The 72089-nt window shown below is 26.5% G+C and overlaps 12 protein-coding genes across 12 annotated transcripts; 9 read left to right on the top strand and 3 right to left on the bottom strand.

Annotated features, from left to right (window-relative positions):
* Positions 1-16320: 16320 nt before the first annotated feature.
* OCT59_028671 (uncharacterized protein) lies at positions 16321-18670 on the top strand (the record flags this gene model as incomplete). The annotated part of the gene is made up of 2 exons (XM_066147464.1): positions 16321-18262; positions 18654-18670. The coding sequence occupies 2 exons, from the start codon at positions 16321-16323 to the stop codon at positions 18668-18670; spliced, it is 1959 nt and encodes a 652-aa protein (XP_065994173.1).
* A 598-nt stretch (positions 18671-19268) lies between these two features.
* On the top strand, positions 19269-19589 carry OCT59_028670 (uncharacterized protein; the record flags this gene model as incomplete). Its single annotated transcript, XM_025309038.2, has 1 exon — positions 19269-19589. One exon carries the CDS (start codon positions 19269-19271, stop codon positions 19587-19589), a length of 321 nt encoding a protein of 106 aa, XP_025186240.2.
* A 3422-nt stretch (positions 19590-23011) lies between these two features.
* On the top strand, positions 23012-24650 carry OCT59_028669 (uncharacterized protein; the record flags this gene model as incomplete). The annotated part of the gene is made up of 2 exons (XM_066147463.1): positions 23012-23936; positions 24198-24650. Exons 1-2 carry the CDS (start codon positions 23031-23033, stop codon positions 24648-24650), a joined length of 1359 nt encoding a protein of 452 aa, XP_065994172.1. The 5' UTR covers positions 23012-23030.
* A 346-nt stretch (positions 24651-24996) lies between these two features.
* OCT59_028668 (uncharacterized protein) lies at positions 24997-25528 on the top strand (the record flags this gene model as incomplete). Its single annotated transcript, XM_066147462.1, has 3 exons — positions 24997-25141; positions 25225-25371; positions 25452-25528. The coding sequence occupies 3 exons, from the start codon at positions 24997-24999 to the stop codon at positions 25526-25528; spliced, it is 369 nt and encodes a 122-aa protein (XP_065994171.1).
* A 9080-nt stretch (positions 25529-34608) lies between these two features.
* On the top strand, positions 34609-36676 carry OCT59_028667 (uncharacterized protein; the record flags this gene model as incomplete). The annotated part of the gene is made up of 6 exons (XM_066147461.1): positions 34609-35030; positions 35192-35255; positions 35318-35359; positions 35428-35479; positions 35571-35759; positions 35847-36676. 6 exons carry the CDS (start codon positions 34609-34611, stop codon positions 36674-36676), a joined length of 1599 nt encoding a protein of 532 aa, XP_065994170.1.
* A 6044-nt stretch (positions 36677-42720) lies between these two features.
* OCT59_028666 (uncharacterized protein) lies at positions 42721-43296 on the top strand (the record flags this gene model as incomplete). The annotated part of the gene is made up of 1 exon (XM_025331534.2): positions 42721-43296. One exon carries the CDS (start codon positions 42721-42723, stop codon positions 43294-43296), a length of 576 nt encoding a protein of 191 aa, XP_025186236.1.
* Positions 43297-46021: 2725 nt separating this feature from the next.
* Positions 46022-46525, top strand: OCT59_028665 (uncharacterized protein; the record flags this gene model as incomplete). Its single annotated transcript, XM_066147460.1, has 1 exon — positions 46022-46525. One exon carries the CDS (start codon positions 46022-46024, stop codon positions 46523-46525), a length of 504 nt encoding a protein of 167 aa, XP_065994169.1.
* A 54-nt stretch (positions 46526-46579) lies between these two features.
* On the top strand, positions 46580-48275 carry OCT59_028664 (uncharacterized protein; the record flags this gene model as incomplete). Its single annotated transcript, XM_066147459.1, has 2 exons — positions 46580-47043; positions 47378-48275. 2 exons carry the CDS (start codon positions 46580-46582, stop codon positions 48273-48275), a joined length of 1362 nt encoding a protein of 453 aa, XP_065994168.1.
* Positions 48276-50717: 2442 nt separating this feature from the next.
* OCT59_028663 (uncharacterized protein) lies at positions 50718-53747 on the bottom strand (the record flags this gene model as incomplete). The annotated part of the gene is made up of 2 exons (XM_066147458.1): positions 50718-51055; positions 51266-53747. 2 exons carry the CDS (start codon positions 53745-53747, stop codon positions 50718-50720), a joined length of 2820 nt encoding a protein of 939 aa, XP_065994167.1.
* Positions 53748-58352: 4605 nt separating this feature from the next.
* On the bottom strand, positions 58353-60239 carry OCT59_028662 (uncharacterized protein; the record flags this gene model as incomplete). Its single annotated transcript, XM_066147457.1, has 1 exon — positions 58353-60239. One exon carries the CDS (start codon positions 60237-60239, stop codon positions 58353-58355), a length of 1887 nt encoding a protein of 628 aa, XP_065994166.1.
* Positions 60240-63131: 2892 nt separating this feature from the next.
* On the top strand, positions 63132-64301 carry OCT59_028661 (uncharacterized protein; the record flags this gene model as incomplete). Its single annotated transcript, XM_025329378.1, has 1 exon — positions 63132-64301. The coding sequence occupies one exon, from the start codon at positions 63132-63134 to the stop codon at positions 64299-64301; it is 1170 nt and encodes a 389-aa protein (XP_025186233.1).
* A 1985-nt stretch (positions 64302-66286) lies between these two features.
* Positions 66287-71813, bottom strand: OCT59_028660 (uncharacterized protein; the record flags this gene model as incomplete). The annotated part of the gene is made up of 5 exons (XM_066147455.1): positions 67309-71813; positions 67038-67213; positions 66527-66962; positions 66374-66451; positions 66287-66306 (listed from the first exon to the last, which is right to left on the bottom strand). The coding sequence occupies exons 1-5, from the start codon at positions 71807-71809 to the stop codon at positions 66287-66289; spliced, it is 5211 nt and encodes a 1736-aa protein (XP_065994165.1). The 5' UTR covers positions 71810-71813.
* Positions 71814-72089: the final 276 nt, after the last annotated feature.

Below are 72089 nucleotides of genomic sequence, written 5' to 3'. Positions count from 1 at the left end.
TTGCTATTAAATTCAGCTTTACTCTTTTAAAAATTGATTTTTATTTGCATAATTTGTTATAAATATTTAACCCTTTCCTTATTCATAATATTTTTTTTTTTATATAAAATAAAATATTAATATTTTCATCTTCATCCACCACTATATTTTTAATTAATAATTTCTTAATAAAAGTATTTTGTGAATTTTTAAAAATATTTCCAGATCATTTGTATTAAATAAAAGAGTTAAACATAAATATTCTAAGAACCTGTCATAAATTTTGTAATATAGTTGAACTTAAATTCATTATAAACAGATCATAATTCAGGATTGTAATTAAAAGTTACTATTATGGTATAAAGACAACAATACAGTTAAAATTCGGAAATTCAAAACAAAACTTTTGAAATAAAAGAAGAAAAATTAGAAATAGATGAGCACAAAAATTTTTCTCATTTTTATTGGATATTAATCATATAGATTGGTTCCGGTCTGGACCGGTCCTCAGATCTCATGAAGACTGGTACAAAGATCGACACTAGACTGGTTTTTAGGAAATGGAAACCATTATAAAGTCCGATAAGGTTTTATTGTTGTACATCGTCACGATGTCATGTGCTGGATAATCGTTCACCAACATCCATATTGTGGTTCTGCATCTGAACCAATAATGAATTAGATTATAATAAAAAAAAAAATATTTTCTTTAAAGAGATGATTTATTTACCTGCTAAAGGCAAAAAACCAACAATAACTAAACATTTAATTGCATGATTAATTTTGTGTGTCATATATAATTTTTAATTCGTTATTTGTTGTTAGTAATTTTTACTCTTCCTTTTCAAGGTGTTTATATAAGAAAATTTTTTTTATAGCAACACGTAATTAATGAGGGCGAAGTAAAGGAGGTATACAAGCCACTTTCTTCCGTGTTAAGATTCAAAGCCACTTTAAATTAATAATTTGAAAATGTGAGATTTTGATGTCAATAAATATTTTGAACGGCAGTAAATGCTGCAGTCATCTGTACATTGCGCCACAATTGTAACGAACAATGCAATATTAAACCCTAATCGTATGATATCAAATGAACAAAGCCATAAAATTTGTTTATTGTAAAGGGATCAAGAAAGTATTCTTCATTTTATGTAATGGATGTTTTTAACTGATTTTGAATAATTATCTTTATAATATTACCCTTAGGGCAATGACAGATATTACCTAATATCAGTTTATTATAAGAGCTTACCCCCCCTCCCCCAGGTAAGATATATTATATATGTAATTTCCTTATATTGTATATATGTAACCTAAGATTTTCAATTACCCCCCCTCCCCCTAGAATATTAGGTAATATCTGTCACTGCCCTTACTTAAAAACAATTTTAGGTCATATCACTGCATAAAAATTTGACACCAAGAATAGGAATATTGAATATATGAAAGTAATAATTAAACAGCAAGCTTAGTTTTTAAAAAATCTTAATTGGGTATAGTTATTTTTTTTTTTTACAAAATAATTCAATTTTTAGTTACAAATGGAACCTTTATCTAATAATGCTAATATTGTTTTTATTGGTCGTCACAATATTTATAATAGCTGAACAAATATCAACACATTTTAAAATGTAGCTTAAATATAAATTTAAGATTTCTATTCTAATAATAATATAAAAACTATTATAAAATATTAACAGATAAAAACAGATAAGCCGAAATTGCTGCATACATGTACGTAACAGATATTTGATGATAAGAAATTCAGTACCACATATTTTACATGTATTTTAAGCCTATTATTCCAAGCCTACTTAAGCCACTTAAGCCTTAACAGGAACTTACAGTCTTACACACATATTACTGAATACTCGCAGCACAGTATTTAGATAGGATAATAATAATATTGGTAAATAAATATTAGAAGCTTGACCGTATCACAGTATCACACGTATACTGTACATATATCAGTTATTAGATAAACGGAAAAAACGGAAATCATGTTTTGGGATTAGTGATAAGCCTGTTTTTAAGCCTTAATTAACCTGCTTATTAGAATTAGTGGCTGCAGAAGTCCTCTCGGGATTTTTAATTATAATTATACTAATATGTTTTAACTTGGTTTTACCTGACACAACTAAACTTAATTTATTATATAAATACAGTAGTTCAGAAAATTTGTGTTTCAATTATGATTTTCTTTTTTCTCTTTTTTCTTTTCCTCATTTTTTTTATTTTATTTTCAATACAATAAAGTATAACTGATATAGATGAATTAAGAACAAAAAAAGCCAAATGATGGATATATTTTTGATAGTAAAATGTACTATTTATGAAGAGTATGGCTGAAGTTGCTTATAATACCCTTGTCTGAATTTGACAAACAGTTTATACCTCTGACAGATGTTTCAACCTTTGTGTTAGACATTATTTTGTTTCAGATGACAATAGAAAAGACACATGTAATAAAGCTAAATGCAATTAGAATGTGAATGTTCTTCATTAATTCCTTGTGAAATTATAAACCATTATTTAGTACAGAAATGAAACAATTCTTCGATATTCATTACAAATTGGTTCAGATTAAAACAATTACCTGCCGATTAAAATTTAGCAAACATTTACCAATACCAAACCCTAAACTATGGTATTGCAATAATTGAACTTAAATTTATATAATATAACAAAATTTATTTAATAAGTAAATTAAAATCTTTTATATTTTCATTTAATTTTATAATCAATATAAGAAGAAAAGTCTGAAACTTATGGTCAAAGATATAGGCATATATTAGTCAATGAAAGACAAAGAACATTTATAAAATTAAATATATGAGAAATGTTGCAGGTTTTGTTAGTATAGAACACAGATCACAAAATGAACATCCTGACAATTACAATTGTTAGCTATCATCACTATCATAACTAAACTAAAATATGGGAGCTTATATTTTTTTATAATTTTACTTCATACAATACATTACTCTATCTACTTGATAATGAAGCTCATCCTGAATTTAGGGCAGCAGAGTGGGTGATTTTTTTAAAAAAAATTTTATAATAATTCACAAGACAGTGAAAGGTGGAGTTTTCATTTAAAAAAAAAAAATATTTGATAATAAGGTATAGATAGTTAGATACTCAAGAGTTTTTATATAATTAAATAGTAAAATGTCAAAGTATTCTTAATAACAAACAGATAAAAAATATGTTTATATCATTTAATAAGTAACATTACTTTCTTATTATTAGAATAATGATAACAACTCATTTTCTTTTAATAAATCAAAATTTAGACTCTATTTATATTATAATTACAGAATATATATACTTTATAAAAATTAGATCTTATACATTTAGTATTTCACTTTTTCTTTAATATAGTTAAAGTCAACCCAAATAAAGCTGTTTGGAAAGGCAAGGCTATGTGCTTTGTGTACGGACAACAGCTTATGAAAATATCACTTTTAAGGGTGGAATTTGCAAAGAGCCATAAACATAGCAGATGGCTGGTTTATTTATAATTAATTACTATTATCAAGGTAGATACAATTAAATTTAAATTATATATATTTCAAGATATGATCTTGGTCTAAAAATTGAATAGGCTATTTCAAAAAAGCCACATTTGACTATATCAGATTCACTGGGACTCTGAAGTATTGCTCTAACATCCTTGACAACCCTTTCAGAACCATTAATGTCTCTAGCTTTCTTGATAACCCTTTCAAGACCATCAATAACATATTACACATCTTATGGTATAACTTTATCTGTTAAAAATAATTGGTGGGGCTACCATGGAAGATAATATTATAGTTAGAGTAAGTGTACTTATGCTTACTCTTGAAAACAAAATGAACATGCTTGAAATAAGTTGGATAGAGATTGCAAGATCAGTGAAGCAGATGCAAAGCAATTAAATTGGATGAAAATGGAAAGAAAATGATAATAAGCTTAAAGAAATTACCACAGATATTCTTAAAGTAGTGTAGGAATTATATAATAATTTATTTTAATAAGATTATAATTTAAAATAAATTATTTTTTTAGATCACATAACATTAGAATAAAAGAACAAAATGAAGGAACTTATGCAACAAATGTCATAATTCCTTCAATTTGGGTAGTATTAAAAGGAATTCCATATGTATTTTTTAAACATTGTTATTTATTTATATTTTATAATATTATCACAAATGAAATTATCAGAAAAGGTTTGGTCACTAATACTTTGGAGAATATTTTACAACGCATTATTAAGTAAACTTAACAAATTAAAGGAAGAAACAAGATATAATATATACAAAGAAAAGATAATTGATAAAGATAAAGATGAAAAAGAAATTTTGAAAATATCGATAAATGCAACAGCATTCATGGACGATACGACCATGATAAGTAAAAACAAAATACAATTAGAGAAGATGATTGAAATTTGTCACCAATTCTTCAAAATTAACGATATAAAGGCAAATGTATCAAAATATGAATTAATTAAAATAAATAATACAAACGAAGAATTATTTATAGAAGGAAAAGTAATAAAGAAGGTAAATAGCGAAGAAGGAAACTGCCATTTGGGAATTTTTTTCAGGCATGATAACAAAAGAAAAATATACAAAAGAAAATAATAGCAATAACCCTATAAAAAATATGTATACGGTTTTTATACTGTATATATGTATTTTTGATACAGTTTGCATTTTTACATACGGCATATCAGTATAATGTATACTGTTCGCAAAATGTGCTTAGTAAAAAATACAATAAAGTATACGGTAAACATACTGTGTGATACGGTATATTAAATTCATACGTCTATAACGTATATCATTTCTACTGTATATCAGTATTTTGTATACGGTTCACAAAAATATTGTAAATAAAGGATACGGTATACGTATTATTCTACAGTATATTAAAATTCATACGTTTATAACGTATTTTCTACAGATATACACAGGTCAAATAAATAAAAATCAGATTTTTGCCCTTTTTAATATGGCTGTCTGATTTTTTGGCAATTTTAATATAATATTTCCGATTTTAATAAATATTTTTGATTTTAATATAATATTTCTGATTTTTAACATGAAATTGCCGATTTTTGGTTATTTGTAATAGGATTTTTCGATTTTAATATATAACATGTGATTATGTATTACGGTTTAATATTTATTTATTAACTTAGATTTTTTTTTTATTTCAGTTATAATTATTTTTTTGCCTTAAAAACTTTACTAAAATACTTTTTAAATACTTTATAAAATAGAATTAAAATATTTTTTTTCTTAAATATAAATACATTTAAATTAAATAACTCATAATTTAAAATATAAACAAATATTATATTTTTTTTACATATATTTCAAAGTATGGTTTGAGCATTTTGGCTGAAGTAAATCTTATTCTTTTAATTAAAAGTAGTTTAGTAAGTTTAAAACTGTTAAGATCATAAAAGTACAGTTAATATTTTTGGAATTATTTACATTTTTTATATTATACAGTAGTATTAAGTTACAAATTTTTTTACCTTCAGAGCGTATTTTGAGATCTTTAGCCAAAGTAAATCAACTTCTTATATTAATTGTAAGTTGTTCGGCAGGTTAAAATCTACTTGGATATTAATTTTCACGAAGGTACAGTTAATACTTGATGAGTTATTTACAATTTTCACAACAGTACTCATTCACGACTTTTATTTTTTTTATTTTGTCACTTCAGAGCGTATTTTGAGCACTTTATCCAAAGTAAACCAACTTCTTATATTAATTGAAAGTTGTTTAGCATGTCAAAATCTACTTGAATATTAATTTTCACGAAGGTACAGTTAATACTTGATGAGTTATTCACGATTTTAACAATGGTACTCATTTACGAATTTTATTTTTTTCCGTTTTGTCACTTCAGAGCGTATTTTGAGCACTTTAGTCAAAGTAAATCGACTTCTTTTATTAATTGAAAGTTGTTTAGCATGTCAAAATCTACTTGAATATTAATTTTCACGAAGGTACAGTTAATACTTGATGAGTTATTCACGATTTTCACAACAGTACTCATTTACGAATTTTATTTTTTCCATTTTGTCACTTCAGAGCGTATTTTAAGCACTTTAGCCAAAGTAAATCGACTTCTTTTATTAATTAAAAATTGTTCAGCAGCTTAGAATCTACTTGAATATTTATTTTAATGAAGGCACAGTTAATATTTGTGGAGTTATTAATTTTTTATAATTGTGCGTATTACATTAAATTACAAGTAAATTTATATTCTTAAGTGCCGATCCGCCTACGAACGACAGAAAATTACTATATAAATTCGGGGCGAGGTTATTATAAAAATGCCAAAATTGGCTAAATTTTATGGGCTATAAAAACTGCAGATCATCATGCTGTGGCACCAAAATTCACATGATGATTCCTTAAATGTCAAAGATGAAAAAAATAAAAAAAAATTGAGAAATTTATTTATTTGTTCAAAACTTTACTTTGAGGCAGCGTCAGATTTGACAGGTATATATATATATATATGCGAGAATTTCAAGTCATATATTACGTTATTTTAACATATATGAACACTTAAAATTATGTTCTCATGTATTTTATATGTTTGAAACTACTTGTTTTATATAATTAATAATTCTAATATTTTCTCTTGCTTTTAGTTCACATGTTACTATGATCTCTTTCTATTTTCATGAGGAGTAACCCGTAAATTAATTTCAAATGGTGGAAGTTTTGGTATATGTATTCTTATCTAGTTTTTCAATTTGAGTGCATCACACAAACTCTTAGCGTTAGTTTGCAAAATATTATTAGCTTTTTGAAAGTGTTGTAACAATAATATAAAAAAAAATAACATACAATTACCAGAACAATAGGTAATAATGGCTTTTAGAAGGATTTATATAGCAGATAGGTTATTTTAGGTTGAATTTTTCATTTTTAGATCTTTTCTATTTGTACGTTAGTTACGCTTGTTTTTAGCCAAAAACCCATCCCTTTGACAATAATATTTGAGTAATTTTCATGCGTGAAGCAATTTTTACTGAATAAATGAATATTTAAGACACGGTAGGTGTCAGATTTTAGCGTTTATTGTGAGTTTCTATATGAAAATATTTTTCTCGATATTTTTCTTGGCATTTTTAAGTTTCATCACATGACTTGGTATCACAACATGATTTGTGATGATTTTGATTGGCAAAATTTTGCCTATTTAGTTTATAAAATTTCCCCCAAATTTATATAGTAATTTTCTGTCGATCATAGGCGGATCGAATCTTAATGTATTTTGTTTAAAATTTAATTATTTAAGATTAGTTTTTTATTTAATATTGCTTAATAAAATATTTTTTAAATTTTAATTCAATATTACAATATAATTTTTTATAAAAATATATATTTCATAATGTATATACAATTTTTTTGTATAGTGAAAAAACTGAAAAATGTGGTTAAGAATTGGTAATACGGCTGTAAAAAGTCACAAATCGGACAAATATAGCTAAAATCAGCCAATTTTTATTTATTTGACGTGTGATAGAGTAAGTTTTTCTACACTTTAAAGCATCAAACAATACTAGTATCTGCTAATATGTACTACCCAAAAACTCACTAATGTAAAATCACAATTATTAAAAAATTCACAAGAATTTTTGTTAATACTGTTTAATTTTTAAGTTCAAAGTCCGATTGATAATACTAAATTCAAAACTCAATTATAAATCATTTTTATAAATTATAATTTAAAAATTAAGCAGTATTAAGGAAAATTCTCATGAATTTTTCTTAATACTACTTAATTCTAATTTAACTAATTTAGTATTAAGGTTTTAATTTAAAAATTAAGCAGTATCAAGGAAAATTCTTGCGAATTTTTCTTAATACTGCTTAATTCTAATTTAACTAATTTAGTATTAAGGCTTTAATTTAAAAATTAAGCAGTATCAAGGAAAATTCTTGCGAATTTTTCTTAATACTGCTTAATTCTAATTTAACTAATTTAGTATTAAGGCTTTAATTTAAAAATTAAGCAGTATCAAGGAAAATTCTTGCGAATTTTTCTTAATACTGCTTATTGTGCTTAATTCTAATTTAACTAATTTAGTATTAAGGCTTTAATTTAAAAATTAAGCAGTATCAAGGAAAATTCTTGCGAATTTTTCTTAATACTGCTTATATCTGCCAATTCGTGAAATTAGCCAAACATAAAGATTTGCACATTTTAACAAGAATTATGTTTCACAAGCTTAAATTGTATGTGTTACATAATCAGATGATCTAAATCTATCAAAAAATAAAAAAAAATTTTTTAACGTTTATTCAAAAATAACAATGGCAACTACTTTCTTTTTCAATCACTTTTCAATCACTTTTCAATCAGATTTTTGTTAGGTGACTTAGAAAAGTTTATAGGCATATATAGCAGGTTTTTTTTAATCAGTAAGTAAGAAAACAAATATTAATAATTTTTATTAATAAGAAAAATCTTTTTTCATTTATTTTTAACCTTATTTCCTTCTTTTTTTTAGTAAAAATATATACAAAATAAAAATGTGAGTTATGATTTAGAGTTTTTGAGATGTTTTTTTTTGTTTTTTACTATACTAATTTTATTCTACTTGTTAATTACTTTTTAAAATTGATTTTATTAATTTATTCAATTTAAAACAGAAATGGCAAATAAAAACTTGTTAAGTAAAGTAAAAAGAGCCCAATAATACCTGTAAAGATCATCTTTTGGTAAGAATTATAATTTTAAAAATTTTTGTGTCAGAGTTTTATTCAATTAACAAAATCGTTAATATCTCGGCGTACATGTATGCTAAACACATATATTTATATTCATATGAAAGCCCAGAATCTACTCTACCTGAACGAAAAAAGATTATTCAAATCGAATTACTAGATGTGAAGATATTAACGATCAAAGTCAAAAGTTAAAAATAAATATATTGAACGTAATTATTCAGCAACTTGTGATCCAATTCATGTGATATTTGGTTTATGGATAGCTCTTGATTACCTCTTTCTAATGAATATAAATTCATTCGTCTAGCACATATATACATTAAGTTATTCATATTCAATATTTTGTCATGACAATTATATTTAAATTTTTTAATTTTAATGATATTATTAAAAAAATCAAAAAATAATATAATCAAATCAATTTTATTTATATCAGCGGTGTGAATCTATCATTTTCATGTAAATTGTATTAGCATTTTCTTAATAAAGTTAGTTTTTTGAATATAAAAACTTAATTCCATAAATCAGTCCATATATTAATTCTAATTTAACTAATTTAGTAGTATTAAGACTTTAATTTAAAAATTAAGCAGTATCAAGGAAAATTCTTGTGAATTTTTCTTAATACTGCTTAATTCTAATTTAACTAATTTAATATTAAAGCTTTAATTTAAAAATTAAGCAGTATTAAAGAAAATTCTCACAAATTTTTCTTAATTCTAATTTAGCTAATTTAGTATTAAGGCTTTAATTTAAAAATTAAGCAGTATTAAGAAAAATTTTTACAAATTTTCTTATTAAAAAAAAAGAACTTTTAAATTACTAATTAAACTTTAAAAACAATCTGTATGATTTAAATTTTAAAAAAAATACTTCTGCTTTTTAATTTTTGCATTTCTACATTTAACCAATTAAAATTCAGCTGATCGCCGATCACATGCATTAATAACACGTTATTGTTTATTTTTTGTTTATTTTTTCAAAAATATTCTTTTCTCTTCTTTTTTTTTAGAAAAAAAAAGACAATAAAAATGAATACCAAAATTATTTTAACATATAATAATAAAAATTAAATAAAAAACTTATTTTGATAATATATAATATATATATTTGTACCAAACTACTAGTTATACAAAAAGTGATATGCACGTATATCAATTAACAATTACTTTCACTAATATCTCTCTGGAATTGTAATGGTGAATTTTAACTAAACAACTATATGTACACCATTTTATGTTTTTATTTTTATATTAATATTATATGTTAACATATATTAATTATATTTTTTTTTTTACTTTTATGTATTTTATTTAATTTTTTTAATATATTACTAACATTACTACTATCATTTTATTACTTTTTTATATCTAACTAATATATTAATAATATTACTAACTTTTTATTATTTCTTTTTTATATTTAAAATAATGATAATATTACTAATTAAATTTCTTTTTTTTTACTAACCTTTTATTATTCCTTTTTTATATTTAAAATAATGATAATATTACTAATTAAATTTCTTTTTTTTACTAACCTTTTATTATTCCTTTTTTATATTTAAAATAATGATAATATTACTAATTAAATTTCTTTTTTTTTGTTTATATTTTGCTAATATTATTTTTTTTACAAATAGTATATTATTTTATACTAGTTTTTTATTTATATTATTTATAAAAAAATATTTGTATATTTAATATTATTTAATAAAAATTTTATTGATTATAAATGCATTTTAAATTCTGTTTGCAAATATAAAATATACGATTTAATTGAATAATATATACTATTTATCAGTACAAAATATGCAGTTTAAACTGGAAAAAAGTACTGTTTATCAGTATAAAATATACGGTTTATCCTGGAAAAGTATACTGTTCGCAATATAAAATATAAAACAATATACTGTTTATTAGTATAAAACATACGGTTTTTCTACTGTTTACAAGTATAAAACATACGGGTGAAACTGGAAAAATATACTGTATGCAAACCGTATATATGATACGGTGTGCAGAATACTGAATATATACAGTATGTGAAAATACTGTAATTATACGGTAATAATACTATAAATATACTGTTCGCAAAATACGAAAATACAGTATACTAACCATATATATATTTTTTATAGGGATAATAGATAGCGCCTGTAACATTTTCAATTGGAAAAAGCTTAACGAAAAACAAATTATTGCAGTAAGGAACATTGTGATAATACCAAGAATCGAATACCAATTGGCAGCAATAGTTTTAAAGAAATCAGAATGTAATAAATTGATGACAAGGCTTAACATGATAATCAAAAAGAGAGCAAGCTTAGCTAGATCAACTTCTAATTTTGTAATTTATGAAAAAGATATTCTAGGCGCTAAACATATCTATGATTTACAAATGGAAATGCTGTGTAAAAATTTACTTTATCAAGCAAACGGCAATGATAAATTAAAATTATTATTTATGATAAAAATGGCTCAGAAGCAGAAAAATATCTGGACATCAAAATGTCCAGGAGAGATAAATATAGAAATAACAGAAATAATAATTGGATTTTAGATGCTTTAAAGACATTAAATAATGAAAATATAAAATTATGTAATCATGAGATTAATAATAATAAAGGAAATCATAGAATTAAAGGAGGAAAAATTGACTTAATAGATCTAATTGAGAAAAAATATACATTAACAAGTGCCTGTTTAATGAAAGCTAAAGACGTAATGCTTTTAGAAGATATTCTAGAAGTGGACAGAATTACCCTATTAAAATGGAAACATCTTTGTAAGGAAAAAGGTGTAAATACAAAAGGAAAAGTGCCAAAATGGTTTTCAGATTTAGAAAGAAAGTTATTAGATGACCAGAATGGAAAAATAAGAAAGATCAAAAACGAATATATATATAGGTCAAGTGCAAAAGAACAAGATTCATATAAATTATTTTGACGAAAATGAAAACAAAAAAAGAATTGTATAATTACTTGGAATGATGCTCAAGAATTTCCAATTTTTAGTGAAGATAAAAAAAGATCACAAAGTAAGAATCACAAAAGGATAGGGATACATCTAGAATTAGCAGGAGAGAAATATGATATGAACAATTCACCATATTTAAAAGCATGTAAAGGATGTAGTAGAAACATAAGTAAGAAAAAAGAAAGTAAAGAATGCCTAATCTATATAGATAATGAAATTAGTAAAAAATTGAAAGATGAAAAGAAGAAGAATTCATCAAACCATACAAGACTTTAAACAATATAATAAAAAAGAATGCTCGGTTAAGAAATTATACACAAGAAGAAAAGAGGGATGAGATCTATAATAACAAAATAGAAAAAATAGACAATATAATAAAAGTTGACAAAAATTTTATTAATTTAATAAAGAATAGTATTCTTGAAATGAAGAATTAATTTCAGGATCAAAGAGAAGATTTTGTTTATTAATAGACATAATCAAAAACAAATCAAAAGTTAATGAAAAAGGAAAAAGAATTTATTTTTACAATATAATTTGGAAAATAAAAGAATTAGATCTTGAGGAAGATTCAAAGAAAAAATAATGTTCTTGGCAAAACATGAATGTAACAATGAGAATGAATTCAAAATCATATTAAGAAGTATTTTAGTCACACTTTTAATATTTTGCGAGAATAGTGAAATAATTCTAGGGATAAACAAAAATGTAAATAAATTAATATTTGAATTTATTAATAATGTTAGTAATAGAAGAAAGATAGATAGTGATTTTTATTTAGAACTATTATTTTAGAAAATTTTTTAGAATTAAATGAAATTAGTTTAATAGAAGGGGACACACAAATATATAGGCTAACAAAAGATTTAAGAAAAGAAATGAGAATGATGTTAAAAGATGGAGACTATAACAAATATAATGTCACCGGCATCTGCTACATACCGATAGATGAAATCCTAACATTTACAAATATATATATCCTTGCTTGGTTTAGATTTTATCATTTATAATTTATTCAAAATTTCAAACTGCAATAATTTTCATTAGTGTATCTTTTATTCATTAATATATCATAACATTATTTTTATTTCATTAATTTATTTTAAATAGGTTCAATAACAGATGGTATTAGTATAGCTAATTTATGGGATACAACAATTAAAATATCAAATTATTTAGGTTAGATACATTTTAACATAGTTTATTTTCTTTTTATAAATAATAGATTTTAGTTATAGTAAATTTTTGTTCAAAAATCACTTAGGCCATACAAACTTGATTTTATGGTTTTCATAATATAAAAATTTCATCAATAACCCGGCAACCCGGCTTTTAATTTTTTTTTTTCAAAAATTTTATATGCGAAATTTTTTTTCAATTTTTAAAAAATTCTCACCCGGCATAGTAATAATATAAAAAATTTTTTTTTAAGAATTAACAAAACTGACCCGGCCGGACTATGAAAACCATTTTTACCACTTTGTGTCGCCTTAGTTATAGGGTTTTGGGAAATTTATTTTCACAAAGCTCTAAGTGTTTTAATATTTAATTATGTAATTTGTATCAAATTCAAATAATTAATAAAAACGCGTTGCTATTTAAAAAAAAAAAAAAATCATCAGAAAATTCAAACTAACAAATAACATAATTGCATGTTTTAAAAAGGAGAAGATTATTATAGTGCAGAATATATAGCAAAATGTTGCTAGTGCTGATAGAATAGGTAAAGAAAAACAGGAAAAATGGACAAGTTGGGAAACACACAATCTAATAATATGGTCATTGTTAACAGAAATAGAGTTCATGCTTTATTAGGGATGATCACTACCAGTCAATGTTAGTCATATGATAATTAAAAACTCTAGTGCATTAGATTCCAAAGATGAAGTTCTAATTTTAGGAAATGATTGGTTCAGAAAAGTAAATGTTATTGTCAAATAGTGTTTCACATTAAAAATAGTGAAATCCAATATATGTTGGCCATTTGTACAAAATAATTTTAAAAAAGTGTGATAACCAAAATATAAGTTACAAATATTTATATGATTTGAAATATTTGACTTGTATGAAGCTGTTCATCTTGCACTTAAAAAAAAAATGCCAGTAGAAAAAATGGAATATACTAGTCAAGCTTATGTGTTAGATAATCAAAATTTTAATGTTAGTGGACAATATCCAAGTAAGTTACTAATATAGACTTTATAGAACATAGAGTCAAATTTTCGTGCTTTAACCTTCATACAGCTTTATTTAATTAAAAAAATTTTAAATTCTTGATGATTACCAAATTAAAAATGATTTTTATTCTTTTAGATACTATTTGTTAATTTGGAAGATAAAAATATAAAATTTAGCCATATACAAATTATTTTCCAGAACTTGGATCTCAAACAGTATACAAATTAAAGTATTCTATTATATAAAATTTTGAGAATGTGAAAGTACAGTATTGTTGTTTTTAAAATTAAATTTTCTCTCAATTTTTATGTAATTCATATAAACAAAAATACATTAAGAAATTTAATGTATATACATTAATCAAGATTCTGTACAATTATACACAAAACTTAAATTTCCAACACTGGTGAAAACTTGAAATCTGAAAAAAGAATGAATAACATAATTAAATTCTAGGATTTAGGATTTTTAATTCCGGAGCGTATCACTTTGTTAAATATAACACGTGATTAACTATTTTTAGCTATTTTAAGCTAAAATTGGTGATTTCCCGGCTATCTATCATGATTTAAATATAAAAAAAATAAATATTAAGTAAAATAAAATAAATTTCACGAACATTTTGTGGCTTGAAAAAATGATCAATATTTTGTATGATCAGTATCAATTGAAAAATTGTAAGTGCTAAAAGATCCTAAAGATAAGATATAAAGAATGAAAAACAAAAAATCAACAAGATGATAATAATCTAGTTTTACGTCAAAATGGAAATTCATTGATAATTTTATGTTACCAATTTGATTTGTATTTTGTTTAGAAAATATATTTATACAATATTTTATAGTTAAACTGTTTTAAAGTAAACTGAATTTACAATTTATAATATTAAATAATACTTATTTAATACTTATTTAAAACTATATGAAATATGTTTGAATTTTAATTAAAAAATCTACACAGACATATTTTACACATTTACATAAATCCATGTTGGGTCCTTAAAATTACATAAAATAGTGTATGTAAATTTTATATAGAACTTTTCATATAAATAAAAAACATCTCCTTTCACTGCTACACAAAAAATAACAATACTGAAGGTATGATAAAATTAGGATATTAAAAGATTTGCATAATTAACTCCATTATGGTTAAAAAGTATATATAATAAATTCGGATGTCATGATTTTATTAGAAATGAACAAGTTCAAAATACATCACATTTCATATTTATTTTACATTTTTATCCCTTTAAACATGAACTCTTGTTTACATTTACAGTATTTGTTATGGTCGCCGTTTTTCCCCATGTTTTAACTAAAATTAGAAATTTTATTGATTTCAATTTTTTCGGGTTTTTGTTTCATTGATCTGCTTATTTGCCATTAGAATTTTTTGAAATTTTTTTTTTTCAAATTTATTAATATACAAAAATTAGGAATTACGTAATATAGAATTCATTTATTGTAACTTTTGACATCTATTTTTATCAAAAATAGATTTAATTTTTATATTTAACTTTTATTATTTTTTAAGCATATGATAGTTATGATACCCAAAAAATTTTTTAAAAAAAAATTCTTTTTTTAATACTATTTGTGTATTTGTAAGTATATTTGTGAGTATAATAGGATTCTTAATTTATAATAATCATTTATTATACTATGTATCGCCAAATTTCTGAGAACATAAAAAATTACTATTGAATGTAATTATTACAATTAAATTAGTATAACGATTTTTGTACACCTATATAATAAGTTTTATTTGTAAACATACCCATTTGTCTACCAATTTCATTGAAGAACATACTGATAAAAATAATTCTTATAAACTTAATGTAAAAATAAACAAGCTTAATTTTTTAATTTTTGAAAATTTTTTATTTTATTTTATTTAAATAGAACCCAGAAATATATATATAGGGGTCAGGTGATGAAAAGAAATTTTTTAATACGAGCTGTACACATTTTTTCAGGGCCGGAATTATGATAATGTCAGTCAGTTACTATAATAGGAAATAAAATTCTGATTGGTATTATTAAAAATTATCTAAAAAAGGAAAGATTTTCATGATTTATTATAGTTCAAAATACGCTAACCCAAACCTGACCCTTCTATATATATTTCTGGGTCCTATTTAAACAATAGGATGTTAAAATACATAAATTGATTGAAATTTTGCGTATGTCTACTATACTGAAACACGGTGAAATTCAACACATCGGACCAATCTTGTTTCAATAGAAAACTTTTTTTTAGAATTTGAGTATAATGCAGATCAGTGCATCGGAAAAAATATGACCCGAAAAAAAAAATCATTTATTGTAACTTCTACTTTTGGTTAAATATTCCCTTTTTAGTAACTCATTTATGGCATATTGATTAAAAAAAAAAATTTTTTTTTTAATAATTTCTAAAATAACCAAATGGAAACTAACCTTAGTAATTTAAATATCGATACTGATACAATAAATACCAAAAATTGTTGTAAACCATTTACTAAAGAATTATGGTGTAAAGAATGTATTAATTCTTTAGAAAGATCAGCAGAAAATGGTGATAAAGTAGAAATATTTAATTTAGCCAATAGATATAGAGATGGAGAAGGAACAGAAAAGAATTTAAAAAAAGCCCTTTATTGGTATCAAAAAGCAGCAGAAAAAGATCACATTGAAGCAATTTTTAATTTAGCCAATAGTTATAATAATGGAGAAGGAACAGAAAAGAATTTAGAAAAAGCCTTTTATTGGTATCAAAAAGCAGCAGAAAATGGATATATTAATGCAATGAATAGATTAGCCGTATATTATGAAAATGGAATAGGAACAGAAAAGAATTTAGAAAAAGCCTTTCATTGGTATCAAAAAGCAGCAGAAAATGGTGATAAAATTGCAATGTTTAATTTAGCTGTATCTTATAAATATGGAATAGGAACAGAAAAGAATTCAGAAAAAGCCTTTTATTGGCATCAAATAGCTGCAGAAAATGGTTATACTGATGCAATTAATAATTTAGCATTATGTTATAAAAATGGAAAAGGAACAGAAAAGAATTTGGAAAAAGCCTTTCACTGGTATCAAATAGCTGCAGAAAATGGATATACTGATGCAATGTTTAATTTAGCCAGTAGTTATGATTCTGGAGAAGGAACAGAAGAGAATTTAGAAAAAGCCTTTTATTGGTATCAAAAAGCAGCAGGAAATGGTAATGGAAATGCAATGAATTATTTAGCCATGTGTTATGAATATGGAAGAGGAACAGAAAAGAATTTAGAAAAAGCTTTTCATTGGTATCAAAAAGCAGCAGAAAATGGTAATAACATTGCAATGTTTAATTTAGGTACATGTTATGAATTTGGAGAAGGAACAGAAAAGAATTCAGAAAAAGCCTTTCATTGGTATCAAAAAGCAGCAGGAAATGGTGATGAAAATGCAATGTTTAATTTAGCTATATGTTATAAAAATGGAGAAGGAACAAAAAAAAATTTAGAAAAAGCCTTTTATTGGTATCAAAAAGCAGCAGAAAATGGCAATGAGAATGCAATGTTTAATTTAGCCAATAGTTATTATTATAATGGAAAAAAAACAGAAAAGAATTTAGAAAAAGCCTTTCATTGGTATCAAAAAGCAGCAGTAAATGGTAATAAAAAAGCAACATTTAATTTAGCTACATGTTATAAAAATGGAGAAGGAACAGTAAAGAATTTGGAAAAAGCCTTTCATTGGTATCAAATAGCTGCAGAAAATGGTCATACTGGTGCAATGTATAATTTAGCCAATAGTTATGATAATGGAGAAGGAACAGAAAAGAATTTAGAAAAAGCCTTTCATTGGTATCTAATATCTGCAGAAAATGGTTACACTGGTGCAATTAATAGTTTAGCTATATGTTATAAAAATGGAAAAGGAACAGAAATGAATTTAGAAAAGGCCCTTCATTGGTATCAAAAAGCAGCAGAAAATGGTAATGAAGTAGCAATGTTTAATTTAGCCAATAGATATTATATTGGAGAAAGAATAGAAAAAAATTTAGAAAAAGCCTTTCATTGGTATCAAAAATCAGCAGAAAATGGTTATAAAGATGCAATGTATCGCTTAGCTATATGCTATAAAGAAGGAGAAGGAACAGAAATGAATTTAGAAAAAGCCCTTTATTGGTATCAAAAGGCAGCAGAAAATGGTAATGAAACAGCAATGTTTGATTTAGTAAAATGTTATAATAATGGAGAAGGGACAAAGAAGAATTTGGAAAAAGCTTTTTATTGGTATCAAAAAGTAGCAGAAAATGATAAAGTAGATCCTAAAAATGATGTTGAATTATGTAATGAATGCAAGCAACCATATACTGATTATCAGTGGTGCCAACAATGTAATACTAGACGATTTCAACAAGATTTTTCAAAGTGGACTAGTAAAAATGAATTTATTGATAGATTTATTCAAGAAGCACAATCAAATGCTAAAAATAGTTATGAAGTTTTAGAATGGATACCTTATAATAAATTGTCTAGTATTGATTATTATGATAAAGGAGGATTTAGTGAAATCCATAAAGCTATCTGGTTAGATGGACCTATTTATAGTTGGAATTTTAAAAAACAACAGTGGAATAGAGAAATAGATTATGAGGTTATTCTTAAAATACTTAATAATTCATCAAGTTTAAATAGTAAATTTCTGGATGAGGTATAGTATTTATTTTAATAGCAATTTTATTTTCTTTTGCAAAAAATATATTAATTTTTTTTTCATCTGTATAGTGGAAATATCATTATAATTGTCAAAAAAAATCATTTTCAAAATTTATTCAATTCTTTGGAATTACTCAAGATCCAAATAATTCAAATTATATAATTGTAATGAGTTATGCGAAAAAAGGAAGTTTGAGAAAATGTTTATCTGATATAATTAAATTTAAATGGCAGGATAAGCTACAATTATTGAAAACAATTATATTAGGACTTAAAGTAATTCATGAATCAAATTTAACTCATGGTGATTTTCATGATGGTAATGTTTTAATATCAGATAATTACAATGAATTATTTATTATTGATTTAGGACTATGTAAACCTATAAGTGATTCTGGTAATAAGGTTAATGAAATTTATGGAGTTTTACCTTATATGGCACCTGAAATATTAAGAAATGAGCCCTATACTCCAGCAAGTGATATTTATAGTTTTTCAATGATGATGTGGGAATTTACATCAGGTATTCCTCCATTTAATAATGAAGCACATGATCTTGAACTTGTCTTGGATATTTGTAATCAAGAAAAACGTCCTGAAATTATGAAAAATACACCAAAATGTTATATAGATTTAATGAAAAAATGTTGGGATTCAAATCCCTCCAATAGACCAACCATAAAAATGCTTGAAAATATTGTATCTGAATGGATTAGATGTATTAATAAATATTATGAAATAAACAGGGATGGAAATTATGAATATCAAGTGTCTATTATTGATAATCAATTAAAAGATGATATGTTTGAATTTGTAGAAGCAAACAAAACTTTAGAACAAGAACAAGCAAATACTTCTATTATGCAATCTCATCCACAAGTATATTATATAAGTCGCAAATTGACTAAATTTACTGAAATTTTTTCTCAAGAAAAGTCCGAATTCATAGTTCAGGAAATTATTCAAGAAAAGTCTGAGTGCTTTGAATGTATAGTTGAAGATTAATATTCTTGTTATTTATTGAATTATTTATCAATTATAATATAGAAAATATTTATATGATTATGTAATTTACAATTTTTGAATAAAATAAATATTATTATTTTTATTTCATTATTTCTTATAAATTATAATGATTATAATACATTTCACCTAAGTCTGTTTCGCAGAAACTGATTTTTCAAAGTCATTTTGCTAAAGGGAAGTTTTAGAAGTTTTGCAGAAGAGGCATTTGCATTTTGCTGACTACTCCTCTACTGAATCATTTATTTTGTTGAAAGACATTTTGCCTAAAATGTTAGTGATTGATATATTTCTTTAATTAAAAACAATTTAATACAATGAAAATATAAATTTAAAAGGACCCCGAAATATATATGGAAAGGTCAGAGGCAGCCAAAAAATTTTTACTAATAGCTGTACACATTCTTTCAGGGCCGGAATTATGATAATTTTGGTGAGTGACCAAAAAGGAAATATCTTTTCACCGGAAATTATCTAAAAAAGGAAAGATTTTCATGTTTTTTGGCTAGTTGTACGCAAACTTGGATCTGACCTTTTTATGTATATTTTGGGGTCCTGATATAAATAGAATGTGATTTTGTTATTTGATGATAGTGTTACCAAAATTTTTGCTTAAGATAGAATTATTTAAAATTATTGTTAGGGTTACCTATGGAAATAGTTAAATAAGTTGAAAATTGAACAAGTCACATGATGTAGTGCGCAGAAATCCCATGATTATGGCTGAGTTTATTACAATATGAAACATTTCTTATAATATATTTTAGTTTTATTAGTTACTTACATTAATTAACCATTTTTAGTATTATTATTGCTTTTGACTCATAAATATTCAAATATAAGTATCAGTTTAATTATTACAATATTAGTAAATTGCTTTAGTTAGCTAGAGAAGTTTCTTGAGATTTATAGACATGTGGAACTTATACAAAATGGCAATAAAAAGATTTTTGCAGATAATTGCAATAAGGAAAGGACAATTGATTGACTAATCATATTAGTATAATAGGATAATATTGATAAGTTCAAATGTGTGAAAATGTAAACAATATAGAGCAATATTTTCTTTTGAATAAAAGTTGTTAACACCTGAGTAGATCTAATAGAGAGTTTAGATTGTGTTATCTGAAGTATTGTGTTTTTATATGATTTGTTTGTTAGTTTTTTTTGCAGTAAACTTTTCATGTGTTTTACTTGTTTTACTTTTATGTTGTCATTATTTGTTCAATAGATTTTTATCTTTAAGAAACTCTTACATTATTTACCATCATTATTAATTTTCTACTAGGAATTATTAGTGATACCCCTATACTTCGTTGCAAAATTATCAAAACACCTATAATCTTACTATTTGACCCTTTTATCACAACTGTTCAATTGACATCTCTGACGTTAGTTATCACTCCAGACCAAATCAGTGATAACAATGATAGTATATTTTTGAAGTTGCATCACTTGCATGACTTTCCTTATTTATTCACTTTTTGCTTAATTTATAGTTTGTCCTCCAATCTTAATACATATTTTCATCTTTTTGGAAATGTACCATACTACCATGTGAACTTCATAGTTGAATTTTATACTATAGCTAATAGTTATATAGCTATAAACATTGTTATTGCAATATTGCTTCTTTGATATCATTAGCAAAATATTCATTTTTATGCCACTTTTACTACATATTAACTTGTGGAATCAAATAATAAGTTTTATATTTGTATTTTGATTTTGTTGATTTTTATTGATCTTCAAAGAAATAAATAAAGTTTTAAATATATTTTTTCATTAAAAAATTAAAAATGTGAAGATGATCATGTAGATCTTATAATAATCAATTAAAAAAGTGTTAGATAAAAATTTTTTTTGAAATTTTCAAAAAAAATAAAAAAGTAAAACATAATGAAATTTTTTTTACCTTTTTCTATTTGTAAGACTAAATATTTGGATATTAAACAAGAGGTCATTTTCATGGGGAGCTTGACATACTTTTGAAAGATCTTTTAAGTGGAAGTTATTGTAAAAAAAAAAAATGACCAGTGATGGGAGATGAAAAGGAGTGATAGAAAGATGAAGAGGAGTGATGGGAGACGAAAAGGAACGATGGGAGACGAAAAGAGTGATGGAAAGATGGAGAGGAGTGATGGGAGACGAAAAAGGGTGATGGAAAGATGAAGAGGAATGATGGGAGGCAAAAAGAAGTGTTGGGAGACGAAAAGGAGTGATGGGAGACGAAAAAGAGTGATGGAAAGATGAAGAGGAATGATGGGAGGTAAAAAGAAGTGTTTGGAGATGAAAAGGAGTGATGGGAGACAAAAAGAAGTGATAGGAGGCGAAAAAGAGTGATGGGAGACGAAAGGAGTGATGGGAGACGAAAAGGAGTAATGGAAGATGAAAAGAAGTGATGGGAAGATGAAGAGGAGTGATGGGAGACGAAAAAGAATGATGGGAGACGAAAGGAGTGATGGGAGATGAAAAAGAATGATGGGAGATGAAAAAGATTGATGGGAGATGAAAAAGATTGATGGGAGACGAAAAGGAGTAATGGGAAGATGAAGAGGAGTGATGATGGGAGACGAAAGGGAGTAATGGAAAGTTGAAGAGAGACGAAAGGAGTGATGGACCTAATAAAAAACGTTTTTGCGACGTTTTTTGTTAAAATAATTAAAAACGTTTGTGAAAACCATTTTTTTTATAAAATTATTATTAAAGAAACAGTTTCGCAATATTTTCTATTAAAACAATTAAAAAATGTTGCGAAACTGTTTTTTTTATTAATAAAAAATGTTTTCGCAACATTTTTTTTGTTAAAATAATTAAAAAATGTTTCAAAATATTTTTTTATTAATCACTTATTACATGTTAACACAACATTCTTTAAAAAATAAAAAATTTTTTTTTTGTGTTATAATGAATTGTGAATTTGCGGTTGAAGTGTTTTTTTTTAAATTTAGTGAATAAAAATGATCAACAAAATTAAAATTCTACCAAAAAACCTACAATTTGATGGTTAAACTTAATATGACATAAAAGTACCACAGGAAGCTCTAAATCACAAAATTGTGGTTTAAGAATTCTGTCCCTGTCCTGTCCTGTCTTGTCTTGTCCTGTCCTGTCTAGTACTATTAATAAGTACTATAATACTTCCGGAAAAAAATTGTGCAGATCATGCCCATATTTTGATAATGACAAACTAACATTGGCCGATCAAATTGCTAATACCAAAAATAGGATCAACAAATTTTCATACCAAATCTAATCTGATCAGCAAATTGAATTCCAAATTTATTTTTGTTTTTCATTTAAACACTATAATGGTGTTAATAATTACAAATTCCTAAAAAAAAAAAACTCTTTCCCCAAAATAATTAAAACATAACAATTCCGCAGTAAAAATGAAACATTTTTTACTCAAGTTTTTTTATTATGGAAAGTGTTAGAACTCTTATTAAAATAGCTGAAAATAGCTTTCAGACGAAAGTATATGAGCAAGAAATATATTTAGTACAAGTTTATCAAAGTTTTATAAATTACTTTGAAAGTCTAGCTTCTTCATTTTTTACAGGTCGTGATACAGAAGTTCAACGTAGAATAATACAAAATAATTTCGGCCTAAATGACGAAGAAATTAATAGCTGGGAAGGAAGGGCTTCTCGTTATAAGATGACTCCAGAAAGCTTCACTTTTTTTCTGCATATTGCTATGCTTTCCGCTTCAGAAGGTCTTACCGCAGCAGAGGCCCAGATACGGAAATGCGACGAAACTCTATCAGGGGCATTACAGCAAGAAATTAGTAGGCGGGAAGAAGCTGAACGATTAATGGAGTTAATACCAGGGTCGTACAAGAAGTCCAAGTCGAGAAAATCGAAGAAATCAAAAAAATCGAAAAAAAAGATTTCAAAATCCCAACTCGATTCCTCACATCATTCTGAGTCAGAAGGCTTTGATGATGATGTAATTACTTTTGAACCTAGAGGGGAAGTTGATAGTGATGATCAAATGGATGATGATCGAGATTTGAATATAGATCGGTCGATTTCTAAGACTAATGTTGATCAAAATCGGATGATCGCGGAATCATCTGGTACACAACCTAATGTTGATCATTCTCTTATGGAAATTATTCCGGTCACAATAACGCCATTGATAATTGATGTTACACCTCAACCGCAGCAAGTAACACAACAAGAAACAACAATGACGAATTTGACAAAATCTTCAAATAAAAAAAAGAAGTCAAATAAAACTTTAATTCAAAATGTAATTACTGGTCATACACCTACCGATGATGATGCATCGCGAGTCAGAGACATTTTGGTTTATGACGTTCTGGTATCCTGGACTCCTGAAGACATTCTGAAGGAACTAACTTTATGGGGGAAAACTATTTCTTTACAGACGAAGCCACAAAGAAAATATCAAACGCTCCGTTTGAAAATAGAATTAAGTACCTTTCGGTTAGCCCAATTCGAAGTTAATGAAGATCCGGTATGGACTACGGATTTAGGGGGGATACCAGTTCGATGGTTTCCAGCAAGGTGGACTCTCAAAGAAAGAAAACAACGTGAGAAGTTCCAAGCTACGATTCACAAGATACCAGATTCTATGACTCTAGCAGCCTTATGGACCGACCGTCGCCCACATTCTTTCCTTTCTGCGATAAAAGGATTGAAAGGTTTCAAAATTGTACAAACAGCGAGAGGGGAACGCAAGTTACTTGGTTTTTTTGAAAGGTGGGTTGATATGCGCGCAGCATTAGAAAATCAGGTAATTTGGGAAAATTATAATCTGTCATGGAATCGGCACGCTCCTCCGACGCAACCAACAAGGTCACATGGCGGTGACGCCAATAAGAACCGTAATCGAACTTCACGAAGTCAGAAGACTGAGAAAACTCAATCGAATTCTAAGAATTCTAAGAAGAAACCAGAAGTGACAACATCCAAGAAGCCTGAAGAGCAAATGAAAAAGAAGGACAAGTCCCGTAGTAAATCAAAAAATAAAGTTTTAGCGGAAATTTTAGATTTGCTGCGTAAATTAGTTTAATATTAATTTAGGTTTTAGAATTTATTTTACTTTTAATTTTCTTATTTTTTCTAGCTTGTTAGGTGGTAATTCATTTGGTAGGTGGGAGTTATTCTAGCTTATTAGGTGGATTTTCTGCTTTACGAGTGGGAGTTTAGTATTTTTTTTAGTATTTTTGTTCGTTCACGTGTAGCATCGTAGGTATATTTCTATGTATTTAGTTTTATACTTAGTTTTTTTGTAAGATTTGTAGCCCATAGTCTTAGACTTCTGGCCTTTTATCTACAAAATTAATAAAATCGTCCTTGTGACGTCATTAGCTTCACCAAAAAAAAAAAAAAAAAATAATTACAAATTCCTAGTTGCTATGTATTCCGCTTCAGAAGCCTTCGCCGCAATTCAAACTAAGAAGTTGGAAAATGATGAAAGTTTAACTATACTATTACAACAACAAATTAAAAGCGGGAGGAACTGGAAAGACAGCTGGAATTTCTACCTAGAAGTTACAAAAAGTCCAAAAAATCAAAGAAATCAAAAAAATCAAAAAAAAAGATTTCAAAAACCCAACTCGATTCCTCGAATAATTCTGACTCAGAAGAGTTAGATTATGACGCAATACCTTTTCAACCGAATTTAGAAGCTGATGATGATGATCTAATGGATGATGATCGAGATTTGAATATAAATCGGCCGATTGATAAGTCTTCTGATGTTCAAGATCGGACGATCGCGGAATCATCTGGTACACAACCTAATGTTGATCAATCACTTTTGGATCACAATCTAAACACAGCCACGCCCTTAATAGTTGATATTACACAGCCGCAACATGTAATACAACAAGAAAATATGGACGTGGATTTGACAAAGTCTTCGAAGCAAAAAAAGAAGTCGAATAAAAATTTGGTTAAAAATGTAATAACTGGACATATACCTACCAATGATGATACATCGCGAGTCAGAGACATTTTGGTGTATGACATTCCGGTATCCTGGACTCCTGAAGATATACTGAAGGAACTAACTTTATGGGGGAAAACTATTTCTTTACAAATGAAGCCACAAAGAAAATATCAAACGCTCCGTTTGAAAATAGAATTAAGTACCTTTCGGTTAGCCCAATTCGAAGTTAATGAAGATCCGGTATGGACTACGGATTTAGGAGGGATACCAGTACGATGGTTTCCAGCAAGGTGGACTCTCAAAGAAAGAAAACAACGTGAGAAGTTCCAAGCTACGATTCATAAGATACCAGATTCAATGACTCTAGCAGCCTTATGGACTGACCGTCACCCACATTCTTTCCTTTCTGCGATAAAAGGATTGAAAAGTTTTAAAATTATACAAACAGCGAGAGGGGAACGTAAGTTACTTGGTTTTTTCGAAAGGTGGGTTGATATGCGCGCAGCATTAGAAAATCAGGTAATTTGGGAAAATTATAATCTGTCATGGAATCGGCACGCTCCTCCGATGCAACCAACAAGGTCACGTGGCGGTGACGCCAATAAGAACCGTAATCAAACTTCAAGAAGTCAGAAGACTGAGAAAACTCAACAGAATTCGAAGAATTCCAAGAAGAAACCAGAAGAGACGACGTCCAAAAAGCCTGATGGACAAAAGAACAAAAAGGACAAGTCCTGTAGTAAATCAAAGGATAAAGTTTTAGCAGAAATTTTAGATTTGCTGCGTAAATTAGTTTAAAGATATTTTTATTAATTTAGGTTTTAGAATTTATTTTTCATTTATTTTTTTTCTTATTATTTCTAGCTTGTTAGGCGGTAATTCATTTGGTAGTTGGGAGTTATTCTAGCTTATTGGGTGGATTTTCTGCTTTACGAGTGGGAGTTTAGTCTTTTTTTGTAATTTGTTCGTAAACGTGTAGCATCGTAGGTATACTTCTACGTGTTTAGTTGTATACTTAGATTTTTTGTATGATTCGTTGCCACCGAGTTTTTTGGACTTACAGGCCTATTATCTACAAAATTAATAAAAATCGTCTTTGTGACGTCATTAGCTCCACAAAAAAAAAAAAAAAAAAAAATAATTACAAATTCCTATAAAAAAGAAAATCTGTAAAATGTATTGAAAAAATGGAAATGTTTGGAAAACATCCAGACATGTACAGAAAATGTACCAAGATTTTGAAACAACTCAACTTTTGAGTCATTTCAAATTTGGTACATTTTCTGTACATACCTGAATGTTTTCAGTTTTTTCAGTACATTTTCTGGATTTTCTCTTTTTATAGGGATTAAATAATTACAAATTAAATTTATAACTTATAAGTGTATTTCTTTTTAAAAAATAATGGTTATATTTCATAAAAAATATTTTTTCTTATTGTTTTTATTTTATTTTTATTTTTAAACTACTTGAAATTATAATTAATGAAAGAATTAATTTAAAATTCATGCCAGGTTATTTTCAAATTTTTGTCATCTCAGTTCTTAATAATTTTTATATTACATTTAACAAATATGTATATAAACAATCTTTATTTTTTATATGTTAAAAATTTTTTCAAATTAAACCTTCTTTTTCCAAATACACTATAATCTTACATCTTAACTTTTATAAACTTAGGCATGATATTTATTATTTTTATAATAATATTAACACCCAGATTTTTTTCTATTTGCATACTTTTACTACTTTAGTTAAATAAAACCACCATTTTGTGCCTATTAAAGTACCATTATTCATAAGGTCAAAAATACTTGTATTTCAACTTCATAAAGTTAAATAAATTTTAATAGAAATAATTACAATTTTTATGATGATACTATTAAACTCCTAAATTTTCTTTTTTCTGTTTTCTAAGTTCATAGTGTAATAACTAATAACATCACTTTTGCCAAATGAAATTAACTTTCTTTATTAATTGAAAGTTATTCAAAGAGGTAAAAATTACTTATGTATTAATTTTCATGAGTGTAGGTATAATAATTGTGAGAAGTCATGCTTTTTATAATGGTACTAACTTTTTCTATTTCTTACTTCAGAGCATAATTTCACCATTTTGGTCAAATGAAAATGACCTTTTTTATTAATTGAGAGTTGTTTAGCAGGTGTGAATACTTATATATTAATTTTCATGAATGTAGATGTAAAACTTGGAGAAAATTACATGTTCTTCTCTGTTCTTTAATTTAGAGCATAATATCTCCATGTTGGCTAAATGAAATCAACTTCATTTATTAATTGAAAGTTGTTCAGGTGGGTTGAAACTACTTGAATATTAATTTCCATAAATATAGGCATAGTACATGAAGAAAATACAATTTTCTTGATGATATTGACTTTCTTCTCTATTTTTTAATTAAGAGTGTAATATCTCCACTTTGGTCAAATGAAATAAACTTCTTCATTCATTAAAAGTTGTTCAGGTGGGCTGAAACTAATTGAATATTAATTTTCATAAGATTTCATTTTTTTGCAGCTGTATTAACTTTGGAACACTTCATTAGGTGTCAGATATTGAGAATCAGAATTGATAAAAAATTCGTATTTACCAGTTGCATTAAAAGTTTGAATGATTCTTTTGATAAAACAAAGATGAAATAGTTCAAAATCTATATTATTTCATATATAATTTTTTTGTGAAATAGATTTGTCTTTTTTCCTCAGTCCTCACCCTTTAATGTTCACATTAGATTAAATCAATCTTATTATTTTGAAGATGTTGTCAGATGTTTTGGTGTAATTCAAGATCCAATTACTAAAAATTATATTATGGTTAAGTATATTTGATTATCTGAAATTGCAAAAGTCATTCAAGAAATATACTAGTTTTTCATACATACAGTAAGTGATTAAGAATGTGTCAACCAGTAAATAGTAGAAGAATTAAAATTATGGAGTATTACCTTATATTGCACCAGAAGATTTACCTAGTCATCAATGCGGATATTTAATTATTTGAAATTATAATAGATGAATTTCTTTCTAAAAAAAATTCCTTATAATAATATTTCTAATGATGGATTTTAAAATATGTAAAGGAATTAAACCAAAATTTCTAAAGATATACCAAAATTATTGCAGGTTTGATAATGAGATGCTTGAAAGAGAAAATAGGCCAACCATTGATGGAAGAGTTACATCAGATATTAATGAAATTTGTTTCAAATAAAAGAATGTGATAAATTGAAGAAAAAAAATTTAATAGTGGATTAGGACAAATTTAAAAATATTCAAACACAACCAAAAGTAATTTATACTTGCAGACAGTAGACATTAAATTACAAAATCTCCAAAAACCAGTAAATTATACTGTTTTTAATTTTAACTTGAATAAAATAATTTTACTTTCAATTTAGCATTATTTTAAAATCATAATTTTAATAAGCATAGTGTTAACTATAATATCGGCAAAGATATAATACTATGTTCAAATGTTCAATAATTCAACATAAATATTCTTTATATAATTATAACATTATGTAATGCTGGTTGAAATTTTATAATTGACTTATACTTGGTGCTATTTCTGCATATCTAGCATATCATTATATTATTTAGTTAAACGAGTAAAGTAAAAAATAGCAAAATATTCTTTCATGATTAATTTTAATTTTTTTTGAAGTAATTTAAACGAAAAACTTACAATTATTCTTGCCATCATATTGATATAACTAAGAATATATATTTATAAAAAGATTAGAAATAACATTAGACAGTATATGGTAATTTAGAAAAGTTGGAAGTTTGCCTTCTTACACACAAATTATTAATAAAATATGTGATATAAAATTTTATTAGACATATTCTGCTGAGAAAAATATAAATTGATTTATGTAATATGTGATACAAGAGCTTTCCAATAAAGGAACACGATTATAACTTTCATTACGAATATGTGCTCATTAATATTGAATGCATTAATAAAAACAATAGTTAACAAATTTCGGCTTTACAGTAATAAATACTGACAATACTTTTTTTGTTCAAAATAACTTTAGTCAACATATTTCATAAATACTTGTCATAACCTTTGTAGCAGACTCAGTAATAAATGTCGTATAACTAATAAATTTTTTATTGATCTTTAATAATTTTAAACATATGGCAAACAACTACAAAAAAAAAAAATAAATTATTTCCTTTTTTTTATTCCGTGAAAATATAATTCCAACTAATTAATGGTAAACATCGATCCCAAAAATGAATATTTAAATCGATAATAATATACACTATATATACATGCCAAATTAACGCCTGTTTTCATATCTATAATTTATCATCCGTCCAATGTAATCATGTAAACGTGAATTTAATATTCAATTATTGTTAACTCAAAGTTGCAATTGAAAGTATAAACTATAATCATTATGATCATTATTACATTTTCAAAATTTTATTATAGAAAAAAATAGGTTAAATAATTAATAGTAAAAAAATTGTTAATATATATTTATATAATAAATAAAGATATTAAATACAAAACTTTTATAAATCATAATGATTATACTTTTAAAGGCCAAGGCCTAAATTAAACTTATTTAACGACGTCATCAATTTCATAAATTTCGTCAAATTCGTCGAGATCTATAAAAATAAATACATAAGAACGACGGAGAGGATATTAATAATAATAAAATGAAAATTTAAAATGTTTTGCCTGATTCACTTACAATTGACAATCAAAACATTTCGAAACTAGAAAATTAAATAAACAATAAATATTATTGTATAAATATTACCATATGATTACGCAAAAATACTTACTTAAATTTTCTGTTGGTGATTGGACAACATCTATTTAAAAGAATAAATAATAATTAATAATTAATGAAAATAAAAATTTCATAATAAAAAATTAAATTTTGCAAAAGTTACTAAATAATAAATCTGAAGAATTTGTTGGTTCTGGAAGATTATTAAAATTTAAAAGTCTACTAGTATAAATTGCTTTTGGATGTATTTGAATATTTTCAGGTTTATTGAATCTACTCTCATTTGATCCACTTATTTTTAATTTGTTTTTTCTAATTTTTTCACATTTTTACTATTTGTGAATGAATTTCACTATTTTTATTATTTCTTCATTATAAAATTTTTTTAATATTTGATATAACTCTTTTAGTTGTTGGCCTATTTTTTACTTTAGCATCCAAACATTTAATAATTAAATCTGAAATTAATTTTGCTGTATCATTAGAAATTTTTGTCGAAGTCCTTTACATATTTTAACACCTAAAGAATAATCATGAGTAATATTATTATAAGGAATTTCTTCTGTCATAAATTCATTCATTATTATTCCAAATGAGTAAATATCTGCTTCTTTTGTGTATTGAACTATTGTTGTGAAAATCTTTATGGACTTTTCCTACATTATGAATATTTAAAAGTCCTCTTGCAATTTCCGATAATTTACCAATTTTAAAACTTAAATTAATATATTAAGATTGGCTTAAATAATTCCTTAAATTTCCATGCTCACAATATCTAACAACATTTTCAAAATAAATAATAAGATGGGATTTAACTTAATATGAATATTAAGGGTAGAGAAGAAAGCAAAATAAAATATCGTATTATTAAAAAAATAATAATAATTATACTTATATGACATGTATGAGATTTCGAATTACCTCATTTAGAAAAGCTGCGCCTATATCAGAAGAATTATCTGTTATCCAAACTTTTTAACGCAACTGTAAAATACGAATCTCTTATCCAACACCTGATATATCCTTCAGACTATTCAGTATAATAAATTTTACCAAGACCACCACTTGTAATATAAGTAATATCTTCAAAATTATTATAAGGTATCCATTCAAGACATTTCGTAAAATGTAAAGCATTAAGTTGTGATTGTTGAATTAATTCATCAATATTTTTATTTCCACTAGTCCAATTTTTAAAATTTTCTTTAAATCTTTTAGCATTACAAGGTCGACACCATGAACTTCCTGTACCAGGTTCATTACATTTTCCACATATTCTATACTCGTGTTCTTTTTTCTAAATCTTCCATATAAATTATTTTTTCATCTGTATCTTCTGATTCAGTAGTTGAACCAGTGGTAACATGAAGCTTTCAAATTAAAAAAATATTATCATCGTTAAAAATTAAATAAATATAATTATACAACATAATAATAAGAAATAAATTTTTTACATGATATTTTCTTTTATCAACAAGCATCCATAAATCCTTGGTTGTTCTTTGGATTTCTTTTTTGATCATTCCATACTAATTTTGTTTTGTTTTTTTTTTTAATTATATTTATTTATTAAATATTATAATAATGTAAAATAATCTTATTTACCTCAATGATAAAAATGATAAAACGAAAAATCGAGTCAAATTTATAATTCTGAATTTAATACTAATATATTTTAAGTTTTTGAGCTAAACATGATATTTATTTATTATTAGTGCAATACATTCTTTACAACCTGATCGTTAAATAATTTTTACGCCTTACGACTTATGTTAACCATATACTATCTCAATCAAAATATTTCTTGTCATTGCACAATAACAACGTATATTCTTTTTTTCGTCAATTTAATTTTTTTTTTTCCAATCAAGAAACTTGGGAATAAAATCCTAATTTATAATTTTTAATTATCATTTATTTCCTAATTTAGTTAAAATCTGGACAAATGGTCGACCACTAAAATGCACTAACCAATCATGTTATAGTTCGTGTCTACTTTTTCAATTACAAATATTATGATTAATAATCAAATTTGCGAGAAAATGATTAATCGCTAAAACATACATTTATTATCTATGTTCTTAATATTTTTAGATAGAATTTGACCCCTTAAGTAGTGAATGTCATCAGGGAATGGCTATATATATTTTATGATAATTAAAAAAAATTTCTATATTTTAATTAGTAAAAAAGAGGCCACTCATTGCGAATTTATTTTCCACATTATTTATGATATCATTCAATCTTTGGTGGTGAAGTGAAAGTTTATTTTCAATAGAATTAACAGTGTTACCAAATTATAATAAGAAATGGGTTTTGGTCTTTTGGATTTTATGTAAGGGGTGTCATCATGAAGCAATAGAAAAGAATTTTAGTTATGAAATTAGTGTAGAAAATAATGAATTAGTAAGGAAAAGTGAGAAATGTAATGTTTGTGGAAACTGTACGAATTATTATTTTGTATAAATATTCTGCATTTAAATTTGAAAATATATTAATAAAAGATTATTTGATTATTATTATGAAACGAAAAAATTCAAGTGAAATTTTTGAAAATCCTAGTAAAAAGGTAAAGTAAATTGTGAAATTATAGATATTTGCGATAAGTACTATTTAATATTGATAGAAGAATACAGAATTAAGAGGAATGAAAGCTTACAGGAGTACATAATGAACTAAAAAAAAAATATGGTACAAAACAAGATAAAGTGAGCCAAAAGATGGGTGAAAAGAATGAATAAGTAAAGGAAACGAGATGAAGAATACGATAATGAAATAACAATTATTGAAGAAAAAAGTTAAGAATTTATTGGTCAATGTAAAAAATTATTTTGGTGGAGAAATAGGAAACGAACAAATAGATGCATTTTTGAGCAAATTACCTAATACAGAAAATAATATGATTAGATTGTGTGTTTTACTTTTCGTTGGAAAAAGGGTTACAGATTATTGTAGTCAAGTGGAGAATTTTTGACTATTCTTCGAATATGTTACCGTCAAACGGGAATTGAATAGGCTTTATTTTTTAATGTATTACTTTTTTGATTCCACAATTTTATTTAATTTTTATTTTTGTATCTTTTTTTTTATCAAATATAATAAGTGTAGTATGCGAATCATAGAAAAAGTAGAAAATTAGAAAACATAGGAAAATATTAAAAAATTAAAAAATTTTGTAAAAACATTTTTTTTTAGTTTAGTAACTAAACGAACAAATTATTTTAGATTCATCAATTAGAATTTAAATTTTATTAGTCAATTATAATCATTTAGATAGACTGGTTAGTTATAGCCTTATAGGGTTATTGATGATTTATTATCAATACCTCTATGTATTTTAAAAATTATGTAATCTTTTCAAGACTTAAATAATTAATAAAATGCGTTACTATAAATTAAAAAAAAAAAAATTCGAAAAAACTGATATCATAATTCAGGTAAAATTCATAATGTTAAATTATGAAGATCGATTTACGAAAGGTATTATCCTACCCGGATTTCGGTTTCTATTCGGATTTTTATCCGAACCGGATAATCCGAATAAAAACCGCCATAAAAACTGGATAATTTTTTAAATTTATTCGAATAACGTATTCTATCCGGATCGAAACACTAATTACCGGAATATAATATTACCAGTTACTTGCAGTTACTTGATGTAGAAATTTAAAATAAAAACTATTTTATCCATTCATGCAACTTTGAGATTAAATAATCAATTTTCATGCAGATGAGTGACTTAAAGTTCGTAACACCCTACCGGGAAGTTTCTGTATACGCTAATAAATTTGCATAGGTCAAATGTGCATCATTGTGAAATAAATTCTCGAATAATAATACTAAGTGTAACGCTAAAAATTTAAATACCGTAAAAATTTTTTTTTAAAAAAATAATAATAATAATTAAATATTATTTTTTAAAATATTATTTCTACTAATTTTGTGGGTAATTTTGCTGATATTAACGGATTTGGCCAAAATTTCGCATAAAGTTCGATTGAAACGTTCAACTAGACCATTTGTCACTTACTAATTAGGATATAATCATGTCAAGAAATTCTTCAGTTTATTTTATATTATGGATATTACTTCAAGTATTATTATTAGTTAAAGTAAATTGTCAACCGACGCCCTTTAAGCCAAGAGTATATAGTTGTCATACTGCTACATTCATTGACAATAAATTATATATTTTGGGCGGATTGGATTTAAACAGTAAAATGCTAAATGAATTTTTTTATCTTGATGTTTCTGTACCATTTAATACTCAAGAATTATCGTGGTAAGATTTATCAAATATTAACATGGTTCCAGAACATTTTCTTGCGACATCAGTTAAAGGTGGTACAAATAATGATACACTATTTTTATATGGAGCTTTTCAATCAGAAACATTGGTTTATACGTTTAATTCTCGTAGTCTTGTATGGAGTACTCCAACAATAAGTGGGAAAGTGGACATGCTCCCAAGTGTCCAAACAGACCCCTCATCAAGAGATGTTATTTTTGAGCAAGAACTTATTAACGTAAGGAGGGGGAAAAAATACGGTTTAACAGGCGTTATTGATTATAATGGAAAATTTTATTTATGGGGAGGAGCGACCAGCAATATTACTTTAATAAATGACATGCTTGTTTTAGACACAATAAATCTTAATTTGGATGGAGGAAGTTTAATAAATAAATTGCTTATTTCAGATACAAATTATACAGTATGGATGAGTTGGTATGGTCCAGATCATGTATCTAATGTACCAACTCCAAGACGTGATTACAGTGCCACTTTAATACCTAACAATAAAATTATTTATTTAGGTAAGCGATATAACTTTTATGTATTCCTTACTTGTGTTTAATTTATTTTACTAATGATCACTCATTGTTTAGGTGGTATTGGGATATTGTGAGCTTTGAGATTATTACTAAAGGTACCACTTACAATTTAAGTGAGGTAAATTTATAAATATATAAATTTTTTTCTAAAATCAATTAATTAAGATAAATTATTTTTAGGTTTATATATATGATACGATTAATAACAGTTGGGATACAAAGGTAAGTTATAACTACAAAAATATATAAAAAATTTTAAATTGTAAATTAACTAATGATTTTAAATCTAGATAACATCAGGAAATATTCCTTCTGATAGAGGCGCGTTTTCCACTATTCTTGGTATGTAATTAAATGAGAATATTAAAAGTCTATAATGATTATTAAAAGTTTGTATATATATTAATTATAAATGTAAATTATAATTTAATAGGTTTGGATGGTCAAAGAATCATAATTTTTGGAGGATTTTATGATTATCCCGGATATTTAGATACTACACTTTATGTATTAGATTTAAATAATTTTAATTGGTATATTCCAAAAATTTCTGGTAAAATCCCAAAGCCTAGAACCTATCATAAAGCAAATGTAATTGGAAAATATATGGTTGTATCATTTGGTAAATACAATACTTTTACGTTAGTATACTTTTATTTAATTTTGTTAATAACTAATTTTAATAAAAAAAAATTTTTTGATTTAATAGGAGAAGGTTATGATAAATTGATTGAAAGTGATATATTATTGCTTGATATTAGCAATAATGAAGAATATATATGGACAACAATGTTTGATCCAAAAATTCCATCACAACCACCATCACCATCACCATCACCATCACAATCACAATCACCATCACCTTCGCTATCACTTTCGCCTTCACCTTCTTCTCCATCATCACCAAATAATTCAGGCAATATAGCTGGAGCAGTTGTGGGATCTTTATTAAGTGGTATTTTATTATCAGTTGGTGGTTTTCTAATATACAAATGGAATAAAAATAAACGAAAGCAGAAAACTATTCATAAAAATGAAAATGATAATGATTACAGTCGAGAAGAAAAGGAACTTCCTATCATAAGAGGTATTCATAGTTATAAACAAGAGATCAATAATGATGCGCAAGAAATTATTCAAATACCTGGAAATGAAAATACGACCAACCATGAACCAATAATAATTTCACCTTCAATAATTAATAAGAATAGCTATCATAAGCAAGAAATCGTTTTATCGCCAGAAAATGAAAATACAACCAACCATGAATCAATAATAATTCCAGTTGATGATCATCATGGGCAAGAAATTATGCGAACGCTTCAAAATGAAAATACAACTAGTAATCACGAACCAGCAATTTCGCCTTCAGCAGTAGTTAATACTAATAATGATAATCATGGGCAAGAAGTAATTTCATCACAACTTTTAAAAGATGAAATTATTCAAGCTATTAAACAAGAAATTGGCCAAAATTTGAAAAATGAAATTCTTCAAGCTGTTGAAAAGAATTTTAATATTACAAAAAATAATGCATAAACTTATTTATATTTGAAATTTTGTAATGATGAAATAATTTTTTTTTTAAATAACGTATATCTTTAACAAAACTGAAAATTTTCATGCTTTATGTTTAGCATCACTAAAGAGAAAATTGATAATAATCACTTCATTCTTTTTTAAATTATTTCATATAAAAAAAGGAATATTTGCATTGACTTGCTGCATAATAATTTAGGTCAAATTTATAGTTTCTAATTTCAAACATTATGTATAATGCTTCTAATAAAGTTTTAGTTTAATAATTTCTTCAAAATAAAATTTCATTAAAAATAAACTAAATTCATGAATTAAAATTTATTATTAGAAAGAAAAAGATATCATAAATACATCTGGCTAAATAATACTTTATTAAAACAACCGGCTCGAATTTCGACCCTAGTTTTTTGACCTTCAATTTCACTTAAAGAAAATCGACTATACTTTAAGGGGGAGGAGGTACTGTACATACTATAAACACTGCATTAATATTTATGGAAAGGCGAATAAGCAGTCAGTAGTGTGTAGTAGTTACACTCTTTCTAATCCAATAATTATTATTATCCCAGGCTGTAAGACAACTTCCTAAAATTTGATACTCGATGTAGTTCCGGTTTGTGAAGTATTCGCATTGTTTGAACCCATTCCTGCCAAAATATCATTGTGTCGAGAATATACGCATGCAGCATGCTAGTATTACACTAGGTTACGATGCAAATTTCACTATGTTGAATAACTAAAGAAGAACTTAGTAAATTCCATTATGGTACGTACGTTCGTATATTAAAATTTAATTAACGTATAACGAACGAACCAAAATTGAATAATTTTAGATTATTCTCAGTTTCAAAATTTGCAAAAAAAAATGTTTTTATCCTTTCAGGACATTTCAATTAACTTATAATTCCTCCATGTTTCACGTATGTTGAAGGCTCGTTAGTTCAAGCAATATACTTATGGAATTCTTTGAATGATGTATATTTATTATCGTGCTCAAGCTTAAAAGTAAATACTATAAGTAAATCAGAAATTTAAATCTTCCTAACTAGTTTTAAGTGATAAGTAAGAATAAAATAAAAGATTTAGGCATGGAAATTTTAAAAGAATATAAGATCTTGGTTATTTTTAATTTTTAAAATGTATAAAACGAGAGAAAATTATCAAGTTTTTAATATGAAGTCTAATAAAATAAATTATGGGTCAGCAAAGCTTAGGAATTCTTTGCAACATACAATATTTTAGGCATTTTTCTTGAACGTATAGAACATTTTCGGATACACTCATACATTTTATTACGTAACGGAATTTTCTCAAAAAGTATGTGGTATGATGTGGCTCTTTGCGCCACATCAGATCATTATTAAGCGTAACTTATAATAATCATTAAGCATGTGCAAAATATCCTAATAAACTAATTGAAATAATACTCTTAAACGTCTATTTTTAAAAAAATTATAAATTATACCGAAAAAACATACAACTTTTACTAAAACCTTCTTATCATTTCAGAAAAATGTGAAACTCCAGACACGCTCACACGCAACATAACTTAGTTGAATAAAAAATTCCTTTAAAATGGGTGGTTTCCAAGGCGGGTTAACTCCGCATTAGAAATTACTAGTAAATCTTGAAATCATTTTCCTGCGCCGTTAAAATCAAGATACTAATCATTGTGATTTATTAAGCTTTTGTTGATATGATATAGATAACAAAAACTTGTATGAAACAATTGAAACATATGAATACCATCGTTTCTCATGAGTCATTATTATTTACATTGACGGAGTTACTCAAATAAGATCCAATAGTATCAATATAACATGTCAAAATCTTATATAAACCCACTGTCTCCAAAAAATTTCCGTAAATTATAAGCTTACTGACTAAACCTTTTTACTCTAAACATCATTTTCCCTATTAGTTTCCAACGTTTGTAAAGTTTTCTCAATAAAAAGAAGCCGACTACTCCACTCTTGAACCTAGATATATTGTACACTGCCAATATCGTATTTATATTTTTAATAATATTAACATTTTTTTTTCTTTTTTTTAAATATAAAAGTAAAATAATAGGTACCGATATTTATTTTCAATTTCTCTAAGTTTTAACGCGATTAAGCTCTTTTCAATATTAATATAGGTTATGTCAACCACTAGCATTGTAAAATATAAACTTAAAAAGCCTTATATAATTGTATTTGGTTTTTCGGATTTATAAATTAGGTATTTAGATAATTTTCAAAGCGCAACAGTGCTAGTTGGTTTATAGATAGGAGTGTAAGTATTCTACATGAAGTGCTAGTAACCTCTCTGTATTTTACACACTCAATATTAAGATCTTTTACATTTTTTTAAGATTTAAATTAACACAAATTGCCGATTGAGATTCCTTTCATAGACCACAAGCAACTGTAGACGACCTTGGTTTATTGGAAACGTGATAAACCCATAGCATATGCCCCTGTCTTCCGGCTGGTTGACCATTAATTTGGTGTGAAGGTTGCAGTCTAGTTAGGATCTCAATGAGATAGTTACTAGAATAGTTCGCACAATAATTATAAAACGTGTCACTTTACGAATCAACCATAATGATAAAAATTAGAACCTTTGCAATTATCATAGATGAACATATAAGTTTTCGGATACCTTATGATGCTTATCGACCGTAAAAATGAAGTTGCGATTAGACATTATACAAGCCTTTTGGAGATTGGATAGTATTATATAAAATTAAGGTGAGCGTTGAATTTTTAACTTTTTTCCTTCCTTTTATTGTTTTGGCATGTACATTTATCTAGGTTAAAGATAAAAAATACATATAAGGACCATCATAAAAACTTGTGCAATAAATAAGTTTTTTGATTAGAAAGAATATTAAAATCTTTATCTGTTAGGCCGGGCAAAAAAAAAATTTTTAGATTCTCGTGACATAAAATTTTTAAATGACTCGGCCGGCCGCCATTTTTTTTTATATATGTAAAATTTTTTTACGCACATTGGCCAAAAACTTAAAATCACGTGATAAAAATTTTTACTATAATAAAAAAAATTTCCATTTTTCGAAAAACTGACCCGGTCGAGTCACGAGAATCTAAATTTTTTTTTTGCCCGGAATTTGTACTATAAAGGAGATATGATGTTTTTTTCTGAATTAATAATATTTTTTATTTACTTATTTATTTTTTACTTCAAAATTACAATGGTAATGGTGATAAATCATGAAATTTTCACATCGATTTTTTTAACATTTATAAAAAAAAAATAAAAATATCTTTAACATTGCATTATTAATTGCGGTTGATTAAACAATAATCGTATGAAACTATCGTACCAAACTTAAACTGCAAATAAGATATCACGAAATGGCCGGCATTACGCAATTTGACTGAAATTAAGTTTGGCACACAATTGGATTTTGTTACTAAAATTTCCGTGTACACCGGTGATGAAAAAGTCACGTGAATTTTCATAACATTGTGCTAGTATATAATTGCCTTAGGAACATTACTATTCTATGGCGCGCCGATGTGGACAGATTGGTATTTTATTAATACCAACTCCTGCTATTTAAAATAATACTAGCACTTGTATTTTAAAATTACTGAATTTGCCTAAAATGGCAATTCCTTTTTATATTATTAGACAGATTTGTATTTGTTTAATACCAAATTTCTCTAATTAAATATTACCAACTCTTGTAATTTTAAAATTAGTAGATCTTTTTTCTTTAATAGACAGATTCATATTTTTTTATTGCCTCCTTTTTTCATTAGAAGATCTTTTTTCTTTAATAGACAGATTTGTATTTTTTATTATTAGCTCTGACGATCATTTTTATTCGCTAAATCTCACCGCAGGTGATCCTTACCGCAGGTGATTTTATTCCGGCCAAATTATAATTCCAGCTGGAGTTAATTGTGTAACCTAATAAAAAGTTTTGACTTTTTTAGTAACAATGTGGTATAAAAATTGCACCAATGAGTTCGGAAGATGCCCGTTTCTAATCAAATATGCAGTTAAATTTTGTGTAGCCTCACTGAATAAATCACTTTACTTAAAAAATCTATTTCGTAATGGTCAAAAGTGGTCTATTTGACCTTAAAAGTGGTCAAACTTGACCTTATTGATGGTTAAAAGTGGTCAAATGACCATCAGTTGCCTTAATTGATGGTCAAAAGTAGTCTATTTGGTGGTCAAATGTAACCATCAGCTACCTTAATTGATGGTTAAAAGTGGTCAAACGTGGCCATCAGCTGCCTTAATTGATGGTCAAAAGTGGTCAAATATGCCCTCGCCTTTAACTACCAATTATTAGTATAACCAAACAGAAATTTTCGAAAAATTTCTATGTGCTATATGACCACTTTTTAGGGTCAAATAGACCACTTTTGACCATCAATTAAGGTAGCTGATGGTCACGTTTGCCACTTTTAAGGTCAAATAGACCACTTTTGACCATTACGAAATAGATTTCTTAAGTAAAGTGATTTATTCAGTGAGGATACACAAAATTTAACTGCATATTTACTTATAAACGGGTATCTTCCGGATCTATTAGTGCAATATTTATACCACATTGTAACTAAAAAAATCAAAAACTTTTTTATTAGGTTACACAATTGAATTTGGCTGGAATTATAATTTGACCGGTGAAATCACCTGCGGTGAGATTTAGCAGATCTGCTAATGAATAAAAATGATCGTCAGAGCTAATAATAAAAAATATAAATCTGTCTGGTAAAGAAAAAAGATCTGCTAATAAAAAAAGGGGATAATAAAAAATATAAATCTGTCTATTGAAGAAAAAAAGATCTGCCAATTTTAAAATTACTAGAGTTGGTAATATTTAATTAGAGAAAGTTCGTAATAAATAAATATGAATCTGTCTAATAATGCAAAAAGAAATTGCCATTTTAGACAAAAATCTGCCACTTGCAGTAATATTAAAATACATGAGCTGGTATTATTTAAATAGTGGAAGTTGGTATTAAAAAAATACCAATCTGTCCACGTCGGCGCGCCATACTATTCATATCTGCTTTATGTCAACAGTATTTGATATAAATAATAGGTAGTGTTCCGAAAGGGTCGAGTCGGGTCGGGTTTTGAGGTGTATTCGAACTCGACCCGAGTGTAAAAGTAACGACTCGGATTTGACTTGACCTGATTATATTCTGACTCGGATAACCCGGGTTCGACCCGTAAGTTGTATTTAATATAAAAAACTGAAATTTTTAGTTAAAAATATAATAAAAAGATTCGGGTCGCCAGGTCAAAGTAAAGGTATAACTCGACTCGACGGGTCGGGTCGAGTTCATGCGGGTTACGGGTCATCAAATCATGCGACCCCAACCCGACCCCTAAATACGATAACCCGGGTTTGACCCAACCCTTTCGGAACACTAATAATAGGTCATCCATTCCTATCGCTATCTTGTACAATTTACTTGAATGGTCGAAAAAATAAACTCATTTATTTATCAATGAATATAGAGATTAATTAATACGTATTTACGTCTTGTGATCAGGTAGTGATACACATTAGGTAAACAAAATCCATTTTTTAATTTGTTTTAAATGATGAAAACATGAGAATAAATTTAAAGTCAAATTTATAATAACTAGTTTTATACACATATCTTATTGATAAAAATTTTAACATTTATTTGGATTAGTTGTAATACATCGGACCTCGCTCATGATTATGTAATTATTCTGGATTAAGAAACCTAAATTATAAAAAAGGGAGCCATATTTACTTTGGCAGGTTCAATATTAGTTTAAGATGAAGTTTAATATTTATAAAAACAATCGGGTTTGAAAGATAAAAATATGTGCTGTCAGATGTTTGTAAATTATTCACGCATGAATTAATATTATATAGTCGATGATAAAACCGTATTAATCATTTTTCTCGCATACTAACTAACTACTTTTTTAGTAACTGTACTGATTTCGCCATTATATACTCAGAAAAGTATATATTATACTGTATATCATGGACACAAATAATTATTTAGATACGTCTCTTAAAACTCTCTCAAATGTTTTTCTTTCTTGCTTTCTTGTCTAATAACATGGATAACTTCTATAATGAATTTAATCAATTTAAATCTAGAAATGTATGGATAAACAATACTTTAACAACTAAGGAACAGATATTGAATGCAAAAGGAAGAAGTTATGACAATACCTTTACATTAACTGAAAATATATTAAAGTTGTTGCAAAGAAAAGGGATATTATGTTATAGGGTCAAACCGGTCAAAGTCTCTGACTTTAATGATGAATTGGAAAAAAGATTGGGGTATGATACTTGGAAAGAGATAGTGTGTATTTTCAATAGGAAAATAAATACAGAAAAGACCTTTAAGATTCAAGTTGCACAGCATTCTGAGAAATGCCCTAAAAAAATCTTCATCCTTTACTTCTGTTACGCCAATAGTTTTGGCGGTTTGGAGCAAGTCTATTGCAAAATCAAATGGACCATGATATCCATTGGGCCCTGTGACCTGGTCGGAGCTCAAACTTGCCTTTGTATAGGTTTGCACCAGCAACCAAGTATTGAACACACATATTGCGATTTCGATGCTTCATTTCCATTGAATGGAATGTCTTGAGACGGGCCTTTAGTTCAGTTATAAGATTTCTGGGTATTTCCAGGGAAGAATTATCTTTCAGATCTTTGCACTTGCAGGTGAAAGGTGGGAATACTGACAATGATGGAGCAATTCTAGCCAGTTCGTTATTAGTATGCTTCAATGATTTTTAATCCCTTCATATTGACAATTAAAGGATAACAATACACAATACAATTTCAAGCGAAAATATACAAACTGTTGGGTTCTTGGGTATGTTCAGGCGACTGGGCGTTATTACAATACAGTAATACAATAAATCAGCAGTTTGTGTAATATTCCGTTTTTCCAAAAGTTATTGTCGCACAAAAAACGATTATTGCCATTTTCAAAATGGTTTAAATTGATGTCTACGTCAAACACACGACCGAAAGTCACAATACTAGAAGTGAAAAAGAATCCTCTCAAAATACGCCTCAAAAAAGAAAAAAGTCATCACAAGAGGTCACTACCCTAGAACTTGAAAGATAAATTGTTTTAGTAGAAACTTATAGCTCTCCAACTAATAATTTCGGTGATAATAATAAACGTCATAAAATTTCTAACAACAGAGATAATGAAGATAAATACTAACACGATGATCCAACTCAAATTGAAGACTTCAATAATATTAATTAGAAGCCACAAATTACATCACTAAAAGTGTCAATAAACGATAAACCCCGGTATGCAGGTCAATAAATCTCCAAATAACGTGACTACACACAAAATCTGATAACACCAACAAATTTTCTACCACACGTGACCTAAAAGGAATCACCCACCGCGTTTTCACTGTCTATATTTATCTGAGAGACTGTTTTTTTTTGCCTCCCAAAAATTTTTTCACATTCCTTTAAACGCCACCGGTCACGTGGGTAGAATTTTAATTATAAAATTGTTGGTGATACAACGAATTTCGAACACAACAGATACACAACAAATACGTAATTCTGACGTTCAGATGATGAAACATTAAGCCATAATCTAACAATATTAGGGAAAAAACCAGAATTTTATGCGTTTACATTCAAAGACTTCTTTCCTAATCAAGACTTCAACGTTATTCAGATAAGAATTTAATGGATTACGGGTATCGAAAGAAGTGGAGTACAAATTCTAAAAATAGGATTTGCCAGCAGATTTTCGTTTCGCGAAATTTGTATCTAAAGTTTTTTGTAACAGTCTTGTCTTCTAATCTTTATCTTAAAATAACAAAAAGAATTTGTCATAACGATTTTTCCCCAATGAGTCAAGCACGATATACAATTATACATTACGTTTACTAAATTTAATAAATGTGATTAAAAATTTTTTTAAAAGTCGTAACGACTTTGATAATAGATTCGTGACGATTTGTTGGATTGGTTGAAAAATAGATCGGTGAACGTCTTAATGCGCAGGCGCAGCAACAGCATATGGACTAGATTGTATCTAATAAATTATCCGGTTAAATTATCCGGTTAAATTACAGCTGATTTCATAATGTACCAATCAATTACACTTTGGATCCAAAAAAGTGTATCACGTGATATTACATAAATCATGTGTTCGTTATTTTTTCAATTTGCTGAACAGGCAACTCTCGGCGTAAAAATTTGCCAAGTGTCCTGTACATTATGAAATCAGCTGTAATCGGTTAAATTAATCGATTAAATTAACCGGTTAAAATATTTGTAATTCTGGCCAAATTTACAGTGCCGGCCAGAAAAGTTTAGCCACCAGGTAAGATATCTACACATGCGTGGAATTTTTTGTGTTATATAAAATTCATAATGTGGGCCGAAATTCATAGTGCCGGCCAGACAATTTTGGCCTGAATTTCGTCTTTCAACTAGAGTTTCGTTTCGATTAGTTAGAGTTTTGGTCTGGCCTAATTTTGGCCGGGATTAAAAATATATTTGATGCTAATCCTGGCCGAATTTTAATGCTGACTAGGATTGAGTTTTAACCGGTTAATTAACCGGTTACATTATGATAATATATTTTTTTATTTATTTGTTTATAATAAAAATACAATTAAACATAATATCCAACAATTTGTATATTAACACTTGAAATTTGTATTGTATAATGTCATCCTCAATTTCGATTTTAACGATTATAATTCTTGCACTAAAGTATCAGTCACAATTGACAGTATTAACAAAGGGCCGATGAAAAGTTTATGAGACCAATCAGAAAAATATTGAAACATAAAATAACTGAAAAATTTTATCCGTTATTTCTGTAAAAACTCCGTAAAAATGAGCCTTTCACGGATTCATTCACGGAAAATGTAAATAATTTGGTAAATTCCGTGATATAAGGCTATTAATTCCGGAAATATGAGCCTTTTACGGAAAAAAGATGGAATATAAAAAATGGATCGACATTTTTTACAGGGTCTAGAATTGTTTGAATTTTTACTTTAGGACAAAGATGTCTTTTGACTAATAAATATCTATAATCAATATAGAACATATCTCATTATTCATTAAGTACGCAATCTGCACTTGGCTCAGGCAAAAAATTTAAGTGCATAATGTTACGCCAAGAATTTTTATGCACGGCGTATGCAGTATAATTACAATTTCGATAGGCTACGCAAATTTAAGGTTAGTGTGACTGTAACACAAAGTATTTTTATAAATAATCAAATAACAATTGGCCATAACTTTTTACTTTTTTGCGCTAGTATCAAACAAAAAAATTATTATTATTATTTTTTTTTCAAAAAAAAGTAAGGATGTCCTTAAATAAAATTTCAAAAGAAGATGAAAATTTCTTAAAAGAATTTTTAAAAGAATTTTATCGACAAATTATAAAGATAGAGAATTATACAAAATATGAAAATATTTTAATGGAATGGATAAAAGAATTTTTTAATTATAATGAAAAGGATCTTAAAAAAATTTTAAAATTAATGGAAGATCATGAAGAGAAAGAAAATTGGTTTTCAAGTTTGATAGGATTTTTTTATGAGTATGGTATAAATAATAATGATGATGATGATGATGATGATATTATTATTGATAAAAATAAATCTTTTAAATTATATTTATTATCAATTAATAATTATGAAAATGATAAAAATAATAAGAAATTGATTTCTATTTATCAATTACTTAATATTATTATTTCAAAATATTTATTATCATTTTATTATTATAAAGATATTTTATATAAAAGAAATATTATCATAAAGGAATTTAAATCTTTGGAAAATACTCATGTAATGTCTTATAATTAATTTGAAAATTTTAATGGATTAGAAATAAATTTATGTAAAGATGAAATAAATTCTATGGAGAAATATTTTGAATCAACAGATAAAAGTTTTAACGATTATGATAATAAGAAGGAGCTAATGGAATTAAATAATCTAGGTTACTGTTATCAATACGGAATAGAAAAAAAGAAAGATGGGTTTAAAGCATTTAAACTTTATTTAAAGGCAGCAGAAGGAGGAAATTCTGATGCACAAAATAATTTAGGTTATTGTTATCAAAATGGAATTGGTGTAACAAAAGATAAAAAGAAAGCATTTGAATGTTATTTAAAAGCTGCTAATGAGGATGATTTACACGCTCAATATAATTTGGGTATTTGTTATCAAAATGGAATAGGAATAAATAAAGATAATAAGAAAGCTTTTGAATGGTATCTTAAATCAGCTAAAGGAGAGTATTCACCAGCACAAAATATATTGGGTAATTTTTATCAAAATGAAATTGGAATGGAAAAAGATTTGGAACAGTCTATTTACTGGTATAAAAAAAGCAGCGGAAAATGGAAATAAATTCGCACAATATAATTTGGGTAATTTCTATAAAAATGGAGAAAATGGTTTAGAGAAAGATGAAAACAAAGCGTTTGAATATTATAAGAAATCAGCTAATCAAGAATATTTAAATGCCCAGTTTGAACTTGGATACTGTTATGATGAAGGAATTGGTACTAAAATTTATAGAGAAAAAGCATTTGAATTATATAAAATTGCTGCTGAAAAAGACCATTATATGTCACAATGTAATCTTGGAATTTTATATGAAAATGGTAATGGTACAGAAAAGGATTTAAAACAAGCTAGTTATTGGTATAGCAAAGCAGCAGAAAATGGATGTGAAAAAGCATGCTATTATTTAAGTTTTTTCTATGTACTTGGAAAGGGAGTTGAAAAAGATATTGTTAAAGGTTTTGAATATCTTAAAAAATCAGCTGAAAAGGGATACTCTGATGCTCAATTTGAACTTGGTTATTATTATTATTATGGAATTGGAACAAAAAAAGATTTAAGTATGGCTGTTTATTGGTTTAGTAAAGCAGCAGAAAATGGATGTAAAACGGCACTACATAATTTGGGTGAATGTTACGAATTAGGAAATGGTGTAGATAAGAATGAAATTAAAGCATTTGAATATTATAAAAAATCAGCGAAATATGGAGATATGGATGCAAAATTTATACTTGGTTATTGTTATGTAAATGGTATTGGAACTGAAATCAATAAAGAAAAGGGATTTAAATTGTATGATGAAGCTGCTGGTAATAGTGATTATAAGGAATATGAAGAAGAAATTGTAGATAATTTGGATGAGGTTAAATATTGGTATCAAAAAGCTGCAAAAAATGACAATAAATATGCATTATACAAATTAGGTGAATTCTATCAATATGGTAATGGTGTTGGTCAAAACGAAATGAGAGCATTTGTATTTTATAAAAAATCAGCTGATCAAGGATTTATAGATGCTCAATATAAACTTGGAGATATTTACAGTAAAGGAACTGAAATTGAAATTAATAAAGAAAAGGCATTTGAATTATATGAATTAGCTGCAGAAGGAGGAAATGTTAATGCTCAAAGAAGTCTTGCATCTTTATATGAAAAAGGCGAGGGAACTGAACAAAGTAAAGAAAAAGCTATTTATTGGTATGAAAAGGCTATTGAAAATGGGTGCCCAAAATCTCAAGGATTGCTAAATGTTCTAACTCAGTAAATGGCAAAACCAAATTTTTGAATTTCTAAATATTTTTAACAATAAAAGTGCATTTTGCAAGTTTCACATATTATCAACAATATTTCCATTTTATATTATGTTTTAAGAAATTAGAAATTTTCAAGTTTAACAAAATTTCTAACATTATTTATTTAGTTTGTTTACCGGTTTTTTCCCCTTAAATCAACATTAAAATTACATTTATTTATTATATAAAACCCTGCATGAGCCAGCTCATGAGGCCAAAAGTACTTTAAAAATATATTGTCTCGCAAGCTAATATATTTAAAGTACTTTTGTCTCGTGATCCGACTTGTGCGGAGCTTTAATTGAATATTTATTCTCACCTAATTTATAGATTTCTTTTTTATTTATTGGATATTTGGTAGAATTAAATAAAACTAGGAAATGTATTAAGTCTGAAGCTGCTGTTAGTTATATAGTAATCGCATCCTGATATGTTTATATAGTACCACTAATTAAGAAGACTAGTTATACAATGTCAAGATCAATACTTTGCATCAGTGTTACAAAAAAGGAGATATATATAATCAAAAAAAAAATGATGACGTAAGTGGAAGGAAAGAAGGAATATTACATGGGTTAACTACCAAATCATCTAGTGCATAACAATAGAATGTCCTTCGCTACGTTCTAGATAATAAGAGAATAATGACCATTTGTTATTTTTCTATTATTTAATATGAAATATTATTTGCCAGTCACTTCTATGACTCATTATATGTTGTAGATAGCACGTCTGAAATAGTCGATATTTTTTTTGATTGAATTTATCACGTAATCCGGCACTGCGGCAACTCCAATTTTATCTTGTGTAACATTTAACTTGAAAAAAAAAAAAAATTCGCAAAAAAATTCAGACTTTCAATATTTAAGTAACTGTATAGTAAAAAAGAAATAAAATAAATTTTTTAAGTTTTAAATAGTTTTAATATTTTATTACCTAACTAAAAATATAAAAGTTTGTGCTATTTATACAAAAAAGTCTAAGTATATAAAATTAATATATATAAATACTTTAGTACTTGCTAAAACAAACTTTAAAAATTTCAAAGAAACGTAAAATATTAATATTTATTCTTATAATATATATAATAAAAATAATAAAAAGAAATAAAGACAGTATATATATAATATAGGTTTCCAAGGTTTCCAAAAAATAAAATGTATTTGACACGAAAAAAAAAATTTATTTATATTGCGTCAAACACAGCCACATCACGGATCATGTGCCTGAGCTAGATGTGGTGCGGCGCATGACTCCCATGACTCCCATCATCCCATAACTCCATTAAATGATTAACGCATTTCACGTTTTATACTTGCGTAGTTGCTTTTTTTTTTATAAAAAGATCAGTAGCGCATTTCTTTATTAAAAAATTTTGAAATACTTAATAATAACAAATTTAAAACAAACAGTATGTTGTGTGAACGAGCCTTTAAATCCTTCAAACATACTGATTTATGATATTTTATAGTAAAGCGAAGTATTTGGGATTAACTAATAAATGTGTGAGGTGTCATTTAGAAGTCGAATCATTAAATCATATAGGAAAATGCTCTCAGAATATAATTACAGAGTGGCAGTCCAGCTCTTCCAGCTCCAGCTCTACCAACATATGAACAACTAAAACCATAATAATCACAACAACAGTGGTAGCGGCAAATGTATCAGAAGTAGCATCAACAGTAGCAACAGAATTTAAAATACTTGGTGGTTTAAGTTTAACTTTTCTAGTATAAATATAACTTTATATTGTAAATGAACAAATTCTTTTATTTTTGTAAGGTAATTAATGAATAAAATAAAGGGTATCGTTAGTTAAATTATGCAGTTCTATTTTCCAAATTTATGATTAAAAACAAATATTACAAATATATGTATAGTCGAAATTACGTTCTGATCAAAATTTAAAAAATATCGTTACATCAAAAATTATACATCCCGTTGATGAAAATTTTATTGTTGCTATTTATAAATATACAAAGAAATAACCCTTTATTTTCATCCTATAATTTTGAAAATGAGCGATAACAATTCACACCAATTTAATTTATATCCCATAATTGAATTAAAAGAAATAGAAATAATGAAATGTCATTGTTCAGAAAATGACTCGAAACAACAAACTATCTTTTTATCAAAATCACAAGATATCAATCATCTAAATCAAAAGGAAATGTGGAATAATGACAAATAACCCTAGACCAATCCTATTTGTACGTAATCAAATTAAACTTTATTTGACTTAATTAAAGACCATAATATCAACTTATTCTTAATAATGTAAATAACTAAAAAAAGTAGTATGTAAATAACGAGTTATCAAAATAATAAAAAAAATGTGAAAATAAAAAACATTTATACTAATTAAATCTAAACGTCCATTATCTAAATATTTTTTTTTGCCAACAATATCACTATTTATCTTCACCCTTTTCAAGCAATAATGCAAGAGATTTTTGTGCATTTTCATGTCCTTCTTCAACTGCTTCTTTATACAAATTAAAGGCCTTTTTTTTATCAACATCAACTATAATTCCGTGAAGAAAATAATATGCAAGCTTATATTTACCATTTGCACATCCTTTTTCAGCTGCTAGTTTATAAAAATAAAATGCCTTAATTTCGTTTTGATTAACACCATTCCCTAATTCAAAAATTTCCCCTAATTTGTATAGTGCTACTTTATTATCAATTTCCGCTGACTTTTGATACCAATATTTAACTTCATTTATATCAAAATCCATTTCTTCACCTTTTTCATAAAAAAAAGTTTTTAGTAAATCTATTGCATTATCATTCCCTTTTTCTGCCTCTTCGTATAACTCGAATCCTTTCTGTTTATCAATTTCTGTCCCAATTCCATTTATATAACAATAACCAAGATGAAATTTCGCATTAATATAACCTTTTTCAGCAGATTTTTTATATAATTCAAATGCTTTAATCTCATCCTTATTTATACCTATTCCTAATTCATAACATATACCTAAGTTATCATATGCAACCTCATCTTCATTATCCGCAGCTTTATGAAACCAATGGATAGCTTTTTTCAAATCCTTTTTTGTTCCTTCATTTGTAATATACACAAATCCAAGATTATTTTGAGCATTTACATATCCTTTTTCTGCTGATTTTTCATAACATTCTAATGCCTTTATTTCATCTTTTTCAACTCCTATTCCAAATGTATAACAATTACCTAGATTATATTGTGCTATTTCATCTCCTTTTTCCGCTGCTTTAGTATACCAGTAAACAGCCATTTCTAAATCTTTTACTATTCCTTCCCCATTTTTATATAAAATTCCCAAATTATTCTGTGCAATAATATGTCCTTTTACAGCTGCTATAGAATATATTTCAAAAGCTTTCACCTTATCAACTCCAACCCCAATTCCTTTATCATAACAATATCCAAGTCTAAATTGAGCATCTAAATACCCTTTCTCAGCAGATTTTTTATAATATTCAAACGCCTTAGTTTCATCCTTTTCAACACCTTCACCATTTTTATAACAATTACCCAAATTATATTGTGCTATCTCATTTCCATACTCTGCCGCCTTGTTATACCAATAAACAGCTAGTTTCAAATCTTTTTTTGTACCTTCACCAGTTTTATATAAAATTCCCAAGTTATTTTGAGCATAATTATGTTCCTTTTCAGCTGCAATTTTATATGATTCAAATGCTTTTGATTTATTAACTTCAGTTCCAATTCCATTAGAATAACAATAAGCAATCTCAAATTGAGCATTTAAATATCCTTGTTCGGCTGATTTTTTATAATATTCAAATCCTTTAACATTATCTTTCAAAATTTTTCCATTTTCATAATAACATTTACCTAAATTAAATTGTGCTGATTTAAATCCATTTTCTACTGCTTTTTTATACCAAAAAATAGCTTTTTCTAAATCTTTTTCTATACCTTCACCACATTCATATAAAATTGCTAAATTATTTTGAGCATTATTATGTTCTTTTTCAGCAGCAATTTTATAAAACTCAAATGCTTTTTCTTTATTAATCACACTTCCAATTCCAAAATCATAACAAGTTCCAAGTTTAAATTGAGCATCCAAATATTCTTGATCAGCTGATTTATTATAATATTCAAAGGCTTTGATTTCATTTTTTTCAACTCCTATTCCAATTTCATAATATTTTCCTAAATTGAATTGTGCTATTTTACAACCATTTTCTGCCGCTTTATTATACCAATAAATGGATTTATTGAAATCTTTTTCAATCTTTTCTACTTTAAATTCATTTAAATAATAATAATCACCAATATTAGTTTGTGCATTTGAATTTCCACTTTTAGCAGCTTTCATATACCATTCAAACGCTTTATTATCATCTTTTGGTATTCCAATTCCATTTTTATAATAATTACCTAACATATTTTGTGCAAAAGAATATTCACCTTTAGCAGATTTTAAATACCATTCAAAAGATTTTCTATTATCTCTATTTACACCTATTCCATTTTGATAACAAGCACCTAAATTATATTTTGCATGCAAATTTCCTTCATTAGCAGCTTTAAAATAATATTCAAAAGCTTTTTTTTCATCTTTTATTACTCCAATACCATTTTGATAACAATAACCTAAATTATTTTGTGCATCAGAATTTCCACCTTCAGCTGATTTTAAATAAAATTCAAATGCTTTAAATTCATCTTTGTTTTTTCCTAATCCATATTGATAATAATAACCCAAATTATTTAATTTTATCAATTCCTTCTTTTTAATATAATCTAATTGATTTTGATTATTATTATTATAACCTTTATTTGATAATGATTCGAAATATTTTTCAATAATACTTATCTCATCTTTACATATATTTATTTCTAAACCATTAAAATTTTCAAATTGATTACTATAAGACATTACTTGTAAATTTTTTAAAGATTTAAATTCCATTGTAATTAAATTTCTTTTATATAAAATAATATCTTTATAATAATAAAATGATAATAAATATTTTGAAATAATAATATTAAGTAATTGATAAATAGATAACAAATTTTTATTTTCATCATTTTCATATTTATTAATTGATAATAAATATAAATTTAAAGATTTATTTTTATCAATTATAATAATAGTATCATCATCATCATCATCATTCTTATTATCATCATTTATATTTTTATTTTTTATTATACCATGTTCATAAAAAAATCCTATTAAACCTGAAAACCAATTTTCACTTTCTTTATGATTTTCCATTAATTTTAAAATTATTTTAGGATTTTTTTTAATTTCATTATTATTATTATTATTAAAATAATCTTGTATCCATTCCATTAAAATATTTTCATAATCTTTATAATTTTCGATCTTTATAATTTGACGATAAAATTCTTTTAAAAAATTTTTTAAAAAATTTTCATCATCATTGGAATTAATATTATTATTTAAAGTCATTTTTTTTTTTGTATAAAGAGAGAATTGTTCTGTGAAGATTATTTGAAAAAGAAAATTTAAATAAAAAGGTCGTACCGGTTTCACATAATAAATATATGTATTACGGATACACGACATAATTCGATGATGTTGTTTAATGTATTAATGTAAATTTCTATTTTTTGTATTACGTCTCTGAAACTATTTTTATTTCATGATGTAATATTTGATTTTTACGATAAGAATAATTCTTCGATGGTAACTAAAAATGGAAGTTAATTATGATGATCAGTAAACCTTACATTTTACAAACCTTATTAGCGAGAAGGATCGAAAAAAATGGGATGATCAGTGCGCATTTGAATTTTTATCAAATTGGCCAATGATCATTCATTTGTAGGATAGTCATGTGTTAATCAAAGTCTAATAATAAAAATAAATAATTTATTCCAAAATAAAATTAAATAACTTCGGCAATAAAATAAAACTAATCATCAAAGTGAATAAAATGAGAAACCTTTTTTTTTTTGTTTATTGAATATATGTAAATCCATTTCCAGATATTTGACTTTCATAATTCATTTTAATAACACAAGTCATAAATATTTTTTTTTAAAAAATTTGATAATTTTCTTAATAATAACTTTACTTAAATTAATAATACTCTGAGAAGTTTTATTACAATAATACCGAATATTAAAATTTGACAATCTCGTAGTTTTATTTACAAAAATTATTTGTAATATTTATGATAATTCATTGAATTGACATTATATAATAAAAAGATATTTTCGAAAATAGTTTAATGATTACCGTTTTTCTAGTTTTTATTTATTTTTATTTAAGTCTGCCATGTTTGTTTACTCTTTTTTTTTATTACAACATTAAACAAAAAAATTGATTACGAAAAATAACAACCTATTAGTGTCAAGTGTTACAAAAAAAAAGGGAATATGATTGAAAGAATTTTTTAAAACATAGAAAATCATTGTTTAAATTTGAATGTTAAAATTTCTTCAACATACTAGTTACAAAGAATGTTATTATGGAAAAACATTGCATAATAATTCAAAATCAAATAACAATTTATTCACTTTATTAATCTATTTAATTAATTTCATATAAACATAACTAAATAAATAATTTGATATATCCAATTTTTTAAGAATATGCAATATGTTACTATTTGTTGCTGACTTAGCCAAGTCTTTTAAAAAAACTTGTTGTCACCTGATCACCACGTTGAGGTGCAGCAACATTGATCAGGGGGGAAGGGGAGTACGAAAGAAACTGAAAGGGAAGGGGAAAGCGAGGGAAAAGGAAAGCGAGAGGGAAAGGGAAAGCGATAGGGAAAGGGAAAACGAAAGGGAGAGGGAAAGGGAAAAGCGACAGGGAAAGGGAAAACGTAAGGGAGAGGGAAAGGGGAAAATGACAGAGAAAGAGGAAAACGAAAGGGAAAGGGGAAAACGACGGAGAAAGAGGAAAACGAAAGGGAAAGGGGAAAACGACAGGTAAAGGGGAAACGAAAAGAAAAGGGAAAGCGATAGGGAAAGGGAAAACGAAAGGGAGAGGAAAGGGGAAAACGACGGAGAAAGAGGAAAACGAAAGGGAAAGGGGAAAACGGAAGGGAAAGGGGAAAACGGAAGGGAAAGCGAGAGGGTAAGGGAAAACGAGAGGGAAAGGGAAACGACAGGGAAAGGGGAAAACGACAGGGAAAGGGGGAAACGAAAGGAAAGCGATAGGGAAAGGGAAAACGAAAGGGAGAGGGAAAGGGAAAAGCAACAGGGAAAGGGAGAGGGAAAGGGAAACCGACGGAGAAAGAGGAAAACGATAGGGAAAGGGGAAAGTGAGAGGGAAAGGGAAAGAGAGAGGGAAAGAGGAAAATGACAGGGAAAGGGGAAAACGAAAGGAAAAAATGAAAGGGAGAGGGAAAGGGGAAAATGAAAGGGAAAGAGGAAAACAACAGGGAAAAAAAGGGAAGGGGAAAAGCAAAAGAGGGAGAAGGGAAAGAGCAAGGAAATACACAAACATACACATCACCCACACACACAACAACCCACATACCTAAAGGAAGACGTAAAGATCCCTATGAAAAAAAATCATCCAATTTTTGTACAATATTTGTTCAAGTCCGTGTGGAAATTGTACAATTATTGCAGATTTTTGGATAAAAATAGCTATGAAGTCTTTCAAAGCATATTAAAAGTATGCAATTTTTGTACAACTTAAATTTAGGATATAGAAAATGTTCAATTTTTGTGTGATCTTTATACAACTTAAATTTAGGATACAGAAAACATTCAATTTTTGTACAATAAAAATTGTGATTATTGTACAACTTGAAAATAGACTTAAATTTAGGATACGGAAAGCAATTTTTGGGTAATCCTACTATACTACTTTCCATCTTACCTGTATGGTTACATTTGACCACTTTTAGGGTCAAATAGACCACTTTTAACCATTACAAATAGATTTTCCTAAGTAAAGTGATTTATGCAGTAAGGTTACACAAAATTCAACTGCATATTTGCTTATAAACGGACATCTTCCGCACCCATTGGTGAAATTTTTGTATCATCTTGTAACTAAAAAAAAGTAAAAAACTTTTTATTAGGTTACACGATTAGTTCTGACTGGAATTATAATTTGGCCAGAATTATGCGGTAAAAATCAACTCTTAAAATTATATATATTGATCACGTGATCTGATCGTCAAAATAAATATGACGACGTGAAATGTTTTTGTTTATGTTTTTTTAACCTTTAACTTTTCTTCAACTTTCTTTTAAAATATCAGGTAAGAAAAACTTGTGTTCTTTATCTTTTTATTTTCCTAACTTTTTACATTTTAATGTTACTAACTTGCTTTCTTCACTAACTTCATACTTTTTTTTTTATTACTAACACTAATAATTTACTTTTTAACACTACTAATTTGCTTTCTTCACTAACTTCATACTTTTTTATTACTAACACTAATAATTTACTTTTTAACACTACTAATTTGCTTTCTTCACTAACTTCATACTTTTTTATTTAATACTAATAATTTACTTACACTAATAATTTACTTTCTTCTTTGATACTACTATTAATTTACTTTCATGTTACTAACATACTTTATTTTATTTTATTTTCTTACAAATTTTTATATTTATGATTATATCAAATTTAGTATTTTATTTATGAAATATTGTGTATATTTTTTATATTTTAAGTCAATAAAAATTCATAATTTCACTTTATAAATTGCCTGTTATTACTGTAAAATTTAACCTATAATTCCTAAAATATGGCCTAAAATTTGGCTCAAAAATCACACAATAATTGTATAAATTCAGGTCAAAAATAGGATAATTATTGAATGAATTGCCATGCAATAATTGTGATTTATTGCAATTTTTAGCACAATTATTGTATGGTCAAATATACAGAAATCGTAGTGAATTTAATTGAATGATTTTTCAACAAAAATCACACAGACTTTTTTCATAGGGAGAGAGCGGCCTAAAAATAAAGAGAAGACAGAAAAAAAGAACCTAAAAAAAGAAGACAAAAAAAAAGGATACATATTTTAAATTATACTCAAGATTATATGTTACACGTCATAAGGAATCATTATTTGCATGAGTAATTTTTTTTGACCGACATGTATTACTTATCTCCTGGCTAATTAGGAATAAGTAAAATTTTACTATTCCAATTAGCCAGGAGATAATTGATTTATCCCCTGCCATTTACACAATAGTAAGTGTTTTATAGTATATCGTGAGTATAATATAGTATATTTTATTGTTGAATTTACGCTTGGTTTTGTTTCATTTTAAAAATTTTAAAATAAAAAAATAAATTTTAAAAAGTTTCGGAACCATTACTATTACACTTGAAAAATAGTATTGAGATTACAAATAAATTAAAAGAAAGTTTTTCTCATTTAGAAAATGCAAATCTTTCCGAATTACTCAAATTTTCGAATCAGTCCATTATAGTATAATCAATAATTAATTTTTACCGCAAAATTTCCTAGAAACGGATAAATAAATACATATAAAATTGGCTACCCAGTAGGTATAACTACATTTGCATAAACGTGTAAATGGTGCCGATCAGGGGATAAGAGTAATTATATTAACTATATTTACTTTATATATTAACCGTTGTTAAGTCCTAAGTTCGAAGTGCTGTTCAAGGGTTTATTGTACATTATCACGTGCCGGACGGACAGACGGACATTTTAGTATAGAAGTTATATAGGAATTATTAGTATTACAACAAAAAGAATCAAAAAAGGAAAATGCTGGGGTGAATAAGGATGACGTAAGTGGATGGAAGGAAGGAATGTTACATGGGTTAAAAAGCTCTTAATCGGCCATCAAATTGCGTATATCAACGACCGAATTACCTGGTAAATCGTCTAGAGTGCATAACAATAGAATGTTCTTCGCTACACTATGAACAATAAATAATTTATTTTTATTATTCTCGCATATTGTAATTATCATTGTAATATTTGTTTATGAAAAAATAATATCCATTTTTTTGCTATGGTAATTTACTTAAATTGTTCTATTGATTTTATAATTAATTAATTTGCCTCGTTACTCAAACTAACACCATTAATACTCATTCGCCTTGGTAATTCAATAATTCAAGAATTTTTTGATGTGCTTCATTAATTCCGCCTTCGGCTGCTTTCTTATATAAATTAAACGCCTTTTCTATATCAACATCGACTATAATACCGTGAAGAAAATAATAAGCAAGCTTATATTTACCATTTATACAACCTTTTTCAGCTGCTTTTTTATAAAAATCAAATGCTCTAATTTCATTTTGATTAACACCCTTTCCTAATTCGTAAATCTCTCCTAATTTATATAATGCTAATTTATTGTCAATTTCTTCTAATCTTTGATACCAATATTTAACTTCATTTAGATCATCTATTACTTCATCAAATAAATCTATTTCATGATTATTTCCTTTTTCTGCCTCATCATACAATCTAAAACCTTTTTCATTATTAATTTTTGTCCCAATTCCATTTATATAACAATAACCAAGATGAAATTTCGCATTAATATAACCTTTTTCAGCAGATTTTTTATATAATTCAAATGCTTTAATTTCATCCTTATTTATACCTATTCCTAATTCATAACACATACCTAAATTATCATATGCAACCTCATCTCCATTATCTGCCGCTTTATGAAACCAATGGATAGCTTTTTCCAAATCCTTTTTTGTTCCTTCATTTGTAATATACAAAAATCCAAGATTATTTTGAGCATTTACATAACCTTTTTCTGCCGATTTTTCATAATATTCCAATGCTTTTGTTTCATCTTTTTCAACTCCTATTCCATATAAATAATAATTACCTAAATTATATTGAGCAAATTTATTTCCATTATCAGCCGCTTTATTATGCCAGTAAATAGCATTTTCTAAATTTTTTTCCATTCCAATTTCATTTTTATAATAATTACCCAATACATATTGAGCTGGTGAATACTCTCCTTTAGCTGATTTAAGATACCATTCAAAGGCTGACTTATTATCTTGATTAATTCCCATTCCATTTTGATAACAATTACCTAAATTATATTGAGCGTGTAAATCACCCTCATTAGCAGCTTTTAAATACCATTCGAATGCTTTATTTTCATTTTTTATTACGCCAATTCCATTTTGATAACAATAACCCAAATTATTTTGTGCGCTTAAATTTCCTCCTTCTGCTGATTTTAAATAGAATTCAAATGCTTTAAATTCATCTTTAGTTTTTTCTATTCCATATTGATAACAATAACCTAAATTATTTAAATTCATTAATTCTTTCGTCTTGTTATTATTATAATCGTCAGAATATTTGTTAATTGATCCAAAATATTTTTCCATAGAATTTATTTCATCTTTACATAAATTTATCTTCAACCCATTAAAATTTTCGAATGGATTATATGATGACATTAAACGTTTTGATTCTTTTGAATTAAGATTCTTCTTATCTATAATAATATCTTTATAATAATATAATGATAATAAATATTTTGAAATAATAATATTAATTAATTGATAAATAGAAACCAAATTTTTTTTTTTATCATTATTATATTTCTTAATTGATAATAAATATAAATTTAAAGATTTATTTTTATCGATAAGAATTTTATTAATTTTATTATTATTATTATTATTATTATTTCCTTTATTAACGATAATTATACCATATTCATAAAAAAATCCTATTAAACCTGAAAACCAATTTTCATTCTCTTTATGTTCTTCCATTAATTTTAATATATTATTATAATTTAAATTTTTAATATTATAATAATTATTATAAGTATAATAAAAATCTTTCATCCAATTCATTAAAATATCATCATAATTTTTATAATTTTCAATCTTTATAATTTGTCGATAAAATTCTTTTAAAAATTCTTTTAAAAAACTTTTATGATCTTCATCATCTTTATAATTTGAAATTTTACTTAAAGACATTTTTTTTTTTTAATCGTTAATGTTTTTTTTAAAAAAAAAATAAATTTTTTTTTGAATTTTTAAAAAATTTTTTAGTCATTATTTTTAGAAATTCAAGAATTCAACTAACTATTTTGGGTAAACCGATTACTGGTATTACAGTTACGCTAATAAATGAAATGACTAAACTTTAGAAGAAATGATCTCTTACAATATAAACCAATTTATGGTTAGTGAATATGATGTAATGTTATGTAAATTTCTAATTTATTACATCATTGCTGACTCATATCACATGATGGGAAAATTTTATGATCACCTTCGATTTTTTCGTAAAATGCAGAAAGAACAAACCTTTGGTGGATTTCAGTATTAAGAACTAAAATAATTTCCCTTCAACATATTAATTTAATGTTAACTATAAACTTTCTAACCATCTGTAATTAGTATTGATTCATGTTAATGGTGGGCTTGATAATATGGGTAAGCTTGTAACAAACTGAAAAACATAGTGGGATTAATTTATGTTGTTTGTTATCCTATATCTTTACTTATTTAATATAGGGAAACGTTAAGTTTTCAGTTTCACTTTTTTTTTGAAATTTCGAGGTATCTCAATTATTAATATACTTAAACCATATATACCGTATAGGAGATAGGTTCTTAGGATTTCGTGAATCGTGATACTTGTAATTGTATTATTATTTTTATCGTTAATTTATGATTTGAATAATTTAAAAAACTTTTTAAATTATTTTTATTTTTATTTTTATTTTTTTTTTTGTCATATATTCAAATTTATAGTTTAAGGAGTGCTTACCAATTTTTTTCTTTAAGAAAACAAGAAATTCACTCAAAAAGATCGCTAGAGCGCTTGTATATATTTTTTAATAAATTTTTGAAGACCTTAATTCTGGCCGATTCTGTATGTGTTCAATTTTACGTATTGCATCACCACCGCACCCTTTTTCCTCTTTTTACTTCTTTTTTTTTCTTTTTAAATAGAAGGGGTGTAGATTAGGGTTGGGCATCATCAGATTTGTTTGTGTTCAGTATTAAAGCATTTGGTTTTCAGGTATATCCGAAATGTCATTATATTGCGTACTATACGTGAGAATCTACGACAAGTTGGTATGCTGAAGAAGTGCCGGTCAGCCACGGAGAGGTCCAATCCTCAAGTATGAAGTCGACGATAATTCATTCTTTAAAATAGATGGAAGTCGGTGAGGAAATATCGCCAGCATTGCAAATACTGTATATTTTGGTCCTTAATAACACACTGTATACTTTACACATATTCACATACCGTAATTAATTATTTATTCAATCTTATGTAAAATAATTTATGATCTTTAATATAATTAAAAAAGTTATCTGGCGCGTCTCACTTTTAGACATTTCTTGAAGATAGCGATCAAGTTTATATCGAACAATATCAAAGTATTGAATTTTTCACGATTTATAACTTTTTTTGAAATAATTCAAATGCCTTTTTTCTAATTAATTTCAGTTTTAATTCCATAACAACAATATAATTCGATTAAATTATCTCTTTCCGCCGATTTTCATATACAGTAATTCAAAAGCTTGGATTATACATTTTCAAGATTATATTATTAATCTTTTTGAAATAATATAAATAAAGCGTCTTGTGTATTAATACCAATTCAATTATAATGTCCAACCCTACGAAAAAGAGATGTCCGGAAATTGCTAGAATGTCCGGTCGATAAGTATAAAATTACAGTAAAGTAACTTTCCCGGTGTCTAGAAACCGTTCGGAAATGCACCGAAAATCCAGAAATTATCTGGGAAAATGAGATCAAATTCCAGACAAATTCCGGAATTTTTTTTTTTATAGGAATTATTATTTATCAATTAAAACTTTAATGCATTTTTACTAATTAAAAAAAAATATCAACCCGGATCAATTTTCTATTTTCGTTTTTTACCATCTTAAGAATTACGATCAGTTAAATTATTGAATAAACGTATCCTTAAAGATTGCTTAACAGTATAACAAACTATTTGTTTATAATTGGCCGATCAGGTTCAGTGTAAAGTGGCGAGGTTTTTTTCCGACGAATAATCAGTTAGATATTATTATATAATCTTTAATATTTTTTTGTTTATATTTAAATAACTTATTAATTAAACGTTTGTTTCTCATACGTATCATAAAATTTATATATTGTACCAAACTAAATAAATAAATTTTAAATGGTCAATAATATTTAATTTTATTTTTAATTATTAGATTAATTTTAATGGACGACAATTTTACGGCTAAACGAAAATAATATTCGGTTGAATCCGGATAAGCCACTGATTTGACGAAATACATGGCAAAAAATGGTATTAAAAGCATATTATAATTTAATGGTAAGCTCGAATAATTTACTAAAAATAAATACTTGTTTATACTGCGTGAGATATTCGAATTTCTTATTTATAAAAAGTATAATAAATTTAATTGTACGAGCAATGGGCTTATTTTTAATAGATAATAATATCATATTAGGGAAAAGATGTATTAGTAATAAACGACAATCAAACTAACTTTAGATTGACTTCAGATCTAAACTAAAATAGGCTTCGTACAAAGTTATGCCGCAGCATTATTTGTTAAAAAAGCCATATTGTTAAATCTTTTTCCTAGTTATTGAAGATAATTGCCAAATACATCATTATAAATCATTAATTCCAACATAAAGAAAATAAAAAATAAATTTTCTAATTTCGAATTCCCGCTTTGCATACTTTACATATTGATCTTCACTTATATTTGCTCTCAAAAAAGTTATAAATGTAACTTTGAACGAGTCCGATCAATTTCAATTTCACTTAATTTCACTTAAAAAATTCATATTTCTTTTCATCTTTTTAAAATAAATCCTCGAGAAAACGCAAAATATGGGTAAAAATATCGTCGTATTGTGTGATGGTATTTTGGCTGGTTCGAATTCCAGAACTAACGTTTATGCATTATATAAGGAATTACTTGAGAAAAAACACAAACAACATGTTACATATATAAACGGGGTTGGAAACGGAAAAGTGCCCCCGAATTTTATCAGAAACGGAGCGGCAGCTATAATTCTCGACAAAAAAATCAAAGAAGGTTACAGATATATAATTAATCATTATAATCCTGGTGATGATATATGGCTATTTGGTTTTAGTAATGGTGCCTACATTGTTAGATGTATTGCTGGAATGATACGTAATTGTGGAATATTAAAACTTGATCGGATTATTACACCTGAAATTGATAAACGTATTGATCTAGCTTATGATATTTATCGTAATCGAGATATGATTTATCACCCGGATGGAAGTGGTTCTTATGATTTCAAAAAGTCATTCAGTTATCCTGATTCTGAAAAACCAATTATAAAATTTCTCGGACTTTGGGATACTGTTGGTATTCATGGTTTACCCGGTTACGTAATGGAAAGTCTTAAATATTTGGAATTTTATGATATGACTGTATCTCGTATAGTTAATTTTGCATGTCAAGCTTTAGCCATTCATGAAAATGCTTATTTATTGGAACCTTATCGTATACTTCCAAATAGTTCTGGTACGGTTACTATCAAAGAAACTTGGTTTCCTGGTATACATGATGAAATAGGAGGTGGAATTGGTGGTAATAAAAGAATATCTAAAGCAACTATTTTATGGATGATAGAATATATCGTACAAGTTGGAGGTTTATTAATGTATAATGATATTGAGACTTATCGTGTTCGTTTCTCTCCAGATTCTGGACCTTCTTGGAACATAAGAAATCTTTTATTCGATCGTAAAAATGACACTATCCCAAAGTTTATGTTAATGGATAGAATTATTCCATTAGAATTAGATCCTAGTAAAAAATGTCTAAGAAAAGATTTACTTTATAGAGATGGTGACTGGTTAATTCCATTTGATACTAGATCTCGTCTAATTACTCAATATGCTTCAAATACATATGAAGAATTACGTAAAATTATGGAAAAAAAGGATATTAGTTTGTATAACAATATAAAATATGATAAAGATGAGAAGGAACTCGAAAAGTCTCGTTTAGCTCGTTTATAATAATATTTATATTAAAAATTATGAAAAATCATTTTATAAGATTTATTTCTTTTTATTTAAATAATTAGTTTAGTTAATTAATATTTTTTATTTAAACATCTTTCTTTTTTAATTGTTTTTGTCGGTAATAGTAGTACTTTTAATAAAATAATTAAAGAATGAATATTCATATTGTTATTAGTTGATGTAATGTTCTATTATTGCAAAATGAAATATTTTCATTAACTTTTTTTCAACGGATTTAGAATCACAGCAGCGTACATATGCTATTCAAATTTTTGCCGGATTTTCCGATATCCGATTATTCCGATAAATCCGTTTTTTCGGGCGTGATGCAGCGGATTTCTGATAAATTTTATAGATGATTTATGTGTAGTAATGAACACATTAAATTTTTTTCATTTTTTCATCTAAATTGTACAAACCATTTTTCTATATCATCATAAGGTAACCAAGAAAATTCTGGCTACCATTCGATTTTAAACGCTAGAATTTTTTAAAATATCATATTTGCGGATTTTCAGAATTTTTGTCGTTTTGATTGGTTTTTGACCGACCGATATCGGTCACGGTCATGACCGATTAATGACCCATCCCTAAGTCAAATTATCATTAATTCTTTTGACGTTTAAAGCTATATTGTATACAGTTCTCGAAAAAAGTAATCGGAATTACAAAAAGTACAATAAATAAAAATTCAATGATTAAAATTGCTTCAAAATTTCCAAATTTATTGGTAAATGTGTAAATATTATGCATATAAAAGTTCAGCCCTTTATCTCTTTTCCTCGTCTCTCAATCAATTTTTAAATTGAGAAAAAAAAAGTCGTTAAAAATTTAAGCTATAAAATCCTAAAAATTCTGGTACAGCATTCAAATAGTAGTTTATTAAGGATTGGATGATATAAAATAAAGCTTACATAATGTTGATTCTAATAAAAAAAATTTCACACTTTATCATTTGTTGGCTGTTGAAAAATTTGAAATCAAAGTTTATTTTCCGTATTGATCGGCAACCGGCCCTAACCCCTAATATTAGTTGAAAGGCAAAATTGGATTTAAAATATAATAATTATAAAGGATTATAATAAAATCTAATTAATATTAGATAAATAATATTTGATTTATTTGAAAAAATATCAATCCAAATAAGCTTAATGCTTTTAAAATTGAGTTTTATTAATGATTTTTGAGTCAACTTTAATCCAAATTTACTGAAAACCTGATTAATTAAATGGCAAAAAAAAATTTTAATAAATTAATAAAAGATATTCCTTTATGTTTATAATATTTTATTACAAATATACATGCATCTTATTAAATGTTTGAGAACAATATCAAATCTTTATAAAATTTACACCCTGCTTAAATTTTTAACGATATTTTTTTTCAAATTAAAAAATCGATTGTGAGACAAAGAAATAAGATATAAGGCTGAAATTTTATATTTATAACCTTTACATATTTAGCAACAAATCGTCGAAATTTGAAGTTATTATAATCACTGGTTTTTATTTTTTTGCATTTTTTGCAATTCCGATTACTTTTTTCGAGAACTGTAATTGTATGTAATAAAAAGTCATAATGAAAAAATATTTGAAACCGATATATCTATAAAAAAAGATTGACAAAATTGCTGATTAAAATTTTAAAGAATTTTATTGGTTCCGATAAAATTAATTTTATTCTGGTTACATGTTTTGATGCAAAAAAAATGAATTTCCGGATCTTTTCGGAAAATTTCCAAAATTTTTCAAAGATTTTTTGCACAGACTATTGAATAATCTAATGTCAGAAAAGAAAGAAATAGGCGAGACGTAAGAGATAACACGTATATTTTTTACCGCCTTCATCAACAGATTAATATCTATTTCTTGATCAAATCGGTTTTTCCTATCGACCATCAACCATCGGCTATCAACTTATTCATTTTTTATAACATCAACTTAAAAATATTTAAGTCGGATCTAATTGTTTGAATGGTACTATAAATTCTTCCAATCAACTAGATATAATAAAAAAATAGTGTTAGTTCAATAACACATATTGTTAATAAAGAATTACAAACTTACTGTGTAAATTTGAAGATAATTGATCACATTCCGAAGATTCGGCACTAGCTTGCAATTCCGAAGTTAAATTATCATTATCTATAATAAACATATCATTGTATTTTACTATTTTTATAAATATAAATAAAGAAAAAAAAATATAAATATGAATACCTTCGACTAAATTACTTGTGACATTGTTTCCAAATCCCATTTTTTCAAATTCATTTAATATTTCATTAATGGTTGGTCTTTGTTCAGGTTCTTGATTCCAACAATTTTTATAAAGCTTCCCATATTCTTCAGGAGTACCAAGAGCTGTAACTTCACGAATCCCAGTATTAATGGAAATTGCAAGCGCAACTCTATTATCATTATCTTTAAATGGAGGAAACCCACTAGAAATCTCCCACATTAATACACCGAAACTATAGATATCTGAAGATTTAGTATATGGAAATTTCGGGTTTATAAGGCGTTTTGGTTCCATATATGCAATAACGCCAAAATTACCAATATAAGCCATTGAAGTTTGATTATTTTGATCTTTTGAAATACCAAAATCTGTAATTTTAGCATTACTGTTATGAATAACTATATTCTTAGAATGCTAAAATAAATTATAAAAAAATATTATTACTATTTAGCACCATCACGATATTAAAAAATAAATAATAATACTTACAAGATCTCTATGCAAAATATTTTCATTATGTAAGTAATTTAATCCATCTGCAATTTGAAATGCTAATTTTTTCTTATCATTCCACGTTAAATTCATAAAATTTTCTTTGAGATAATTTTGAAGATCTCCACCATTAGCAAACTGCATTATTAGATGATATTCACTTGTATTTTGATCTAAAAAAAATTTGCAATAAATTAAAAAAGAATGAATAAACAAATAAAAAACAAAAAACAAAATGCATTATATAAAAAACAATGTTCCAAATTACCTAAACTAATACCAAATAATTGTATAATTCTATCACCATAATTAAGGTGCAGATGCATTTTTAATTCATGTTTAAATGCATCCAACAAATCATTCTTAATATGAGTTGTATTAGTCAATTTTTTACAAATAACAAAATTATTAGTTTTAGTCCAAATTGCTTTTGATATTTTTCCAAACCCCCCTGCCTGAAGTGGCACCACCTCTTTTAGTTCTTTATAAGATATAAATTTAACTTTTTCATACTTTAATGCATTTTCAATCCATTCAGTTGCATTTAAATTTCCTTCTGCTTTTTTGAACCAATAAATAGATTTTTCTAAATTCTTTTCTTTTCCTTTTCCATTTTCATAACATATGGCTAAACTAAACATTGCATCTTCATTACCATTTTCTGCTGCTATTTGATACCAATAAAAGGCTTTAGCTTCATCTTTTTCAATACCAATTCCTTTTTCATAATATAAACCAAGATTGAATTGTGCCTCTTTAATTCCATTTTCTGCTGCTTTTTGATACCAATGAAAAGCTTTAGCTTTATCTTTTTTAATACCAATTCCTTTTTCATAGTAAACACCTACATTAAATTGTGCTTTCTTATATCCATTTTCTGCTGATTTTTGATACCAATAAAAGGCTTTTTCTAAATTTTTTTCTGTTCCTTCTCCACTACAATATCTATTAGCTAAATTAAACATTGCAACTTCATTACCGTTTTCTGCTGCTTTTTGATACCAATCAAAGGCTTTTTCTAAATTCTCTTCTGTTCCTTCTCCATTTTTATAACATATGGCTAAATTAAACATTGCAATTTCATTACCATTTTCTGCTGCTTTTTGATACCAATAAAATGCTTTTTCTAGATTCTTTTCTGTTCCTTTTCCATTTTCATAACATTCAGCTAAACTCCTCATTGCATATTTATCGCCATTTTCCGCTACTTTTTTATACCAATAAAAGGCTTTTTCTAAATTCATTTCTGTTCCTTTTCCATTTTCAAAACAAATGGCTAAATTAAACATTGCAACTTTATTACCTTTTTCTGCTGCTTTTTGATACCAATAAAAGGCATTCTCTAAATTCTTTTCTGTTCCTTCTCCATTTTCATAACATATGGCTAAACTATTTATTGCTTTAATATAATCTTTTTTTGCTGCTTTTTGATACCAATAAAAGGCTTTTTCTAAATTCTTTTCTGTTCCTTTTCCATTTTCGTAACATTCAGCTAAACTATTCATTGCATATTCATCCCCATTTTCCGCTAATTTTTTATACCAATAAAAGACTTTTTCTAAATTCTTTTCTGTTCCTTCTCCATCTTCATAAAATATGGTTAAATTAAACATTGCAATTTCATTACCATTTTCTGCTGCTTTTTGATACCAATAAAATGCTTTTTCTAGATTCTTTTCTATTCCTTTTCCACTTTCATAACATTCAGCTAAACTATTCATTGCATATTTATCACCATTCTCCGCTATTTGTTTATACCAATAAAAGGCTTTTTCTAAATTCTTTTCTGTTCCTTCTCCATTTTCATAACATATGGCTAAATTAAACATTGCAACTTCATTACCATTTTCTGCTGCTTTTTGATACCAATAGAAGGCTTTTTCTAAATTCTTTTCTGTTCCTTCTCCATTTTCATAACATAGGGCTAAATTAAACATTGAAACTTTATTACCATTCTTTGCTGCTTTTTGATACCAATAAAAGGCTTTTTCTGAATTTTTTTCTGTTCCTTCTCCATTATAATATCTATTCGCTAAATTAAACATTGCAACTTTATTATCTTTTTCTGCTGCTTTTTGATACCAATAAAAGGCATTCTCTAAATTCTTTTCTGTTCCTTCTCCATTTTCATAACATATGGCTAAACTATTCATTGCTTCAATATAATCTTTTTTTGCTGCTTTTTGATACCAATAAAAGGCTTTTTCTAAATTCTTTTTTGTTCCTTCTCCATTTTTATAACATATGGCCAAACCATTCATTGCTTTAATATGATCTTTTTCTACTGCCTTTTGATACCAATGAAAGGCTTGTTCTAGATTCTTTTCCATTCCTTCTCCATTATAATATCTATTGGCTAAATTAAACATTGCAACTTCATTACCATTTACTGCTGCTTTTTGACACCAATAAAAGGCTTTCCCTATATTCTTTTCTGTTCCTTCTCCATATTTATAACATATGGCTAAATTAAACATTGCAATTTCATTACCATTTTCTGCTGCTTTTTGATACCAATAAAAGGCTTTGACTTCATCTTTTACAATACCAATGCCATTACCATAGCAATTACCTAGATTAAATTGTGCTTCTTTAACTCCATTTTCTGCTGCTTTCTGACACCAATAAAAAGCTTTAACCTTGTTCTTTTCAATACCAATTCCTTTTTCATAGCATACACCCAAATCAAATTGTGCATCTTTAATTTCATTTTCTGCTGCTTGTTGATACCAATAAAGGGCTTTAACTTCATTTTTTTCAATACCAATTCCTTCTTTATAGCAATAACCTAACTTATTTTGTGCTTCACTAAATTCTTGCTCAGCTGCTTTTTTATACCAATAAAAAGCTTTAACTTTATTCTTTTCAATGCCAACTCCATTATAATAACAATTTCCCAAATTAAATTGTGCTTCTTTAACTCCATTTTCTGCTGCCTTCTGATACCAATAAAAGGCTTTAACTTCATCTTTTTCAATACCAATTCCATTACAATAAAAAACACCTAAATTAAATTGTGCTTCTTCAACCCCATTTTCTGCTGCTTTCTGATACCAATAAAAGGCTATTGCTTCATCCTTTTTAATACCAATTCCTTCTTCATAACAAATACCTAAATTAAATTGTGCTTTACTAAATTCTTGTTTAGCTGCTTTTTCATACCAATAAAAGGCTTTAGCTTTATCTTTTTCAGTACCGATTCCTCCTTCATAATATAAACCTAATTTAAATTGTGCATCTTTATTTTCATTTTTCGCTGCTATTTGATACCAATAAAAAGCCTCAACTTCATCCCTTTCAATACCAATTCCTTTTTCATAACAAATACCTAAGTTAAATTGTGCTTCTTTAACTCCATTTATTGCTGCTTTTTGATACCAATAAAAGGCTTTAGCGCCATCTTTTTCAATACCAATTCCATAATTGTAATAATTAGCTATTTTAAACTGAGCCTCTTTAGTTCCATATTCTGCTACTTTTTGATACCAATAAAAGGCTTTAGTTTCATCTTTTTCAATACCAATTCCTTCTTCATAATAAACACCTAAATTAAATTGTGCCTGTATAACTCCATTCTCTGCTGCTTTTTGATACCAATAAAAGGATTTAATGTCATTTTTTCCAATACCAATTCCATTAGAATAAAAAACACCTAAATTAAATTGTGCTTCTTTAACTCCATTTGTTGCTGCTTTTTGATACCAATAAAAGGCATTAGTTTCATCTTTTTCAATTCCAATTCCAATAGAATAAAAAACGCCCAAATTAAATTGTGCTTTATTATCTCCAATTTCTGCTGCTTTTTGATACCAATAAAAGGATTTAGCTTCATCTTCTTCAAAACCAATTCCATAGTTATAGATATCTAATTTAAATTGTGCCTCATTGGCTCTATCTTCTGCTGCTTTTTGATACCAATAAAAGGCTGTAGCTTCATCCCTTTCAATACCAATTCCTTTTTTATAACAAACACCTAAATTAAATTGTGCTTCTTTAACTCCATTTTCTGCTGCTTTTTGATACCAATAAAAGGCATTAGTTTCATCTTTTTCAATACCAATTCCATTAGAATATAAAACACCTAAATTAAATTGTGCTTGTTTAACTCCATTTTCTGCTGCTTTTTGATACCAATGAAAGGCTTTAACTTCATCTTTTTCAATACCAGTTCCATAATTATAACAAATACCTAATTTAAATTGAGCCTCTTTAGCTTCATTTTCTGCTACTTTTTGATACCAATAAAAAGCTTTGGTCTCATCTTTTTCAATACCAATTCCTTCTTCATAATAAATACCTAAATTAAATTGTGCATTTTTAACTCCATTTTCTGCTGCTTTTTGATACCAACAAAAGGCTTTAGCCTCATCTTTATCAATACCAATTCCATTAGAATAAAAAACACCTAAATTAAATTGTGCTTGTTTATCCCCATTTTCTGCTGCTTTTTTATACCAATGAAAGGCTTTAGCTTCATCTTTTTCAATACCAATTCCATTAGAATAAAAGGCACCTAAACTAAATTGTGCTTTTTTATTTCCATTTTCTGCTGCTTTTTGATACCAACAAAAAGCTTTAGCTTCATCTTTTTCAATACCAATTCCTTTTTCATAACAAACACCTAAATTATTTTGTGCTTTTTTATCTCCATTTTCTGCCAATTTTTGATACTGCTGAAATAATTTTATTTCATTTTTTTCACTATTAATTATATTTTCATAAAAAATATCAATTTCATTTTGCATTTTACTGCTTTTTTGTCCAGACATTTTTAATAATTTAAAGTGAACATTATGGGCGTTTATATATTAACAGTTTGTGTAATATTTATGGCATGCTGTGCTAGTCAAAAAAGTGTCACAGTTCTGATGACCAGGTCTGACAAAAGATCAGCTCAGTGCTGATAATGATCATCCGGCCCTAATAAAGATAAGCACCGAACTGACAAATTGTAGGTTGAACAAATTGTCAGAGTTGCTGATAGATCGGTGGCAGTAAGTTGATCTTTTTTTAGTCAATACAGCCAATACAGGGCTAACAGCAGGTTTT

The sequence above is a fragment of the Rhizophagus irregularis genome, chromosome 8, assembly GCF_026210795.1.
Source record: "Rhizophagus irregularis chromosome 8, complete sequence".
NCBI classification, from domain to species: domain Eukaryota; kingdom Fungi; phylum Glomeromycota; class Glomeromycetes; order Glomerales; family Glomeraceae; genus Rhizophagus; species Rhizophagus irregularis.
The sequence above is the reverse complement of the archived record's forward strand: the minus strand, read 5'-3'. Positions and strand labels throughout refer to the sequence as shown.